The sequence below is a fragment of the Gossypium hirsutum genome, chromosome D04, assembly GCF_007990345.1.
Source record: "Gossypium hirsutum isolate 1008001.06 chromosome D04, Gossypium_hirsutum_v2.1, whole genome shotgun sequence".
Classification (NCBI taxonomy): domain Eukaryota; kingdom Viridiplantae; phylum Streptophyta; class Magnoliopsida; order Malvales; family Malvaceae; genus Gossypium; species Gossypium hirsutum.
In genome coordinates this window covers 8,501,719-8,562,666 of record NC_053440.1, presented here as the reverse complement: position 1 = coordinate 8,562,666, position 60,948 = coordinate 8,501,719, and the positions used below count along the sequence as shown (strand labels likewise).

Here is a 60,948-nt window from a genome sequence, read left to right as displayed (position 1 = left end):
ATACCCTTTGAAGTATATGATGGAGTCGACAGCATTGAATGGAAGAATGGCTAGATGGCAAATCCTGGTCTCTGAGTTTGATATAGTATATGTGAGTCAGAAGGCCATCAAGGGGAGTGCGATAGCAGATTTCTTGGCTAGCAAAGCTTTGGAAGATTATGAACCTTTGGACTTTGATTTCCCGAATAAATATTTGATTTATGTGGCAAATGCTAAAAAGGATCCCTAGGAAAATCACTCTTGGAGATTAAACTTTGACGGAGCATCGAATGCACTAGGCAATGGGATTGGGGCAGTCCTGGTGTCTCCGAATGGAGATTATCATCCTTTCACCAGTAAATTAGACTTTGATTGCACTAATAACATGGCTGAGTATGAAGCCTGCATCATGGGTATACAGGCAGCCATAGAGCGGAAAATCAAGACATTAGAAGTGTACAGAGACTCAGCATTGGTAATATACCAGCTAAGAGGGGAATGTGAGACAAGAGACCCTAAATTGATTCGTTATCGGAGATTGGTTTTGGAATTGATCGAAGAGTTTGACAACATTACCTTTTGTTATCTCCCACGGGAAGAAAATTAGATGGTTGATGCTCTTGCTACTTTAGCTTCCATGATTAAAGTGAATCAGTTAGAGGACATGAAGCCCATTCGAATTAGTATTTATGAGATCCCAACCCACTGTTACAGCATTGAAGAAGTGGAGAATGATAATCGTCCCTGGTACCAAGATATATTGCTATATATGAAGAATCGCGAATATCCTGATCAGGCAACGGAGAATGATAAGAGGACATTGAGGAGACTAGCTATTGACTATGTCTTATATGGGAAGATCCTATACAAAAGGGGAAAGGATCAAATTCTGTTGAGAAGCATAGACGCTGTAGAGGCTAAGGAAATTTTAGAAGAAGTCCATGAAGGTGTTTGTGGAACGCACGCTAATGAATTCACCATGGCTAGACAGATTATGAGATTCGGGTATTACTGGTCCACCATGGAAGGAGATTGCATCAATCATGCCAAGAAATGCCATAAATGCGAAATTTATGGGGATAAAATGCACGCGCCTCCTTCACCTCTTCATGTTATGACTTCTCCATGGCCTTCCTCCATGTGGGGTATGGACGTCATTGGACCAATATCACCGAAGGCTTCTAATGGACATCGTTTCATTTTTGTGGTTATTGACTACTTCATTAAGTGGGTAGAGGCAGCCTCATATGTTAATGTCACGAAGTCAACAGTCAGTAAGTTTTTGAAAAAAGAGACCATATGTCGATATGGAATGCCTAAAAGAATCATATCTGACAATACGTTGAATCTGAATAACAGCACAATAGCGGAAGTCTGCGATCAGTTCAACATTAGACACCATAATTCATCACCGTATTGCCCAAAAACGAATGGTGCAGTGGAAGCAGTGAATAAAAATATCAAGAAAATCGTGGCGAAAATGGCTGAAACTTTCAAAGATTGGCATGAGAAGTTACCTTTCGCTCTTCTTGCTTATAGAACATCCATCAGGACTTCTACTGGGGCAACACCTTTTTCGTTGGTTTATGGAATGGGGGCAGTTTTACCCATTGAGGTTGAAATTCCTTCTCTCTGAGTTTTGGCCGAGTTGAAATTGGATGAGGCCGAATGGATCCAATCTCGGTATGATCAACTGAACCTAATTGAAGAGAAAAGATTAAAAGCCATTCGTCATGGCCAAATGTATTAGAAGCGAATGATGCGAGCTTATAATAAGAAGGTTTGTCCTAGAGAATTTCATGAAAGGGATTTGGTTTTGAAAAAGATCATCCCTTTACAAAAGGATTTCAGAGGGAAATGGATGCCAAACTGGGAAGGACCTTATGTCGTGAAAAAGGTTTTTTCCGGAGGTGCTTTGATTTTGAGTGAAATGAATGGCAAAAATCTTTCGAATCCTGTAAATTCAGACTCGGTTAAGAAATATTTCACTTGAAGGAAGAGAGGAATCAAAGTGAAAACCCGTAAATGACGCTCTGATTTCCAAAAAAAAAGGAGAGGCCAAGGTGAAAACCTGAAAAGGGCACCTTGAGACCAAAGGGGGTTTGAGTTGAAAACCTGAAAAAGACGGCTCAAACATGGTCAGATTGGGGCATATGATGATCTTGCTTCACTTAAGTCAACAAGGATATACGACGTCTTGATGCATCGACAGAGTACTGTGGATCCCCTAAACACATGGTTCTTGGTTTGCACGGAGAAGTTCAAGCGGTGATATCCAAAGCACCTAATCTTCATATTATTTGTACCAAGCTTGTTGGTTATTGTAAATATTTCATTCTTTGCTTTTCTTGAATACTTTCTCTTTTCAAGACACTTACTATCAATAAATTCCTGAATTAATTCATCTCACTCAGTATTTTTGATCTTTGCGCAAGCATGTCGCATTAGAATAATGATTGATGGGCTAATAAACTTTCACAAAAGAAGTTTGGTATATTACTCTGGGAATTTCTAAATAATTTAGTAACCTGAAATAGTACTATTGTTTAAAACACCCCGAGTTCAAAAAGAGCCTAAGAAGGAAAAAGTTTAAATTAAGACTACTTTTTCGAATTTGGTTGTCCAAATAGTGATTGAGACAGTAAGAAGTCTTGATGGGGTAGGAAGAAGTCCCCTATAGAAAGGAAGCTCCTTATTTGGGCTTGAATATTTGGTAAGACATCCTGAGAGTGGTGTGAACAAATTTCATAATTCCTATCCTTGAATTACGATAGGAGAGGATTAAGAAGAGTCAAAATTCTCCTACTCTTAAGTCGCGGTGGAAGGAATATGGTACAAATTCTACGTCTTACAAGAGTGAACTTTGAAGTGCACAATAGGGGGCAATTTGATTAAGTATTTATTCGGGGATATCAGCCAAGCAAAAGGTGTCCGTGACAAAGCCTTAATAAACTTTGAGAAATGATAATTCTTGAAAAATGACATTCTGCATTCATTCATGCATGCCTAGATAGGAGCGTCAAATTTATTTTGATCATAACATCCTAATCACTAGGCATAACTAAGTTCATAGATTTTTACAGGTCATAAAAACAGATTAGTGGTCGGGATCCTATCTTCCTGAAGTTGCAGTGGGGCGGATTAAAATCTCAGATCTTATCTCTCTGAAGTTGCAAGAGCAGATCGCATCTAGTCTTATCTCCCTGAAGTTGCAGTGGAGCGGACTAAGTAAGCAAGTCTTATCCTCCTAAAGTTGCAGTGAGGCAGATTGAAGATAACAAATCTTATCACCCTGAAGTTGCAGTGGAGCAGATTAAAGCCGAAAATCCTATCACCCTGAAGTTGCAGTGGAGCGGATTAAAATCTCAGATCTTATCTCTCTGAAGTTGCAGAGAGCAGATTGTATCTAGTCTTATCTCCCTGAAGTGGCAGTGCAGTTGATTAAAATCTCAGATCTTATCTTTCTGAAGTTGCAGAGAGCAGATCGCATCTAGTCTTATCTCCCTAAAGTTGCAGTGGAGCAGACTAAGTAAGCAAGTCTTATCCTCTTGAAGTGGCAGTGAGGCAGACTGAAGATGGCAAATCTTATCTCCCTGAAGTTGTAGTGGAGCAGATTAAAGCCGACAATTCTATCTCCCTAAAGTTGCAGTGGAGCTGATTAAAATCTCAGATCTTATCTCTCTAAAGTTACAGAGACCAGATCGTATCTAGTCTTATCTTCCTGAAGTTGCAGTGGAGCAGACTAAGGAAGAAAATCTTATCTCCCTGAAGTTGCAGTGAAGTAGATTGAAGCACTAGTTCCTGTACCTCTGAAGATGCAGTAGGAAGGAATACCAAAGTCCAGTACGACCGGGCAAAATTGTTTTTGGTCTTTGCTCTATTCTCGTTACCTGACAACAAGTAAAGATGGGCAGCTGTAATAACAGATTTTGCCCGGGTACAAATAATAAAAGGGCCCCAAATAAATACCAGTCCAATTACAACAAAATTACAAACGGGCCACAAAGCCCAAAACCAATTTAAAACAGTGGCCCAAATTCAGTGGCCCAAATCATTTACAGAAACCCTAGGGTTTTTGAGGAAGCCTTTGCGCCGCAGCCATGAGCGTCATCGATCTTGACCTGCGCATCAAGAAAAAACGAAAATGGAAATTGAATCAAAATATTTGTAAATCAAATCAAGAACAGATTTCTTTCTCTTTTTAGATTTATTTTATATGGCTATAAAAAGCCATTGAATACATTGTAAAAAGGATCCCGAATTCACAATCAATAAAGAGCCATATTCCGCAATCAAAAATAGCAATACCAAGAGCAAAAACCGATTAAAGGTGGTTATTTACATTTTTCTTTCCTGTTATTTTTCTATACATAAATAAATAGGATAAAGAAGGGTAAAAAGGGAAAAGAAACGATCGTCTGAGTTCTAAGACGAGGTCAAAGCGTTGAGGGAGCCACGCCGAGGATCGGTGGCCGGAAACCAAAAGTTTTTCGAGATTTCCCCACATATTCCATTGGATTTTGGAAATTTTGAGCCCCGATTTGCGTTTGGAAAGGTTAAAATGGCCGAAAATGAGGTTTTCATATTTCCGGCCACGTAGACGGCATTGTCGGCGCCGGAGATCGACGGCTGGCATAGTGGCCGATGACCGGCCGATGACCGGACAGGAGGATGGTGCCCGTGGGGTTGAGAGCTTTTCTTTGAAGGATTTTCGTTTTTTCTTTGAAGGATTGAAAATGAAATTATTCTTATAATCTTGGCTTAAATAGCCGATTGAAAACGGCGCCGTTTTGGAAGGAGGATCCGCGCGTCGACCCGACCCAGATCCAAGGATCCGCGTGTTTTCATACGGAGGGGCAAATTGTATTTTTGACCCCTCTGCCTTTTAATGAATTTTCAATTAGGTTTTTTTTGTGTTTTTTAAATTTTTTCTTTAATTTATTTTCCATTTCAATTTAATCCTACTGGAACGGCGCCATTTTAGAGGAGAAGGGAAAATTTCCCTTCCAGCCCCTCTATGTAATTCGCGCGTTCAATTTAGTCCTTTGATTTTTACTATTTGAGAATTTTACCCATTTTTTTAAACTGCAATTCAATTTAGTTTTTTTTTTATCATTATTTTTTATTTATCAATTAATAATATTTTTTCCTTATATTACTTTTTTTTAAAGAAAAACCTATATATATGTATATTTTTTATGTATATACTTATTTCTTTTTTTTTGCAACTAATATTTTTCTCATGTGTATACATATTTATTTCATTAATTAACTTCGATAATGTAGATATTATTTAATTATTTTAAACCTATATATTTCTATGTGTATATGTCTTTTTTTTTATTTCAATCATTTGTCTATTGATTTAGGTTTACATATTTTTATTATCTTGCCCATTTATTTGATATTTTGCATGCCTTTATTGTATTTATTTGTTTATATATTTGTATTATTTCTATGCTATCGTAATATTTATTATTGTATTATATATTTAAGGTAGCATAACATTACATTTTTTTACTCAATTTTTAAAATCAAAATTTTCAAAATAGAGATAATACTCGTATTTAGGATTTCTCAAGGAAATTGAGCCCTAACGTATTGGGTTCCGATTTTTTTTGAAAATCTAACAATTGAGGATTGCTCTTTAAACCAACTAAAAAAATAAGAACTCATTATTGGGAATTCAACACGTTGTGTCCTAACGTATTGGATGTGACGTATTGATTTCTCGAAATGAAGATTTTTTCTAAAAATAATAAATGAAATATTCTGAGTTTGGGATTTTGGAGGAGTTATGCGCTAACGTATTGGGTGTGATATCTTGAATCTTGGATAAGTGGATGTTCTTTTAAAGTAAAGGAAATATTCCGAGTTTGGAATTTTAGAGGAATCGTGCCCTAACGTATTGGGTGTGATTTCTTAAATCTTGGATAAGTGGATGTTCTTTTAATGTTTTATTGCACTAGTATTTTGGCCCAATTCATTTTTGGGGGAAAATTAGAATGCTGTGCCCTAACGCATTGGGTGTGGTATCTTCTTTCTTTGAAATAATAAGGGTCTTAATACGTAGCCTTCTAAGTTTTGCTAAGGATTACGTTTTTCCAAATTCTCGAACTTAAGACACTAATTAATTAACTAGGTACCAATTTTTTGGGCGTAATGAGGGTGCTAATCCTTCTTCATACATAACTGACTCACGGACCCGATTTTCTAAAATTCGTAGACCAAAGTCATTTTTAGGTGACCCAATCACACCTTAATAAAAGATTGGTGGCGACTTCCAATTTTCATTTTTTAAGTCGACAACCTAAAATTTAAAATTTTTTGTTTTTCAAAAAAATGGTTTCGACATACGTAATCACAGTACAATGTCAATGTCCCAGACATGGTCTTACATGTTATCACATATCGATACCGCTGTCCCAGACAGGGTCTTATATGAAATCATAATAATGTCAATGTCCCAAACATGGTCTTATACGTAATCACAATACAATGCCAATGTCCTAGACATGGTCTTACATGTTATCACATATCGATGCCACTGTCCCAGACAGGATATTATACAAAATCATATAATGATGCAAATGTCCAGACATGGTCTTATACGTAATCACAGTACGATGCCAATGTTCTAGACATGGTCTTACATGTTATCACATATCGGTAACCCTAATGTCATGGCATTTGTATTATATTTTATTCCTAAGGTTCACACGGGACTTTTGGACGTCGTAACTCAGTGGATTTCGGCTCGTATTCATGACCATTCATCATTCAATTCAATTCAATAATAATTAAGCATTTATAACAAAATTTAAATACGTTATTAGCATACGAACTTACCTCGTTCACTATAATGACGAATTAGGTCGACTAATCCGATACTTTGTTTTCCCCCGTTCTAGATCCGAATCTCATTTTTTTATCAATCTATATAATAACAAAATTTGCTTATTTAATCATTAATTCATTCAATTTAACATAATTTACAAATTTTGGCAAAATTACACTTTTAACCACATAATTTCAATATTTCACAATTTAATCCCTAATTTGCATTTTCATCAAAAATCACTTTATAAAATATGAAAATCTAACATCAAATATTCATATTTCACCATTAAACATCAACGAACACATAAGCTCATCAATGGAAACTATATTTTGCGTAAATATCAACAAGCACTCATTGTGTTCGAGGCCGTACGAGCCTTGAACGTCATGCTTCATTAGTTAATTCAATAAAGGACAAAAACCATCAATTGCTCATTGGTCAATGACAGTTAAGAAAATGTATCAATGATTAGAACCACAATATTGAAGCTCAGCGACAAACTTCATGCACCATTTTTGGATCATAACAAGGGGAAGGGCATGCTCACAAATAAACATAATCGAGTTCTCACTAAAGATATTTCATTTCTATACACATAAATCATGCATCATAATTTAAATATTTACATCATTTCATATATCCAATACTCACCTATATTTTGTATTAAAATTTGATATCAATGTCGTCGATTTTCATTTAATTTACCATACAAGATCATGCAACACGATAGCTTAATTTTAAGTACATGACTTCTTGTCCGGTTTGTAATGGTACAACAACGACTCTAGTGTATAGACGGGTTTGAATATCATACACATTTAATCCTACTTAAACAAAACACTCCAACGTGCATTTGGACATGTTGAATTCTAACATGCATTCGGACACTTAAAAAAAATCAGTATACATTCAAACATTAAATTTTCACTAGCTGACAGAAAATAATTTTCAGACAATTTAGTTCCCTACATCTTTTGAACAAATGCTTGTTTCCTTAGATTCAACCAATAATAATGGGACATTACTAAAACTGAAATTTGGAAATGTAAGTCCTAAATTAAACTGTTTAAAGCTCCAAAATTTAACAACTCTTCAAACATAAACCAAACAGTAATGCATGTTAATTTCAACCATATTTATATTTTGCTTATTTCCACAAAACAGGACATTTATCAACCAACATTTTACCTTAATTAGAACAGCAGCAGATCAATTACACCAGGATTTATTGCACTATAAAATACGACAATTACATGCTGAAACTATCAGCATTCAACGACAGGTTTCAACACCAATTATACATTTGTTTATCAACTCTTCTTCACTTCTAACACCAGTATTTTGGTAACAAATAACATGTATTTTTAACTACTAACTTTGCTTAACAGTCCTTAAATCCGCGTTTTACCTGCATGTATTAAACACATAATAAACATGGAAAATTTTCAAGGTTTCATTGCAAGGACTTACCGAACAGCAGCCGAACCTACTCTTAAGCAGTTTCTTAAGGAACCAACTCCTAAATGAGCTCAAAAATTAAACATGCAGCAGCCCTCCTCCTTCTTCTCCATTCGAACAGCCAAGAAATGGGCAGAACTCAACAATTTTCTTTCTTTTTTTTCTTTTAAATTTTTCGGTGAAAGAGATGAGAAAATAAAATTAAAATTGTTTTTCTTTTATTTTAACTTAACTTAATTATCTAATTACCAAAATATCATTTTAAAACATTAGTAATTACACCAAATGCCACCCCACTATCATCCACAAACTCATAAATGGCCTATTTACCACTTAAGGACCTTTACTTTAATGTTCTATAGCTATTAGACACATTTAGCTTATAGAACACAACTTATACGCTTTATGCAATTTAGTCCTTTTTTACCGAATTAAATATTCAAACAGTAAATTTTCTTTACGAAACTTTCACATAATAATTCTATCATGCTGTAAACTTTAATATAATAATAAAATTAATATTTTAACTTTGGATTTGTTGTCCCAAAACCACTGTTCTGACTTGACCCAAAAACGGGATGTTACAAGACCTCGAAAGGCCCATCCAACCCTACACTCCATATATGTGGACTAAGCCACTCAGATAATCATACGTAGCAAAGTTGGCACAATTGCTATACAGTGCATTGCGATAAACCGCTTTACAGACGAATTGTAGTTAAACTGCCAGATTAGATTTTAATACGCAGCAAAGCTGACGTATATGCGGTACAGTGCGGTAAACTACTGTTTAGATAAGTTGCAGTAAAACTGCCAGATTAGATTGGATTCAGCCTTCCTTCTCTTCACAACCAATCCCAAAATTTCTTTATGCAAGTGCATGTATGCTTACAACCTCACAGAAACAATGAACACATCAACAGACAGTCAGACAGAAACAAATATGCACACGCACCCAGCTAATCGGGTTCAAAATCAAACATCTCATACAACAGTCACAAATAACACATAAGCCAAAGACTAGATCAAAGTCTTAACTACCCCCACTAAAGCCTAACCAAGGGTTAGAACACACAAACACATTTTCAGATCACAAACATACACAGAACTAAAATTGGTGACTTAGGACCACACGGCCGTGTGCTCTGGCCGTGTAGAAATACCTAGACAAAGTGGGGGGTCAACACGCTTGTGTGAGAGGTCAAAATGCCCATGTGAGAGGAGGCAGACACCCATGTGGATGAGGCATACACCCGTGTGGGCAAGGGAAATGGTCGTGTGAACAGGCCGTGTAACTCTCTGTCCATTTGTGCTAAAAAGAGTGCAGGGCATACACAACCGTGTGAGGGTCTCACACGCCCATGTGTCTACCAGACACGGCCATGTGTACAAAACACATGCCCATATGGAACCCCTAAATTTCCAAATTAGCCACACGGTCATGTGGCTAGGCCGTGTGGCACCAAATCACTAAATCCCTAATTTCCAAACACACACGCCCGTGTACCCAAGGGACACAGCTATGTAAAAATCGACTATTTTCCCCAAATCAGCCACACGGCTGTATGGCACCAAATCTTTCCCGAAAACCCTAATTCCTAATTGCACATGCCTGTGTGGCTACTCGTGTGGTCACGAAAGCACACCAAAAATTGGCTATCGAACGTGCCTTTGCTGCCAAAATGTTCCTCAATCCTTAATTACTCAAAAATATAGCAAAATCACCTCTAATTCTAAACTATTCCATGATAATCGCCCCTTTCGAAAGATCGATTCCACAAGCACACAAAAATTTCTAATTTCACGAAAACAACCACAATTCTTTAACAAAAATTTAAAAGTTTCGAAACCCACACCTGATTTGCGATCAAAGACATCCAGATGCCGACTCAACAACAAAGGAGCGAAGCTCTCCAAAATCCGCAAGCAAAATTGTTTTTCAAAGAGAAAAAAAGAAGAACAAAAAGAAAACAAAAGAAAATAGGGAGAGGGAGAGGGAGAGGAGAACGTGCAAAATAGAAAAAAATTGTAGCCAAAAATATAAATTCAAATAATAAAAATGAAACTAATAATTATTTTTAAACTCAAAACAAGTTTACTATTTAACAAAATAAAAATATTACTCCAGAACACGCACACACAAAGGTTCAAACACGTGACCTAGAGATACACTAACACACAACTAACTACCAAACCAACAGGCCTATTCTGACACTTAAGCGCGCAACTAAACACAATAGTGAAACCTTCTCACTGACCCTAACCACAAAACTCAAAACTTCTAACCCCAAAATTTAAGGTTATAAGCACTGATGCATGAAACGTCTTTCCTGTTTGCCTACAGTTTCTTTATCACCGTAAGAGAATCGCCTTCGATCACCACATCTTGAAACCCCAAATTAATGCCCAATCAGACTACCTAAAGACATGCAATAGCTTCTGTAGCAAACCTCGTTGGTATGCGGCTGTTAATGATTGTTGTTGACCCTAGAACAACCCCCTCTTCGATTTCTAATAACTATCCCCAAACATGATTTCAAGGAATAAACTTGAAAAGCCCCATAAAAAATTATCTTTATAAAAGCACTCTCGGGAGGCCTCCATCTTTCAATCTCAATTCAGCTAACAGGTAACATTTTGTTTAGGACATCTAATTCCTCTAATTAAGCTTGAATGCTTTCTACTATTGCTTGAGTTTGATTTTTAATCCCATCATGCATAGATTTATTTCTTTCAATCCATAACACCCAAAGAGTACATCCCACCATCCCGCAAATCTAGTTAAATGAGGTAGAAAATAAATTATCAAGCCAATATTGGAAAATAAAATCAGTGAACTCTATATGCCAGTAAATATTTAATTTGTTCCACACTTCTGTTGTAGTGATACAATCCAGGAACGAATGCTCAAGAGTTTTCGAACCATTCAGACATATTGGGCAGACCAGTGACCTCACCAATCTTCTATTGTAGAGGTTGTAGAAATTAGGAATGTAGTTTTGAAAAATCCTCCAGAATGTAATTTTTATCTTTTTCAGCTAATTAAGTTTTCATATCTTCTTGAAAAAATTTATAATTAATTTGATTCTTGTAAGGCATAGATAAGAATGTATTTTGTAGAAGAATGTTGTACCCACTACGAACCGAGTATACTCTAAACACCAAACCTCGCCAGGCAATTGAATCCTCCTGAAGTGTTTGTGCTAAAGGAATACACAAGAATATTTTAAAATATAGTTAAAAATATTAAAAAGTTGCAAAGATTCTTAAATTTGTAAAAAAAAAAGAGTTAAAATTATAAAAATTGTAAATTTTTTAATAATTTTAAAATATTAAAAAATTATATTTTTTAAATATTAAATATTTTTTTATAATTTTTAAATATTTTTAATGATTTTTTGACTGGTCAACACCAATCAACATGGGTCAATGCCAGTCAACTTGGTCAATATGCCACATCATCAATCAACTTGCCACGTTAGTGGTCAACCTATCATGTCATTGATGATGTGACGCATTTTGATTGGCCAGCTTTTTTTTAATGTTGTTTGTTGTCATATACTGACAAGGACAACAGTGCAAAGTTTAAGTACAAAATGAGCAAAAAAAAAGTTTAAGTACCAAAGTGAGAAAACTAGTATAATTTAGGGGCTAAATTATAAATAAAACCAAAAAAAATCAAGAAATTAATCTTTTTTTACATTATTTAAGAAAATAGATCGTTCTTGTTGATTAGGCCATTTAAGGACAAAAACGTGCCTTGTAAGACACACTTTTTTAAAAAGCATTTTATACAATACATGCTTTTGTTTGACATATCTTTTTTTAGCTAGATAGTTAAATGTTAATATTCTCATCCATCTATGCTTAAATCCTCTCCCAAGCTTTTTTTTATTATTTTAATTTGTTTGCAAGCTTTTATATTTTAATTCTAATTAATAAACAAGTTGTTTTCAAGTTTATTTTATTTTATGTTTTTAATTAATAACTTTTTTTATTTATGTAAACAAAATGATAAATATGTAGTTATATAATTAAAAAATATATTTATTTTTTTATTATTATGTTAAAAATATTTTAATTTTTTTTATGTATTTTTCTTTATATATAATTTTTTATATGTCAAATATTTATTTTTTTCACCTACATTAAATTTTATATTATAAAATCATATAATTATTTCAAATGTCATTATTTTTAATAAATATGATTTTTATATGTGAAATATTTATTTTCTTCCCATCCATATCATAGGTGTGGCAAATTTTAGCATTATATATATATTGCATGTGTAGTTGAAATAATTATTTAAAATATTTCACATATAAAAATAATAATATTTTTTATAATTTACAATTTATCATACCCACAATATAGATGAAAATAATGCGAGGATCAAAGTCTAATTTTAGGCACATGAATGTGATGAGTTTAGCTTTCTTCAAGACCCAATTACTCGCTCTATGTCCAAACAAATTAGATGCTAATTGAATGTTTTAAAAAAATTAACATGATAATATATAAAATATATGTTTTTCATTATATAATTACATATTTATTACTTTGTCTATATAAATAAAAAAAATTATTAATTAAAAATGTGAAGTGATAACATATTTATTAATTAAAAACATTAATTAAAAATAATAAAAAAATGTTGAAAGCAAGAAAAACAAAGAACTTAAGAGAGCATGAGCTGCATGGATGAAAACATCAATATTTAACCATATCCAACCAAGGAAAATAGCATATTAAAGAAAACGCTGGCATTTGTGACTAATTTTGCCACTAACTAGTTAAGGTGACGGGTCTTGATGTGGCAATTAATTATATTGAACCCATCAAAAGTGTCAAGGGCCTTGATGGGGATGAGGGACTAATTTTGAAGATGAAAATTTGGTTAGGGGGTTTGAAAGTAATAATGGGCCAAAAATCTTGGTTCAGCCTCCGCAGATTTTGTTACAGAAAAGAAAGAGGGGAGGTAAGGTCCTTATTTGGTATTGAAAATGAATGGTTAGAAAAGTTAATTAGTAAAATTAAAAAGGAAAAACAAGAAGATAGCAAACGAATAAACACACTTTAATGGAGGTTTTGGGAATAGAGAGACTTGGCAAGTTGGCAAGTTGCTCGGAATTACAGCTTCATGCAGTGACGAGACAATCGTTAAAAAGCTGATGGAGCTGTTCCAAGGGCATCTGAACTGTAAGGTGCGAGTTCTTGATCATGGCTTTGTTCAATCTTAATGATTTATCTGAATATTTGGTTAATGTGATACAAAGTGGAAGATGATTGGTTAGGAGGCCTGAGGAGTTTTAAAAATATTTTTAATTCAGGATAATATTGTTTATGCATGCTTTATAAAAGCATGTTAAGTACAAACTACTTTAATTTCCAATGATTCTCATATTTCATACACTATACTTGACTTCTAAATTCTCACTTCTTTATGATTGATGTCATTTTTTTTCATTATTTTCCTCATATGTATATACATATAAAAGAATAATTGAATTTAATATACATATACAAAATTTATTCAATACTAGATTAAAATCAAACATTATATTTTCCTTCACAAATGAAACATGAATATGAGAATATTTCTAAGTGATGTGTCACGAATCTAATTAAAAATTTGAGTAAGGCAAGTGCGCCTATCAATTAATAGTATAGCTACAGTGAGCAAAATCCCTCGAGGACTACAAGTACTAGTAATTACCGTCTTTCTATTATTTAACTGAATAATTCTAGTGATCGATTAAAAACTAGAATTAACTAATTTAATTAACTAACAAACACGGTAAAGAACAAATCACGAAAATAATCGAGTAATAACCAAGAAGCGAAACAATACCCAGGAAAGAATCCGCCTAGATTCCATTTATCATTACCAATCTAAATTACGCAATTTCTTTACTTAGCACATTAATTCATAGAAATCCCTAAATTATGTTAATATCTCTTTCGAACATAAGAGCAACTAACTCTATGTTGATTAATTGAAATTTCTTTCTAATTCAAACTCCTATTATTGCATTAATTCGCACTATTGATTCCTCTATTAGATTTGACTCTAATCCGGTAGATTTAGGTCATCCTATTTCTAAGATTGCATACAAGTCCACCCAACTATACAAGATTTACTCTTAAACAGGGTCTATTCAACCACCGACTTAAATACATCAAACATGGATCAATAATATAGAAATATCAAACCAAGAATTAAGCACACATAATTGAGAATAAGAAGCTAAGTATTTATTGCGTAAAATAAAAAATCAAACGATAAAATCCATCATAGGGTTCATCTCCCTAGGTATTTAGAAATTTAGCTCATACTTGAAAATAAAAACATCCAAGAGATAGTATAACCAAAAGAAACAAAGAAACTCATGATAATTTCCTAAGAAATCAACTGTGAATCTTCAATCTTGACGAAAATCTGCTTCAAAGTCAGCTTCAATGGTGTTTTTCGAGTTTTTTTTAATATTTTATGACGGCTCCCTACTATCTTCTTATTTTTGTCATATATACGTCTTAGAATGCCTGAAAAACCTAAAATTCATGATTTTTCGCAGTTCGGTGTGTAATCCCGTGAAATCGACACGGCCTACCACACGCTCATGTGGCTCCTGTAGCTTGCTCCGACGCTCCGGTTTTGGCTCGTTTTTCGCTCATTTTGTTCCCAAGTGCTCTATTGAACATTAAAACATGAATTTAAATGATTATGAGTACAAAATTCACAATTAACATCAAATAATCACCCAAAAACGCGTTAAGAATGAGGTAAAACATGTTACTTTTAGCACTTATCAAATATCTCCACACTTAAGCATTTGCTTATCCTCAAGCAAAATTTTCAACTCACATTAAAGTTAACTTCCCTAGATTTATTGTTTTTGTCGACAATGCCTTAGGATAATCTACAAATAATCATGTATTGTAAATTCAAACTAAAATGACACTAAAAAATACAAACAATCAAAGCAAAAAATTTAAGGTTTAAAAACATTAGACATCTCATCTATGTCAATAACTACCTGAAATTCAAACTCAATAAGAATTAACACCCTTACTAAGGTTCACTCAAATACTTAAGGTGTTTAAGGTTCAAGTAATGTGCACTCAATAATTGAAAATGAAATAATATTACCATAGGCTTGCTTGAAATCAAATTTTCACTACTATATATCGAAACGACACACCAATCAAGAAGTCTTTATAAGGTTGTAACGAGGCTTAGGTTAAGAGTGTGGAACATGTCATAATAGTTACAATCGAGAGTCGAGTTGATAAGTTACCAAACAAAAAAAAAGGATAGTAGTTGAATTAAAAAATTTACATCAATAAGAAATAAAAAGTGAGTATGAACTTTTATACGAAATATGAAACTAATGATTCAAACTAACCAAATCGAATCTCTACAAAAAGAGAGTCAATAAAAATTGAAAAGTCTATTACCAACCTTGTCCAATACAAATTGAAAAATCCCAAAACCAACACAAGTGTGGAAAAAGGGGACCCCAGATAATTTCCTAAGTCGTTCGCTTTTGTGAAACCCAAAATATTGCAAAGAAGAATTGAGACATAGTCTGAAACATTGTTAGAGAAGAATACCCGAGTTTTTTGACGATTCACACGATGTCCAGAGAAATGACAGAAGGAATTAAGAACACGTTGAAGGCACTCCACGTTCTTCCTGTCAGCTCTGCAGAAAAGGATAAGGTCATGGATGAAAAATAAATGGGATATACCAGGCCCTTGGTGAGATAGAAGAAAAGGTTCCCATCTATCTTCCTCAATTGCAACTTCAATCAGGTGACCAAGGCACTCCATTCCCAGAACAAAAAGATACGGGATCCCCTCTTACATTTTGGATTATTGCATTTCCATGAAAATTATTTCATAATCTCGACAAAACAAGTTTCTCAATCTCAGCATAATGCTTTTTCTTTAGATTCTTGAGGCCTAAAACAATTATATAAACGAATAATCAATATATACTTTGAAATCATAGTATTTAAGAGAAGAAAATAAATCTCCAATTCAACCAATAAAACCCACAGATTATTAAAAACTTTTTTCTTTAACACATGTATTGATTTTGTAAAATACTTATCATATATTGATATTTCTTAATACATGTACCTAAATCATTTATAAATTAAAACAATTTTGTTGTCAATCAACATTAGTTTTATTAAATTAGTTTGTTGATTTATCTTATTAAACCTGTAACAAAGAAAAGTAATAATTTAGTTTTAAGGGCTCTTTTATTAGATATTAATTAATTAATTACTTTTTACATAAAATTTATTCCCAGCTTATCTTTATTAACAACATCATTCTTTTTAATCTATTTATTTGAAATTGGATGAACTCTGTTCACTGTTTTAAAGTTATTTGAAAAAACAATTTATTTGGTTATTAAATGCTTAAAAATTGATAAGTTGATATCTGAACTAATTGGATATTTTATTTTGATTTATCATCCACATCATATTTTTATTAATAGTACTAATACCATGCACCTTCCATTACTAAATCAATTTTAATTAACATTTCAATCCACAGCCCATAAAAACTAAAAATTTCACATCAAGTGACCCTTAAAAATATTTTTTAATTTTTTCACTAACAATGAAATTCATAAAAATTCATGAACAAATGTTAAAGTTTATGTTTTCACTCACAGACCTAGTCTAAATTGAATATCATACCACTTAATCAAATGCATACTTGTATTAAATATTTACTATATTTAACACTTAATTAATAGTTAAATTACCATCTAGTTCAACAACTAATCAAACTAAATGAACCGGCAAGCAAAGGCTTCACCGGCTTCTCCTCCTATCCGAATTTGTAAACATAATTCAACATTTTAAAGGTACAAGGTAGAGTTACAGCAGCCATTGAACTTGTTAACTGAAGCTCCATTGTTACAAACTGAAGAAAATTGAGCAATTTCCAGGCAGAATCTGAAATTGGACCAAGTATAACAATAATTTGACCAAAAGATTGTTTAAGTTTCAAGCCAAGTCAAGGTTCCCATAATAAGATATTTGCTTGGCAATTCCCCAGCTGATGGTGCAAGGTATGTGATTTTCTTCCTGCAATACACAAAATTGTGAATAACAACTGTAAAAGAAATTGGAGTTAAAAACTGATCATCAAAGCTCAGGATTCCAACCTCTGAATATCAATGTCAGTGATGTAAATAAAGCCCGCTACATTACTGCAAACAGAAAGCAAGCCAATTGTTAGTAGGTTGCTCAATGCATAAACTCATAGTCATATAAGCTAGTAGTGTGCTGTACACATCACAAAATGGTACCTAAGTTACTAGGACTTGGGGGTATGTTCAATTTTTCTCAAAGATATGGAAGGTCCTTGGAGAATCATAACCCCATGTTCATGAGCAAGCAAGCGTTGAACAAGGGTGTTTCAAGAGATATGAAGAGTCAGAATAACATGGAAAGAAACCAAGTTAGATTTGCATAACAAGTTGATGGTAGTGATTGTGGTAGCAGTCAATTTGAACACTCAAAAACAGTATAAACCTTAGTAATTATTCCCAATGACTGAAGACTAGAAATTTATAAGATTGCTAAGGAGATGCTTTCTGTACTTGCGCTGTAAGAATTTGGTCATTCTAAGACATTTAAGATGGGAGCCTTGTTGACTTACATGGGATAGATCTAAAATATCACTTGTGCTTCCTAGTAAGACATTCAAGAAAGAACAACAAACCTAGACAAAATTTGATCAGGCTCCTTGGCATATGAAACAGCAAGAACCATATGAAGCAAATCCCGGTCAATATTCACAGGTGTTACTCTTAGTGGGTTAGCAATAGGATCTGCACCAATTGGTAAAGCCGATCTTGGTGCCTGTGGACCACCGCCAATTCGATAGACAAGCAGATCACTGAAGTTTGCAATATTAGAATGCGGGGAAAGATCATTTGCAAGGCCATAGAAGTACTCCTGGTAGAATTGGCAGCATGTATGTGCTTTGTCAGAAGGATGAAAATAAAGTGCAAAGTTTACAAAATCAAGAGAAATGCCTTCTAAATAAAGGAGCAAGTTATAGAAAATAGAAAGAAACTAGCTTTTCAAGGCATCAATGAATTGGACTATCACGATGCAATCAAAACGAAGTATAAATTTGGTCCCCTAAATGTACGAAGACCCTTGAAACAAAAACTATTATCCATTACCTTGTGATGTCAACAAAAATCAAAGTTGCCATTTATCATTCTTCATGCTTACTATTATTTTCTCACTAGAAAAGGTATGTCACAACTCACAATAATGGATTTCTGGTGAAACAAGCACGAAAGGAAACTACAAGAAAATAATGAAAGAATCTATCCACAGATTGTAAATGTTGCATTTACCCTTATCCTGTAACCCCTAGACTTCTGACGATATTTTGCATTTCTTGATACAACACCGCCAGACTTCTGAAGCTTCACAACATCCACATTAGGCTTACTTTTTGCTACAGCCTTAAGCATGCTGAAAAGTTTTTCCTGCAAAGAGATTAGATAGATTACTTCATAAACAAATACAACTAGGAAACAAGAAAGATCATATATTATTAATTTAGAAATGATTCCAGAAGCAATGATAGTATTTGGACTGAAGGCTACGAGTTTGAAGTCTAAAGCAAAACATAACCATAAAAGAAAAGATAACATCAAAACAATGCTTCAAGAAGTGCTCAGTTTGAACAAGTAGAAAGGATAAAGTTGTTGATCACCTGACCCAAAACCAGGACAACATTGGCCTTGAATGTATCAATTGCATGAAGAAGCAACTGCAGTAAGATATGTTCCATCAACATCATTCCGAAACACCAAAAAGAAAGGAGAGAGACAAAAATACTTCTTATATCAACGCAAGAAACAGTCACTTTATCGGCATTTACATCCTTATAAGGTTTAGACTTCATTACCTCGTAGCCAGTACCTTCTATCCAACCCATAGTATTGATAACCATGCCTGCAGCTCGAGACTCAGCATTACGAGCAAATTGAGTCTCCAGCATTTGAGCCAGCTCATTCACGAGTGTCTTATATAAATCTACATTATTACTGCAGAACAGCAAGATCCATGAATATCATAATTAGTAATGAAAATTGAATCCAACAAAAAGCATTTGGCCAGACAAATTTTCTCATATGTATCAATCAGGCCATCTTTTAGCCAAAGTAAGTATACTACAACAAGAAAACATAAAAGTTACTTACCTAGGAGTTGTATGGCCGTAAAAATAAACAAGAGGCATCTCAAGAGGAATTCCTTCCACAGGATCAATGGGCAGTTCAATAGGTGTAGCAGCGATACATCCAGGAACTGTTATAGACCCTTGGCCTATATCTAAATCCACAAAAGTAGGTTTCCAACCTTGTTTAGCTGCCCAACTAAGAAGCATCCTTGATAAGGTGCTCTTCCCAGAATCAGTAGGCCCCACAACAATCACTCTGGGTCCCTGGACCACCAAAAAGATCACATTGAGATAAAAACAAGGTTGCGCATGAGTGTTAATAGGAGCAGTAAATAACATAGAGTTGGCAACGCAGAAGAGAAATAAAGGAACCAAAATAAATCCTGCAGGGTTATTATAAATGCCATAAATGGATGGTAAGTGCAATATAACACTAGTAGCCCTAAGCTAAAGCCCAAGTTGTCTTAACTTAAAACCAAATCTCATACTTGTTTAAAGCCTACATGCCTGGACCCTTCATTTTCTCTAAACACCCATGTCTTACAACTATTTTTGAAACATCATCAGACATGGGTGCTAGATATGGATCCTCCAAATATATAAAAAATTAAAAAAAAAAAAGCATACCTGTATCAAGAATATAGCCGTATCCAACACTCACTCTCGACCCTAGACTATTCATTGCAAGTACTCTGTTATAAGAACGAAATGATAAAATACCTGGGATGCCTCCGAGTCATTTGGTGACAAAGCTTTAGCACGGTTTCTTCGTCCTTCGAGTACAGCATGTACATTCACGTAACTGACCATAGGTGTCTGCAAATCAACCATTGCAACAGCATCAGCAAAGACTATGTACAATTTGAGAACTGCCATTCATTTTACATTACAAATAAAACATCTATATATATACACAAACTCAAGATTCTAACTTTTAAAGAAATAGTTACCTCATCTGCCGTATAATCAGTTTCAGTAGCACCATCCATCTCAATTGTAGCACCATACCAAGTGAAAACCTATAAATGAACAAATTCTCTTTAATACCACATGGTATAAACATATCAGCAATGCATGAAAAGAAGCAACATGTTGTAACATAATGGATAAAGCAATTGACAACCAGAAACGCATCAAATAAAGATTACAAATCAAAGAAAGTACATCAAGTTTTACTTAAATTCCTTCTTAATGAAATTATTTGCAGAAAATCATCCTTTCAATAAAACCCCATTATCACTGACAAATTTTGACAAATTTCAAACTTCCATATAAGATTGCATACAAAAAATCTAAGAACATATAAATATTCCTTCTTTCTTTTCAAGGCAAAAGAATCTTCTAAACTTACAGCGAATTTGAGGCGAGGGGGGAAAGTGAGCCACATCTCAGGGGCCAATTCGGACCCGAAAATCTCGGCTGAGCCGTTAAGTAATCGAAGTTTAAGCGGCGTTTCATTACCCACCTCGATTCTCAGCTCGCTTTCTCTCTCTAACTTCACTTGCTTTATAGTCGACGCCGACGCGGAGCCACCAATCGCCGGCGGCGCCGTCATGGTCGTTGCACCTCCGTAGGACATGGTTTGCGGTCAGAGTTAATTATGGGATTGCCGGACCTTTTTTTTAATTGGGGGGCTTATATAGGGTTTTAATGACCCGAACCGTTTGAAGAGTTGGGAAGTTAAAACGCCTTTTGGGCACGTTAGTAGAGTTGATCATGGGCCGGGCCGGGTTCGGGCCGTGTCTAGATAAAATTTTAGACTCAGTTTTATAGGTTTAGCCTAAAATATGAGCCTAAAAGTTTGTTCAAGTTTGGCCCGAAAGAAAATTGCTAAGTCTGAGCCCGGCCTGGTCCGGCTCATATTAAATATATATTTAATATATATAATATATATTTGATTAAAAATAAAAAATATATATTTGACTAAAAATAAAAATATATATATTTAATATGGGCCGGGTCGGGCTCGGGCCAAAAAAGTTTTACCCGAGACTCGGCCCGTTTTCTAAACTGGCCTCTTTTTTTTGCCCAAACACATATTTTGGGCCTATATTTTTACTCAAACCCTCTCATTTTCGGGCCGGGCCGGGTAGTAGAGGTGCTCATATTAAATATATATATTTAATATATAAAATATATATTTGATTAAAAATAAAAAATATATATTTAATATATAATTCGGGCCGGGCTGGGTCGGGCCCGGGCAAAAAAAGTTTTACCCGAGGCCTGACCTGTTTTCTAAATGGGCCACGTTTTTTTGTCCAAACCTATATTTTTACCTGAACCCTCCCATTTTTTGGGCGGGCCATCAGGCTGGCCAAGTAACCCAACCCATGATCACCTCTACACCTTAGTACTTACTTGCATTGAGAGAAAGGGAAAGGTCGGAATTATTATTACTATAATCTACTTTCATTTATCTATTATCTATTTAACTCCTTTTATATAAATTTGTCAACTGAGTCTTGGTAATGCAGGAGAATATGAGTTCAAATACGTTGAAACGTATTATTTTTTCGAAACGCATATAAAATAATTTAAATTTATATGAAATGATCAACCAATTTTTTCAATTAAAAAAAATAAATACCTAATACCTAGATTGGTTAACCTTATAATAACCCTAATCTCTTACTTTCTATTTGAATTTTTTCTAAAGAAAATTGAAAGTAAAGATTGTCCAAAAAATTCCACCGTAAGACTTCAATTACATAGTAAAATGGGTGCTTTTAGTTCTCATTTTAAAACTTTTCGTCACCCAAAACTTACGGCACGTTTAGTTCACTGGAATGGAATATGATTGTAAGGGAATAAAGTTGTAATCAATAATTCAATTGTTTAGTTGAATAGAATAGAATAGAACTGTAATAGTATTCTTGTGTTTGGTTGAATGAAATAGATTTATAATAATATAAGGAAAAAAGTTAAAATGACCAAAGTACCGTTAGCAGAATTTTTTAAATAGATGATTATTGGTATTAAACTTTAATAGGATTATTATTAAATATAATTTAATAAAAATAATATATAATATAATAGCATTCTTAATATGATTATTTTTATATTAAATTATTTTAAAAGATTTTTTATTTTTATATAAAATAATCATTGTAAAGAAGGACTATAAAATCCCAAAAATTTAAAAATTAGACATAAATATTACAACTTTAAAGCTTTCTTGTTTTTTAAAAAAATGGTAATTTTATACCTCTGGCTTTCTTGTCGATTTTCAGTGTAGAGACCAAGACCCTTGCCCATGATATGTTGCTTTTTGATTCGAATTTCAGTAATAAAGAAATGAAGCTCAAAACCAGAGAGGTGGATAAAATAAATAGGAGAATCTAAAAATTAAAAAAGGCTATCGAGTTGAAGGAGGAAGGTAAAGGTGAGGGCAAAAAAAAAAAAAAAAAAACACAAAAAATCCTATTCAACACCTATTCTATAACGAGGCAGCCTCTTCCTTGAATGGAAATGGATTCAATGCATGCCGTAACAAAGTATAACCAAATAAACATTCAAGCCAATTAAAGATTATTTTGGTGGTAGGTCTACCGAATTGGATTGTAATCTATTCTTATTCCTTCCAACTAAACATACCCTTAAAAAAATCAATTATTCTTATATTCTGTTGCATATTTAGATGAAATTTTATATATGAATTCAAGATTTAGCAACAGCAACAAACTATAACCAAATAAACTAATTAAAAAAATTAGGGAAGGCTAGACTTTTTGTTTATTAGGGTGAGGATTGCTAATGTATTGAATCAGTGGAAGCACCATTTTCTGTTGGTGCATTATTTTGAATTTATTAATATTTTAGAAGATATAAATAAATATTTATAGATATTAAATAATATTATTAAATATATTTCAAATATAAATTATTCATCAATTATATAAAACACCCATTAATAAACTCTATAAATAAAAATTTATCATTCAATAAAATCCAACATTAAGAAGAAAAAAAGAAGTTGAATGGTGAGTGGGGATTTTTTCTTTCATAATCAGGTGAGTAAGGTTTTTATTTATTTATTATATTTTAATTTTTATATTTAAAATGTGAAAATATGTTTCGGGTATTAGTCAATGCATTCTAATTAAGTCTTTATAGCATAATAATAAATAGTTAAAATATTTAGATTTTTATCATTATTCATGCGTTGACCGATGCACTATGTTCTAGTTGGTGTGACTGAAACTGGTTGGTGTGATACTGTGATTGATATAGGCCGAAATTTTCACTACCATGAAAATGAGTATTGTTTGTTCTGTTTTAGCATTAAAATAATATACACCGACCAATACAACTGAAATCAATACAAAACCGATAACCCAATCTTAAATATAAATTTAATATGGATAATAAATGCTGATATCCAATATTTATTCCATTTTTTATGCAGGTCTTAAACTGCCTATACCCCAACCTCTAAAATTTTAAAATACTTGACCTAGGATAGGATCTCCAAAATTATTGCAACAACTGCTTTAATTTTTTTCAAAATTTTTAAATATGGCAACAAACTGAGCCCAACATAATGGTAAAGAAATAAAAGGCCGAAAAGCCCAGAGACCAATATCAGTAGAAAACCAGATTTCGCGATCCAAAACAAATAAAATAAAGTTGTACGAAACAACATATTGTGGAGATGCGGGGTATCGATCCCCGTACCTCTCGCATGCTAAGCGAGCGCTCTACCATCTGAGCTACATCCCCTCTTTTCTGTATCTTTAAAAACTATATTAAATAAATTTTAGCTATATTTGTTGTCTTGTATTTGGTCATTGCTATTTCGCCTATCTCAGCTTCCTTTGCTTTTCAAAGGGAAATATAAAAAGGAAGAATAAAAACTGTTGCTATTTTCTAGTGTGTGTTTGACAGTTTGAGCGACAAAAATGCTGCGGAAGCTGCTTTTTCGACAAGCTCCCAGAGCTTACCGATTCCTGTCTACTCAGTCAACGCTTCCTTTACTCAGCAAATGCTCTGTTTTCTCTTATTGTTCATCATCACGACCTGAAATCCCTCCTAGTAATTCCATCGAACACCTTGAAGATCAACCCACCAACACCATTTCCATTGATCGTTCTGGACTATGTAGTCCCCCTGGTAACTTTTTCAGCTTCTTTCCATCTCTATATTCCTATTATTTCACTTCATTTTTAATTAAATTTTTTTTTTGGTGGGGATGTTTTAGAGCATTCTCATGAACCTTCCTCAGACTCTGAACTTGTTAAGCATCTCAAAGGCATTATTAAGGTTAGTAAAAAGGGTCTGTTTTGATGTAATAAATTATGGGGTTTTGTTACTTTTGTTGTTAAAGTTTTATCTTCAGTTCAATGCATTGAAACCATCAAGATTAGCATTCAACTACAGTATCATCAGGACACTCGTTAGCGAAAACCCACGAACTTATACTCTTAATGTCTCCTTTTACTACTTGAAACTTGAATTGAAACTGTGCATTTTGTGCTTTGGAACATTGGGTTTTATTTGCTGTCTTGTCAGTTTCGTGGTGGGCCGATATCTGTGGCAGAATATATGGAAGAAGTCTTAACAAATCCCAAGGCTGGGTTCTATATTAACCGGGATGTCTTTGGAGCTGAAGGTGATTTCATAACATCTCCTGAAGTAAGCCAGATGTTTGGAGAGGTAGCTCAGTTTCTAATGAATTTGTGAATGTGAAGGAATATTGATGGAGACAATTTAATTTTCTTTCCTATTGGCATTATTTTAGATGGTTGGTGTTTGGGCTATGTGTTTATGGGAACAAATGGGACAACCAAAGAGGGTGAACTTGGTTGAGCTTGGCCCTGGCAGAGGAACTCTAATGGCCGATCTTCTTCGTGTATGATAGTCACTTGTATTTCTCACTCAAGTTTACTTCTAAATGTAAAAGATATGCAAGTTAGTGTTTTAAAGTCTTCATTTGGTTAGTTTTATGAGGACATAATATGGCATGTTTTTAAATAGGTGTTGGTTTTTTCTCCTTATAGGGTGCATCAAAATTTAAAAATTTTACGGAGTCATTGCATATACACATGGTAGAATGTAGCCCTGCATTGCAAAAACTTCAGCACCAAAGCTTGAAATGCATGGATGAAGAAAATACCAGTGAAGGTGTTGATAAAAGGTCTCTAAGCACATTGGCTGGAACACCTGTATCGTGGCATGCAACACTGGAACAGGTTCCATTTGGATGTATGGCATTAACTTTCTAGATTTTTCTTCTCTGAAAAGAAAGCAGCCAAATACCCTTTGGTTTATGAAAACAGTTCAATTATCCTATTTATATTCTATATAGTTTATGGATTGAGTTAAAAAATAACATGATCTGTTCTTACCTTGATGTTTTGAATCACTTGCTCATGTTGCAGTGCCGACCATAATTATTGCCCATGAGTTCTATGATGCACTGCCAGTTCATCAATTTCAGGTTTGTCACATGCATTCTGATAGTAGGGGATAACTGAATATCTGTTGTTTCTGTATCCAAGTCTATTAGTAAGAGTAGGATTGCCTGCGCCAGCTGTTCTTTGCATCCTGAATATTAAATCCATGGAACCTTAAAATGTTGACATAGAAATTTTAACTTTAGAGAGCCTTTATTTGGGTTACTGTCATTATATGAAGTTTCTGTTATAATTTGCAGCTTACTTGATTACAGACCCGCTATCATATTTATGAAAATTGTAAGAGGTATGTTACATATCAATTGTCTACTGATAATATGAGATAATGAATAAATCCATGGTAGTTTGAAGATTATACAACATAATATACATCTAGCCTTGTAAGATGTGGACCAAGTTAATGATTTATGCTTTGAACAATAGCTGAGAACCAGGTATAGAAATTGTCAAATTGTTATGTAGTCGGGAGTTGTCATCTTTAAGTTAGGCATCTAAACTCTTTTAATTTTAAAGTTTCCATACTGTTAATTATATAGCTTGTCATCTGCCATTTCATTTGCATTGCTTTAATTAAGAAGTTGTTTGCAGAGGGGTTCTCGTGGCTGGTGTGAGAAAATGATAGATGTCACAGAAGATTCATCGTAAGAATTTGAGATCTACTCTCCCGACATTCAATCACCTTCTAATTTAAGGAATTTAGTTGTTTGATACTTCTTGTGTATGGGTTTAGGTTCCACTTTGTTCTATCTCCACAGCCTACACCCGCAACTCTTTACCTAATGAAGCGCTGCAAGTGGGCTGTGCCCAAAGAAGTTGAGAAACTTAATCAAATTGAGGTTTGCCCCAAAGCAATGGATTTAACTAGTACACTTGCGAAGAGAATAGGTGTTGATGGAGGTGGAGCACTTATTATCGATTATGGCCTGAACGGAGTAGTGTCAGATAGTCTGCAGGTATAGCGGCTCACCATTCATCAATGATTCAATGAAAAAACAGACAATTAACTGATTCTAGCTTTTTGTCACTTTAACAGTTATAAAAAATCACTTTTCTTTGGTTTCATCTGCATCATTTTCGTAACCACTAAACATGTGCAGGCAATTCGGAAGCACAAATTTGTTAACATACTTGACAACCCCGGGAGTGCTGATCTTAGTGCATATGTCGATTTTGCATCAATCAAGCACTCTGCCGAGGAAGCTTCAGGTTTGCATTTCCGTTTTATCTTCCATACGAGTGTCTGGTTGTATTAAGCATGTTTTATTTTGAAAGGAGTTCGGGATAAAATCTGTGAAAGAAAAAATAATGACTAAATTTCATGGTTCCAACATTGGTTTTTCAGATGATGTATCTGTTCATGGCCCTGTTACTCAGTCTCAGTTCCTTGGTTCACTTGGAATAAACTTCCGAGTTGAAGCTCTGCTACAAAACTGCACTGATGAGCAAGCTGAAGCTCTAAGGACCGGATACTGGCGTTTAGTCGGTGACGGTGAAGCCCCCTTTTGGGAGGGACCAGAGGAACAAGTACCTATCGGGATGGGAACCCGTTACATGGCAATGGCCATTGTTAACAAGAAGCAAGGCATCCCAATACCATTTCAGTGAAGTTTTAAACAATATTGCTAAATTTTCTTTTCCTGTTACAATTGAATAAAAGCAGGATTTTGTTCTGTCTAAATCTTCGTTCAAGTTCAGCTATGATGATAGAATGCACTTATAAATTCTTTTTGTTCTTCAGTGTTCCATATACCCTTTTGCTTAGATGATGGTCAAAGAATAGCCCAGAACTCAAAGTATAAATTTTTCACTTATGGATACCTCTATTTTGATCTTTGATATTCACATAAAGTATTCACATTCAAATCCGAACAATTACAAGCAAAAATCCTAAATATCCAAATGTAATCATATAAAAAGATGACAATTTCTCAAGGGAAGAAACAACTAGTGCTACACGTTTCATACTCTTCCATTAAAGCCTTTGTTTTCACTATCCTTACAGTTGATCACTCTGCAAGCAAACCTTGTATTTCCACACTCATCCCCAAGCTTGGACCGTAATTGGTCAACTAACTGCAACATCAATGAGCGAACAAATAAAAGAAATATTCATGTACGAAGGGTTCTGTCATCGAAACAATATAAGTTGATACTAACCTCAGTTTCAGAAAGTTGATCAGCATTACTATCATATCTGAATGTAAGAGTGTTTAGGCAACTGCAACATCTCAAAAAGTCAGCTATATCAATGTCCTTCAAGTTGTTTAAATCGACAACTGATGCTTCCAAATGTTCCAAATGTTGGAATGTTATGTTTTGCAGTTAAGCATGGTTTGACAAGGCCTGCAGAAACCAGAGACGTCAATACTCAAACAGTGTGTTTATCAGACATTTTGCCAGACACAGGCAACAAGGAACATAAAGATGTAAGGTGGCTTGTACCTTAATAATCTGAAAGTTCAATTGCAGACTTTTGGCATATCTTACACTGTAAATAAACTCAACTAAGCCATTACTATTGAATTCCTTGCACGTATAATCTGCAATGCCCAAAGTTGATGAATAAGGTACAGCGAGATTAATGGTGGCTTTGGATAGTGACCGCAAGTTGTCTGAATAGATCCTGCATCTGCTCAAAGATGCTTCTGGGACACAAAAACTTAGTCCCATTGTCAAACACAATGTTTGAAGTTGTTCTGCTGAGATTCTAACATCAAAGGAGCCATAAATTTCACAGTTGGAGATTTGCAGATCCTTGAGACAAGGTGCATTGACATTGAGATACAAGTTATCAAAGCCACATTTACAAATTTCTAACTTCTCAAGAGAGTAACAATGGATGAAAATTATGCTATCTTCTGGTGCCGTATCATATCATCTTGTGTACCGATAATACAAGTCCTTGGGTTTTATTGCACTGCAACTTGATACTGTTAGCGCTTTGAGACATGAGTTGCTTATGTTGAGATCCTTAATTCCATCAATGTCTACCAGATTCAAAACCTTAAGGGATCTGCAAGAATGACTCATCCATTCTCCGAGTTCCAAGCCCGGAACCGATACGGATGATAGCGATAACATCTCAAGGGAGGCGAAAGCTAAAGCAAACAGTTTTGGTTTTCCCCCTTGCAATTCCAATTTCAATGCCCTCAGTGATTCAATCCCAGCAGGCAAGTGAAAGGCTCTACCAGCTGTTACAGGGACCCCAATGTCCAGTTCTTGAACCTTATGCCTTAAAGCCTTTTGAACACACAAGCTGAAAATTGGTCCTTTAACATCATATCTGCTGGCACGGCAAAACCAATGTAGACGAAAACGATCAATCTGTGGTTCATTGTGTTGATTTAGAAAACCCTTTAGAAATCCCTGCACTTGTTTGCAATTGGGTGTGCACTTCTTGGAATCACACCCTAACTTGAAGTACAAGTTACGGCTACACATGGTTAACTGCCTAAATTTTCTAGACACATAACTTAGCCCAACAATATCATTGGAACCAATGAATGAAAGAACATGAAGAATGATGTATTCTGGAAGATCACTGAATCTATCATCGCCAGTTTTTAGAGCGATCAGGTCAAGCGACTTAGTCGGGGGTTCCATGGTCAGCAAAGCTTGTAAGTTTCAATACCTATGTATCTGCAATCACCATTAAAATGAAATTAACAGACTGAAACTGTGACACAGATTAGAGGCTTATTTACCTCGTATTAACTTCGTGATGGACAGCACTCTGCTTAAATCTCTCATAGCTTTTATAAGAGTTGTAAATTGTAATGAGGTTAGAGCTTTTGTTGCATGGTTTAACTATGGGAAAAACTTGAGAGTCAAGTAAAAGAAGATTATGCGGAAAGTGGGCTTTGGTTTTTTTCCATTACAATATACATAATAACTCTTTTACTATCCCAATTTACAATTTTTTTTTTAAAAATTTTGTAAAATAATTTTGGCTTATTGAATTTAAATATTTATACAATAAAAATTTAAACTTACACATCCACATATGAGTACAATTAAACTATCTTTGGCCTACTATTCAAATTGAATATTTATTCAATATTAGATATTAATATAAAATTAAACAAATTTAATATCCAATTTATCTAAAAAAATAAATTTTATTTTTGAAAAATTAAAAATAACGTTTTTTATATAAAAATAAAAATTTATTTATGAAAATAGGTTTACTAACTTTTTTTGTTTCATGATACAACAATGAGAATTCAAATAATTTTTGCTAATAGAGATTAGAGATTTGATATACATATATATATTGGTGTAAAAACAAATTAAACTAAAAAAGAAAACAAAGGCTAAATTAACCTTTTTACTCGACAAATGTTTCTAAGTTTTGCTCGGTTTCTTTATTTAAAGGTTTAGATGGATCCCACGTGAGAATTGGTGTATTGTCTTGCCCAACCAACAAATATATTGATGGTCTCTGTTAAACTCCATGTCAAACCTTGAAAGACGAATAGGTTTCTATTTTTCCATACACATCATTCTACTAACTCAAAAAGGGTTAAAAAGAAGGTTTAATACTTATTAAAAAGAAGATTTAATGGTGTAAAAAGTTTTCAAATTTTTTTAGAAAAAAGTAATTAAGTCCCTACTTTTTTTTTACTCAATTGAGTACTTGAACTTTTAAAATACATAAAAAAGACCCTCAAATTTTTTCAAAAAAAAGTAATTAAACCTTTTTTTTTTTGCGCTCAATTGGGTGCTTGAACGGTCAAATGCATCAAAAATGCCCTTTGACCGTTAAAAGTTAATTGCCCCTCATTTTTTTCAGTTAAAGTCACCCGTGCCACAACTGCGGCGTGACATGTGGCAAAAAAATTATAAAAAGTAAAAATCAATAAAAGTTATGTAAATTATTAAATTTTAATAAAAAATATAAAAAGTATTTATATTTTATTTTAAAAAAATTATAAAATGCATAAAAAAAGCCCTTTAACTATTGATTTCAACTGATGACCGTTAAAGTTAACGACCTCTAGGTTTTTTTTCTAGTTAAAGCCATCATATGTGGCAACACAACGTGACATATGGCAAAAATGAAAAAAAAATCAATAAATGTTATAGAAAAATTATAAAATACTTCTTTTAGTACGATAATTTTTATAATTTTTTTGCGATTTTTATAATTTTTAATAATCTTTTTATATTTTTTATTTAAATTTAATATTTTTATAAATTTTACTTTTTATCATTCTTTGTCACGTTGTGGTTGTGACACGTAATGGCTTTAATTGAAAAAAATTAGAGGGCAGTTTAAATATCTAATTGAGGGCAAAAAAAATAAAAGCTTAATTGCTTTTCTTGAAAATTTTTAAAACTATTTTGATACATTTTGAAAGTTAAAATATTAAAGTAAAAAATAAAGACTTAAAAATGTTTTTGAAAGATTAGGTGAGTATAAAAAAAACACAGAAACTACATTATTTTTCTTGAAGAAATTGAAAGACATTTTAGTCCCTTAAACCTAAAAGCAAATTCTTTGCGTACATGATGCTCAAGCCAAGTCAATTCAACGGTTTTTAACTTTAATATTTTTGCAAAAAAGAAAACGTGAAAACGATAAAACCGAAGCTTCCCTACTGCCAGCCGCCTGCCTAGCATATTGTCCATTGTTTTTTTCCTTTTCGATTCTTTGATTTGAGAAAAGAAACAGAAAAAAAATGGGTTCTTTCTTTTCATCCGATTCAACGCCAGAAAAGCCATCATCTTCATCTGAGCCTTCAAGCGTCCTAACCTTTCATTCATCACCCAGATGGCAACTTCACTTCAACTCTGTCAAAGAAACCTCACAGCTTGTACCTTCTTTCTTAACCCTAAATCCTTTTCTTTTCTTTTTTTTTGTGAGTTTTAAATGGTTGTTTTGATAATTATGCGAAAACCCTGAATCTTGGTTTTTCTTTTCTTTTTCAGATGGTTATAGATTTCTCAGCTTCTTGGTGTGGGCCATGTAAATTCATGGAACCTGTTTTGAATGGCATGGCTGCTAAGTTTACTGAAGTTCAGTTTGTAAAACTTGATGTTGATGAACTGCCTGTATGCATTCTACGCTTTTTCTTTCTATGTATACACACACACACATATGTATATCTATACATGATTTATAAGTAAATTGTTTAAGACTGCATTTAATGTACAGGGGAATGATGAAAAACATGTGATGAATCTGAAAATTTCTGGTGACTTATTAGAAACTTTATAGGCTCCCATATCATTCTGTGTATTGAAAAGCACCTTTCAATTAGTTGAGTTGGGAAAGATATTTGATCATAAGAGTCTGTATACTTGTAATTTGGATTGAAAAGATATACATCATCTTTTAGAGGTTAAAGGAAGGAGTATGATCAACTAATCTCAACTCAAGCATATATTATAAGAAGCTCAAGATGACTCAAAATTCAAGGCTTTGAGATTTTTCTTAAGCTCAATCAAATTTCACATTTTGTACACAGCCCTGATTTGAGATAAAAATCAAATTGTTCGAGCTCACTCAGATTAAGCACATGTGTTAAAAATGAGCTCTGCCCTTCTTTATTAATTAAAAGTAGATGCTTGAATTCACCTCACTGGTAGTTTGAGTTCAAGCTTGAGAATTCGCATTTTTTCAAGTTGAATCTTATGTGTTTGTTCCCTTGGTTTTTATTGGTTCTTGGTGGGAATTTAGGATGTGGCGCAGGAATTTGGGGTTCAAGGAATGCCAACTTTCGTGTTGCTAAAGAAAGGGAAGGAAGTGGATAGGGTGGTTGGAGCCCAAAAGAATGATCTTGAGAAGAAAATTGAGAAACACAGGGATCTGGTAGCTGCTACTTGAACTTTCAGCTTGTATTTTCTCCATTAATAATGTCTAATGGGATTTCCCTGAATTTGATTATGTTTAAACACTTTGTTGTGGAACAATGATTGGGTCCTTTCTCTTGCATTCATTTTCTTTTCATCGCCCCACAATCCCTCTTATGTGTTGCTTTAATGTTAACATGTTGATTTTTATGTATCCTGTCTGATGTTGAGTGAATCTAAGTTTGGAAAGTATATTATCCTTTTCCATTCACAAGTGTTCAGAAGGTACGAATCCTCTAACATGCATTGCTTGTTTCTCTTCTATTTGTTAAAAACTTATCTTTTGAAGGATTATAATACTATATCGACTAATCTCAATTGATAATGACAAAAGAAGGATAAAGTGCCCGACCAACCAACTCATAAACCAAACTTACCAACCATCCCACATTTTTCTTTGATCAAATAAGAAAATTGCATTAATGAGAGAAAAGTTATACAATTTCCAAAATTCTTCCAACAACATTCTTTTTGCTGAAAGTCTAGGGGGAAAAAGTATTTACTCGAGCAAAGTGCTTAAGACCTCTCTTGGCCGTTATTTTAACCAGAGGTAAAAAAATGAAAAGAAAGATGCATCAATGGTAAAACAAAAAGAACGGGGAAATTGAACAAAAAACCAAAAAGAATGGGGAAAACAAGTTAAAAGGAGGGAAATGGAGAACTAATATCTTAGTTGTTACTTTCCATTGGTATGAGCATTCTTATGGAAAGGCCAAAGATTTACCAGACGCTCAAGCACCAGGGCGCTTCTCAAAAAGTACCCAGAAAACCCGGCCAGAGTAGATGGAGGAGGAAAGTCTTCTGCCGGCATTGCAAACGGCCTAATCATCTTTTCCATTTTCTCTAATGTGAGATAGGATGCAACATCTTGCAGCCTTTCTGGACCCATTATCGGCAGCGTATGCTCCTGGTTCAGTGAAGCAACCTTGCCATCGTTACTCTGTCAAAGCAAAAGATCAATGCCCACACATTAATTGCATCAAGATAAATTATGAATTCAATTCAACAAACATCAATTCTGACAACATGGTAGATATATCCTACTATGATCACAAGTAACTGAAGAAATGGATCATACTCAAACAACAATCAGTTCCAACCAAAACCCATGATGAGCATCAACCTCACTATTAATAGAATATTTAAAGAATCAATGAAGTACATTTGCACTATTGTAGTTTCATGCGATCCACACACACGCAAGAAAAAGGAAAGGTAATAGCCAAAACCTTTAATAAACATTTACTGTAGTTTAGGTTTGCTTTATGATGTTTGACATTAACTTCCATTGTTGATCATTCTTCCACGAGGGTTTTTCTTTGTACATAAGACAGTATTACTATTACCTCCAATGGGGATGAATCTGCACCATGGCTAAATGTCAACTCAATGCGGAACCGTCGTGGCTCTTCTAAAGCTACCTGTATTTCAATTCCATATTTAGTGTCAATGACTCAAGGTCAAAGCTACTGTATATACTGTCTGAGAAAATACCTATCACTAATAATGTTGAAGTTCCTATCTTGGACACCAATAAAATTAAAAAAAAGAGGCACTACTAACCTCTGTGTTTTCAAACATTCTTATCACAATGTGACTCATATAGTCAAGCTCCTTCGTTCTATACAAACTCTCCAAAGCGCTCTGGCAAACTAGACCAGCTTCTCCCTGAAGAGATTCATCTAGGTTACAGTACCGAATTACATTCATGAGGGAATGAATATGCGATTCCTGTCGGAGAGTTGATGCCAAATGATGTAACACTGTAAGTAAATAGGTAGCAAATTTGGGAAGTCATGCAAATAAAGGCTGATAAGCACAGGGCAAATGGTAAAGAACAAGCAAAAATAGTAGCTGAATGATTGAAAGAGGAAAGTTAGCTAGTTCTTTTACAGTTTGCACTTACTGATGTGAAGTAAAGGCGTGTTCGCACGTGGCGCTCAGGTGTCATGACATTTGCATACCTGATTGAGTAAGAGTAAAATTTAAGAAGATAAAATAAAACATAGAGAACAAAGCATAAAGGTTCATATACGGACTTTGGGTCCAAACGGTATTTGGTCTCTTTATCATCATCATCATCTTGATCTATTGACATTTCACTTGTGGTATTAGATCTTCTTATGTCATCAGTCTTGATGGAAATGTTTGGTGGAAAAACTTTATTAGCCTTTGCAGTTTTGGTTGAGTTTGAACAGTTGTCTTGATTACCCTTTACGACAGCAACGTGAAGGGCTTCTTCACGAGTATTCCTCAGATCAATCAAAATTTTGCCCAACAAGCGGCGTGCAATCTGATGGGACAGAATAAAAATCAGGACATCTTTAATCACACATCAGTACTAACAGTACTTCATTCGCATTAATGAGGGCTGCACAAATGTGCATTGTTGTTGAAGGGGGAATCAATAGTCGTGCAATGATATTTTATCCCTACTAAATGAAGTGCCACATCCCCATTTAGTTTTTTAGTCTTTGACTTGGTTCCGGTGCTCAGTAAACGTACTAAAATTTTGATATTTTGTTCAAACCTTTCTAATTGAATGAGACATGCTGCAAGGAAAAGGGATCACCTTTGAACCAATTTTTAGCTTCTGCTTTGGATTAATCCCATATTCATTAGGGATGACACCATCTGCAAGAAGCTGCAACAACAATTACACAGTGGACAATTAGGCCAAAAAAGATGTGGTGATCAACAAGCGGGATTCATGTTTGATAATAAGCCTATTCCTTTTTTCCACACTTCCAACACAAAAAACTCGTAAATTTTACTATAGAGGCAAGGAAGCCAATCTAAAAAGCAATATGATGCAATCATCAAAATAAGCAAATGAGATTACGTAGATAAAGAGGTCGCAGATCAAAAGGCAAGTATAGCTACATGAGATTAAATACAAATAAATTGCTAATATAGCAATTATGAAAGATCAACATAAATCTCTAAGGTCGTAAGTATTTTGTACCTGGGCAACTTTGAAGAGTTCATCCAAATCTTCTAGATTAAGATGCGCATTATGCAGAAGATCATATCTGTCAAAAATTAGATTAACAGGAAAATTATATAAGCAATCAGAAAGAAAAGCAGAAGCATTAAACTTCTAAGAGCTGAGACCTTTTCATATTATGAATGTTTGAATTTTATAATCAAGATAGAAGAACATGCTTCAGCTTTAGGGGACTTGCATAATGATTTGTTAAGAAACATTAAATTTCTTGTTACGTGGTATCATTCATATATCATAATACAGCAATAATGCAAGCTCCCAACCCTTGATCAGCCTTCAACGTCATCATTGAGGGGATGCAATTAAAATCATGGAACAAATTCAAAGGAATAAATCAAAGAATATATAAAAAAGAAATTAAATTTTGAGCAAGGAAAAGAGGAGGCAACTTGCAAAGATAAATTCTTAAACCAGGAATAAAGGATATTTCCACATATGCTTTCTGAATTATAAAATTAGTTGAGCATAGGGTATTCTAACAAAATTTTATTAATAGAATGAAGCAATTACTCACTTGCAAGAGTCATAAACATCAGGAATTTGAGTTATATCAAAACGACTGCATGAAAGTCCAATGTTAGCAAATACAATAAAGCCCTTCATATAAAATCTAAATGATAGGAAATATGATGAAACTGACAGCATATTTAGACACCTGCACCACAAGTATGATCAAGAAGAAAGGTAGATACTTACTCTTTACGTTCATTATACAAATCTCTTTCAAGTTTTTTCCACCGAGCAAACATCAAAAGGAACCCCTCACTACCACAAGGCAATCCAGCAGCAATACGATCAATGTCAATATTTGTCTTACCAAGTGCCTTTGCTTGGTCATATGGGAGAATCACATCATACGGGCTTGTCTCAGCAAGATTCTCATCTTCATGCTTGGCAAGTACTCTGACTTGTTCGGTAACCTTCTTAGTCAAAGTTACCTGCATATAACAGGTATAAAATGAAAAAAGAGGAAAAAGTAAAATAACTTAGCAAATCAGTCTTGATTAGGGCAGTAAAGTTTTATATTGCCCCACCTAACCTCCTCCAGTGATTTGGAAATGAGCTAGAACTGATAGGTAAAAAGATCTGAAGGTGTCAATGCACTGTTGCATATTTAATTGATATGGTGAAAATTACCAGTTTGGGAAGGAGCTCAGAAGCATTAGAAGGCAATCCAGCTCCATCAACCATCCAAGGACACTCAGATGTTCCATTACTAGGAATTGTCCTTGCACCTGAAGTTATAATTTCATTCAGTCTAGTCTGCAAAACAAAAAAGATAGTCTAAAGCTGCACTCAAAAAGATCTGCAGATTGTTAAACATGAAACAATAGTTTTAACACCTTACATGACCATTCATGTCTATCCTTATACCCTGTTCTAGGGGGAAGTGCATGGTGGTAACTCATGGAACCCATGTATCAGAACAAGGTACTACAAAGTACCATATAGAATAAGATGAAGTCAAAGGTGATAACTAATGACCATACAACTAAGTAACATGTCCTTAAAATTATAAACATTATTAAGCACACACTTAAAAGTTAGAACATAACTTTTAGGTTGTTCATGAACATTGTAACAAAGTCTCTGTTAATCAAAGTGATGCGAAGTTTCTACAATAGACACATTATGTAGAATCAAATTTGACCACAAGCTAGATGTCAATGTGCTTTCGCAATGTTTTTAAGCCCAAAGGGATTGCACATGAAGGAGCATGTTAGCAAAGGGAAGTATACAATCCACAATTGGACCCTCAACTCCTCACCTAGCGGCTTAAAGTTTTTAGGAGTTGTATACAGTTTCCTAAACTCAAAGTCAGGAAGAAACACATAAAAATAACACACATAGCTATTAGTAGCATTAACAATCTTAGGGGTAAACTCCTCACTTTAAATTTGGCCAAACTTATAAAAGCTTGCTCATGTTCTTTATTTGTTTTTTCCCTGAATAGCCATGATCCTTTTAATGGTTGCAAGTAAAAAATGAGATATAGAATGCTCAGAAAATCTGCTTTCCCACTGTTAAATTCCAACATCCAAAAGGAGTTTCCCATGCATCTTCTTATTATTGTATCTTTCAAATCAACTAATGCCTGAGAATGTTTACATCTAGGTCATCAATATTAAAAGAAAACTTTTTATGTTAGTTCTTACTTTGACACTTAATGTTTAGCGAAAAAAAACCAAGAGTATGATGCAAAGTTGAAAAGTCATATGAGAGAACTTAGTTGATTCTCTAGATTATAGACAACTTATTCAAGATCATAAATAGACCTGTTAAAAGCTCTCCTGTTGATCCAACCCCACTTTAATCAATTTATGCAGCATAGTAGTTTTTATACTCGACGGATAGATAAATCAATCCATTTACCAAGCCAAGAATTCTAGTTTACTGAATTGTCATATGATATAAAATTGCTTGTCAAATCAAGGCAAGAGGAGATACAAACCTTCACTTTTTCCATCTCAATGCTCACATTCTCAAGTCCGTCCAACATAGAGGAGTCCTTGCTAACAAGGGAGACCTTGATAAGATAACCAATTCAGTCATGCAAGCTCAATGTCAAAAGGCAGAATGCACTTGTTACGGAAACATTACAAACCAGGATTGGCGTTAGCTGCCCTTCAAGGTCAAGTAGGCCTTTAGCAAAAGCAGCTGCAGACATCTGTTAAACGATTTAATGTAAAAACCTACTGATGATGCCAAATGGCAGTGGAAATAAGCATATGGTAACTGAGCTCAGAATGAAGCACAAATAGTCAGATCAACAATTTGAGAATAATGAGAAGATCAAATTATATATACTCATTTACCACTCAAAGCATACCTACCTGCACACGGCCCTCATCAGAACTGTAAATTTTCAGATCATGACGATATGTACTATGAAGGCGAAGCAGGCCAGTACCTTCACCTATAATTTTATAAAAATTCATCACGAAAAGATTCAAACAACTAAAATTATCACTATTTTATCTACCTGGCACATATAACACACGTTACACTCATATAGGTTGCAGAAAACCATTAACAGTCAGGTTAGAATTTATTGTAGTGACCTGGATACATATTATTTCGGAAATATCTACCCAGTTCTTCTGCCTGCATGGTAATGAGAGACAAAAAAAATCAAATAGAAAAGAAAAGGAAAATCAAACAAATGAAGAGAGAAATTTAGTGAAACTTTTATCCCTCTCTGCCAAATGAATTTCCTTCCTTCCAACCTTAGACGTCTTAAAATGAATGCCCACTTCAAATTCACTATGCCCTTCTCATTTTGAACTTGCCAATGCTACCCTCACTTAAATTCAAATAATTCTTCTTAACTTTCAGGGGTGGTTTAGCATCTTAAGTGAAAAGTGACATTATAACTAAAGAATAATTTGATGAAATAGTTGAGAGCTCAATTATTACCTGCTTCCTCCCAGCATGGGTAAGCACACCCCCATATTTAAGAACCATCAGAGCTTCAACAGGCCATTCTTCTTCACCTTCACCATTACTTTTTTGAACTTTAACCCACTTAAGGGGCTTTAATTGAACCTTTCTGTAAATACCAGAAAAATGTCCCCCCTGGAAACCAAAGAATTTATTATGTAACAAACATCCCAAATAAACAATTAAAAGAAAAGGGAAAAAAGAGTTATATACGTGTGTGTTGTGTGTACATTTATGATAATGAAGGAATAAAGAACCATGAACTTCTCTATCCACAACACAGAGATCATTTGAAGAGCAAAGTAACTAGAACAATAAAATGAATATCCTAGACTAGAGCTAATAGATTGATAAAGCAAGTAATTTCAAGATAAGTTTGATAACCTCCTCAAGTACTGCCTTAACTTGACGAAGCTTTTCAGCATGCTCAAGATCTTCAGCTTCATTATCACTTCCAACACCTGGTCTATATCACATAAATAATCAACATTGAATCATTACCAATTTTCAAAATAAGTTCTAAATGATCCATTTCATAATGTGCTTTCTTATGAAAAAAAGTAAAGATATGCAAATATTTCTTGAGGTAGTATACAGCCCCCCTTCCCCAACCCCTAAAGAATACAAAGCAAGAAAGCCTTCAAAGTTACTATAACATGACAGAACGACAGCTGAAGTTATTTCTCCTTTTTTTTGTTCCAGCTCTCAAAACCGTGTCTTCTCCCTTTTAATCTAACCAAGGAGCACTAATCACCTTCTCAATTTCTCTTTATCCAATTTAACCATAAAATCACTAGTTTGCACCCACAATATAGCCAAAATTTTCCTCATTTAAAGCAACCCAAAATTCTATCCTACTAAATTTGTTGCAAATCCTCTTCCTGTCTGGTAAAAATTAACCATTACAAACTTTTGTTTTCATCCCTTTTGATGTTGAGATGTTGGGAGGGGAATATCTGAAAGTGTTTCTGCTAGATCAAAAACAAAGTATGAAATATGAAGAGCAACCTGGGTACAAGCATCCTTGTGGCATCTAATAAATCTTGCAGTTCAACAGCACTTTTAAGTTTTGTCTGAAAAAGTGATGACAAAGAATAGGTGCTTAGACAACAGAATTACCAGCAGAATAAATATAGGGTATACAAAACTGAAATAGTCACCTCAGATCTGGGTCGTCCCCCATTGTACTTTAGCATCAAGTTTAGAAGATTTTCCTCAGTAACCTTCAATTTCACCTTCTGCTTGGGAGTTCTATCACCACTGCTCAATGAGGATAGTTAGTTTAACAATGAAAAGTTGAGTGTTCTAGCAAACCAAAAAAAAAAAAACAGCAAGGAAAGTGTAGTAACATACTGTCGAATAACAACTATAACACAACGTAGCTCCTCAGACTGCCCGGATGAACCAATGACTCCACTTCCTTGGCGTGTAAGTCTTTCAGAAGGCTGGATAGGCTCATTTACTTTCCATGGTAATGTTGGTGGTATTACTGAAGAAAGATGAGGTGCTTTTGCATCTAAAAACATCTTCCTCAACACACAAGCAGCATCATCATAATACCTGTATTGGACTGTAAGTCTTATTCATAACAAATGAAAAAAAAAGGAGACGTGACAGTAGTAAGTTAAGAAAAAGGAAAAAAACAAACACCAGTTCTACCAGTGAGTCTATCAATAGAAATTAATTAAATGAATACAAAAAAGAAATGAACATGCAAGCTTTAAATAAACTTCTTTTCCCCCATAATATATAAGGAGAAACAAAGCTTTGGGTGGAAGCTTTTTGTTATCTCCTAATAATTGGTAAACCAAAATCCATGGTTGACTTGTAGCAGTTATCATTAACACCTTGAATATTTTATATTGAAAGTGGAATCTAGCTCAATTTTATTGCATCTAACAAATGCAGAAGCATTTCTTTATAAAAGTCCAAATAATTGGTGAGCATGTTACATTGCACTTAGTTTCATTGACTGAAAATACTAGATAAGTTACATTGGAAACATAATAAAGCACACAAAGAGAATAGACAAGAAAAGAAAATAGAACACCAAGATCAAGCACTTAGACTTCGCTTGCTGGGTAGGAAGGATGGAAAAGGGGTAAGTATGGAAAATTTGCTAATCCAATGGTTAGGTTTCATAAATCATACTTTGTAGCTTAACCACTGGATTGACAACTTTTCCATATTTATCACTTTCCATCATCCGCACTGTGCAACACCTTAAAGACATCAATATATTCAGGGCCAGCATGCACACATGCGAGTCTTTTTCTTTCTCCTCTTTCTGTCTGTGATACATGATATAAGGAAAATTAAAATTAAATGACGAAGAGTGATTACTTTACACGCACAGACAAAATAATAACTGAGATATTGCATTCAAGACAATATGTAGCATAATCAAACGAAAAATAATGATATGAACAACACCGTGTATAATCACAAGACTAGAAACTAATACTTGTGTGAATTTTTCACAAAACTCCATCCATTCACATCACAAGCATATGACCGCCCCTCAGAACGCAAAAGATCAAATCCACACACCTGCAAGAATTCAAACTGGTTATTAAAATGGTATGCCATATAAACCATTACAAATGGAGAATATTAAGAATCAAACCTAAAACCAACTGGAAATAGGTGAAGGGACACAACTTCAATAGAAGACTACAGGAAACTTGACACTTAACAAATGTAGAATAACACCTAGTAACACTCCCCCTTAAGCGTAGCTCACAAGATCTACATGTGGACAACATACCAAAGCTCATCAACCTCACATGGGGTTAGGTAGGAAGAACAAAATAACAAAACTAGGGCTTTGATATCATGTTGAGCATATGACCTGATATCAATTGGTAATAGGTGGAGGGGCCCAACTTTGATACAAGACCACAAGAAACCTAATATTTAACAGATGTGGGATAAAACCACTTAATAGAGAAAAACAAATCTTGATTTAGGTTAAGCATTTCTGTCGACACCAGGAAAGCAGATACCTCTTAATAAACCCCGTCTTCTAAGTTAATTTAAAAAGAAAAGGTGGTTACAAGTGCCAGAAGACAATATATGTTTTTTTCCTACAATTGCATGAAAGCATTCTTCAAAAATCCAACTGATAGTAACTTTAACATGCGAACAAATCTTTTAATCCCATTACTTAAAACTTAGTTGGAAAAGGAAAAACTAAAATATGATGGTAAAATATATAACAAAGAAATGAGTGCCAATAATATCTCAACAAGCTAATCTGAGCTTATGAAAGATGCTCTCTATGCAAAAAGGAATTTCTATGAGCACATTTTTCTAACAAAACTCATGTTTCAAACCATCAGAAACCAGAAGACAAAAAGCCAAAGTTGCAAGAAAAGCAAGACAAATATAAGTAATTTCCGGTAGATATCATATAGCAGAAAACACATAGCCATAAATAGATAAGGATCAAAAACCAAGGCAAATTTCACAAATAAGATGGAATAGACATACCGCTTGCCTAAATGCAATGCAAACTTCCCTAGCCATTTGCTTCTCATTAGGTGTCAGCAACACAGGATATCTGATCTGTCATTAGGTAATTGAGATATGTTCAAACATCATATATTCCAACCTCCATGTGAAAATCAAATAGCAGTGAATCAGTTATGTTAGAAAATAAGGTAGTTATTATGTAATGTGCGAAATGTTCTATATTAGTAATAACTAAAAAACCTTCTGCATTAGTTATTTAGCCAATAAGATAGCTGATTATGTAATGTATTATACATTCTATGCATCGATAATAATTAATTAACCCTTCCATCACTTTTCACTCTGCAATTAAAGGAAGTGATCTGCCACAATGCAAAACAAATAATATAAAACATTACAGGAGCAAGATAGACCCAAATTACAGCTTTTTGCATATGATCTTTTACATATGATTTTCCTGCTAAATTATTGACTTGACCGTCTATTCTATTGGCCCTTCTTCACTCTGCAGCACCATAAAGGTAAGGGCAATGATTTAAGTCACTGCGCTGGATCAAAACATATCAAGCAATATGTACATCATAAGCATGTCTTAGTTATGATTAACTTCTTTTATAGATGTCTTGCATATACTTTGACTTTCAATATATTTTCACCAGATAACATGGATTTAATCTCTTTAGCATGACAGAATCCAACTGAAACAATCTCCTAATAATTTGAATCCAACAAATATTGTTCATCATCCACTTCAACTCTCAAAGATGATTAAAAAAACCACAATTTTAACTTGAAACTACATACTAATCTGCAGATAAAACATCCCTCCATAGCCCAAGCACTAAAAGAGTAAATGATAAGAGGTTGCTTGACAATCAAGAATTGACGAAGAAACAAGTGATTGTCAAGGAACCGAAATGACCAGATAGTGGGATTTCTGAATATGTGCTCAGGTGCATACATCAAAGAGAAGAAGTAAAGAACATGCTTGATTAATATATTACCAAATACTTACTTCTTTGCCATCATGATTTCTCATGACAACACCATCAACAACAGGAGACTTCCTAGCCTCAGCATGTGCATATTCAGGACCAACAGTATAGACCTATATTCATTTGACAGGATAAGCAGACAACCTTGCCAATAAGAGAGACAGACATAAAGAGAGAAAGCAGCAATATGACTATCACTAAAAGTTAAAAGAACCTCAAAAAAATGATCCAGCCGAACCATAAAAAACAAATGTACAGTCTGCATATAGAATAATTGTTTCTTCCTAATGCAAATAACTACCTAATCAACTGATATTCAATACCTGAACTAATACTATAAAAGTTCACAGAAACAGCAAATGCGAAGCTACCCTTATACGCTGTTCCCTCCACTCTCCTAGTCAAACAGAGTTAAATGTAAAGAGTGCAGTACTGAATGCAGAAAAGGTTGCAACAATAATAAGAATCAGGTTTCATATAATAACCAATCAAAGTAAACTAAATTAACTACAAAACTTGTACGCCAAAATATACAACCTTGACATCTGTTCCTCCAGTTGGCATAAACTCCTCATATATATAAGAACCTTCACGTCTTACTCTTCTAACTTCAGGATGGAACTCACTTGATCTGTTTCCAACCTACAAAAGAGAAACTATACCACATTATAATCATTTGCCAGTAGAATATCAAAACAATCATGAACAGCTATTTGGCGTATTGGCTGCTGCATTTACAACAGTTTGCCCCTTAAATCAGGCAAAAAGTTAAAAGCATTTCCCAAAAAAAGGCTTATAAAATCCATATCAGAGCTTCAAAAATAACAAAAACGTTCTAGCCAGAAGTTCAAGATAATATTCAGACCTTCCTAAACAATTCCTTCATGCCTCCACCAGCTGAGCTAGGGTAATAAATCATTATACTATGATCATCCCCTTCAAAAAAAAAAAAAAAGGTTAACATACAGGCAAAACTGGAAAAAGAGTTGCAATCAAGCCAGATTTGCGGCGCAGTTACGAAGATCAAAGAACAGGAATCCTCCCAAGTGTCATGAATTAGGTTTCAAGACTCAACTTCATGAACCTATTAAACTGGTAAGATAATTTTAAAATTGAACTAGGTAAGCATATGGGTTTGTAGATGCACGTCTTAACAATTTTCATAAGGAGGATGGTTGTTATTCAACATACCATAAAATCAATAAGCAGATCTTATATTTTCATTCAAAATCCTTTTTTTCAGAAAAATGGTTGTATAAGAAACCAAAAAAAGAAAAAGTATGCCCCTTTAATTCTATAGATCAAGCCAGTAAATAAAAAAATATTATGTAAGGAAACAGTTCTCTAAATACATTGCACATGCAATAACTTTATTGATCCTTGCCCCATACTATATACAAACAGAAAGAACATATTTAAGTATTGTCAGATGAGAATGAAATTAATGAGCAATAGATTAAGTGTCCAGTATTTGATCTTTTTTCATGAACAAAAAGAATAGACACTTTAACATACTCTTCAAATTGCAAGTCAAATTTTATGGAAACAAGAAAAAGGCCACAAAGAACCACATTAAGTTCATGCTTAGGAACAGATGCAAGAAGATAAACAGAAGTTTAAGGACCAAACTCACCATCAACAGGCTTTTCCACAAATGGCTTCCAGAAACGATTTCCATGGACCTCAACATAATCTTCATCTTCAATAAAGTAATCCAGCTCTTGGTATGTTTCTTCTCTATTTACAAGGGCATATCTTGGAACAGAGATACCAAACATTTCAAGTCGCTTGAATCCCAAAATAATAAGGTTAGTCTTTGTCAATCAACTGCTATAATATCATACATTTCAACCATTTATATAATCAGTTCTCAGATAAGCTAAAAGGATAATGGTTTTGCTCAAAGAATAGAAGCTTTGGCCGATTATGATATAGATCTAGCCTTAATCTTCCTGTCAATCAATATTCAAACTTTAAAATATTACATGGGGGACAGGAGAACCAAACTGCCACTAAGAGCCTCTCACCTACATTCCAAAGGATGAAGGTTTAGGACTATGAAAAGCAACATATATGACCTAAAAAAACTGCCACAAAGTACTTAGGTGAGGTGGAGTGGTCTTGGTTTTTCTAACCGGAAAAGGGTCAAAACCACAACGTCAAGATGGATGCTTAGGATGTACCTCGTATACCTTCCGTCGATCATGAAGGTGTTGTGGCTCCAACTCATTCACAAGGAAAGGTCTGAATCATAGAGCAGAAATAGTAGCAAAACATAATTAATTACTGCTTGCTTGGTATAGAAAAGAAGAAATTGTTATTATTCAAAGAACTAGAATGATCAAAATAATGTAATAAACTTGTACATGTTCTATAGATTAAAAAATTGGAACTGTGGCAGAAATTAGCTTTCTCTGATCTTTAAGAGATTGATTCTGCTGAAAAAAAAAACACATAGTTGAGATGGAATAATCTGATTGTGGCTCCACTTACATGGAAGGATAGATATAAGTTAAATTGACTATAAATAGGGCTAAAGTTACTGGAGGTCTAGCCTCTAATAGTGGATACCATGGCACTTAATAAAACAGCCATACTGTGGCACTTCCCCTTGCAATCATGCAAAAGCAAAACTTTATACTTTCCCAACCTAAACTAGAGAGATATTAATTGATCATCACCTTGAACATAATTATCTTCTGAATTTCAAAAAGTAAACCACTGCTCTTGAGCATTCACTAACACTCCATTTGGATTGAGACTTAATACTTTTATATCTATAGACCTCATACCTCATCATATTGATGGATTGATGCTGATGAGTTAGACCCAAGATCCAATCAGAATTAATATAAATAATTAACTTTTAATGGAATCTAATTTTAAGACCTATGTACAAAAGAAAATATCAGAATTTTGAAGTAATCTCATCATGTCTCTGAATTCTTTAATTTTTTAAGGCGTTACTTGACCAACATTTAGCACATTACTTGTAGCAAGATAGGAAAGTATGACAGTCAAAAAGTTATTCAATCATTATGTTAAGTTTCCCACATTGAAGTTACAAATTGATTCCCTATTGTGAACATGCAAATAGAATACATACATACAAAATTAGACATATATATAAATATAAGAACTTACTTCCTTAAAGCAGCATATTCTTCAGCCTTCTTGAGGGGAAATCCAGAGGAGTAGAATGCAATTAAACAATCACAGATTGGCCAGCTGAAACAAGCATAATTACAAGAAATTACGACCTCTCAGCTAGGTAAGAAAAACAATGTGAACCTTGACCGTTAGAGTTTGATAACGAGAAGTACACTCGTTACACAAATATGGACATCTCCCTCACACATCCTCCAACTTAACTCCCTCGAAAAATCATATAATCATTCAATGAAAGGAGACAGGGTAAATTATGATCTCAAATCACACAGTTGCTCAGACTCAAACTATACCTTTCGAAGAAAAAACAAATGACAAGAAAATAAATCAATAGGAAGATAACAGCTAAAAGTGAAGATTTCAAATTTTTCAACATAAATGCAACCGTCTATTTACTGCTTTCAACTGGAAATTTAATTAGCAAATCTGTGGATCTCCTCCACCCCTTCTTTCTTCTTCCTTTCTTCTGTCTTCTAAGTTTAAAATAAAAATAAATAAATGATAACGACACCAACAATGCCAATTATAACCAAAAAAAAAATATCACAATGTAAATCTGAGACAAAGTGATTCACTAATTAACCAAAAATGTACCTTTCTATCGGATCTTCAAGAATAACCCTATCACCGAAATGGAGAATCTACAAGAAGAAAAAAAGAAAGACATTGCAAAGCAAGAAATCCATAAGAACAAAACAACAAAACATTTTTCTTGAAGTACATGCGTCCAGCACTCATATCTTATGCATATTCGGACATGGATGTAAGAAATATGGCCGTTGAAGTACCCTTCAACTGCATGGAAAAAAATTGAACATGCATGTGTTGAATACATATCATATCCAATACTTAAACCCAAGTCTGATTAACATAGGGTGCAATATAGCACACACTAACAAACTCCAGCATAGCATTCCAAACACTTAATTAGAGTTTTACCAAAAAATAAAATTTACATTTTTCATCAATGTAAATGAGCAAACCATGATTTATCCATTTATATTTCCCGTAAACTAATTCAAGTTACATCAAATTCAACTCATACATAAATAAAACAATTCTAATTCAGATTAATTTAAAGTTTAAAAGTTATATCTTATCTACCTCAAATTCGCCAAAAGCCTTAATCCTGTCCAAAATCTGTCTCATTGGAGCTGAAAAAGCCTGAAAAAAGGACAGGAAATGTTTTAAAAGCTTAAAATTTAAGCATTAACACATAGCAATAAATAATAAATTATATTACTATACAAAGTCATACGTCGTCCAATTATATTATATTTTTTATGAAAAAATTATAATTTCTTCATATATTTAGTAGAAAACTCGAGCGAACAAAAGAGACAAGGACCTCGCTTCCGCATTTCACCTTCTTTTCCATGACGCAAACGCCAACAATTATCTTCTTATATCCTCTTCCATCTCCTGCTCCTACCATCTCTGAGTCTTCCTTTTTCTCTTTATATCTCAAAAAAGAAAAGTAATCTCAGCGAACAAAAAAGAACACTGCGACGGAAAACTCTTCCGCTGCCAATCACCGCCAGAACGCAAATCGGAAACTTCCAGGTATATATATTCTCATACGTATAATATAAGATCAAGAAGAAGTAAAAAGATAAAATAAAATAAAACAGTAAAAACGGGAAAAAAAAAGAAGAAAAAACAGAGAAAGCGATTCAGCGAAGAATAAAGAAGGCAAGGCGTTGAGTAAGTCGCGCGAAATATCGGAGAGGAAAATGAGATGGAACGCTTTCAAAGCCGAACAAAAATGAAAAACTTCTATTTTTTGAATTAAAAATATATTTATAGATTCCTTTTAGTATTGAGGGTGGGGGTGTTTGGAGAGGAAAGATATTGGATTCCGGAATATTCAAATGGATGATGATTTTGCTTTGTGACAGGGACGTGCAAAGTTTGAGGGGTTTTTTTGGTAAATCTCTTACCCTTTAATTTCTAACTACATCTCCAACTTTAAACCTTATATCAATTAAACCTATTACTTTCACATTGATACATTATATGTATGTATGCATGTATACATGTATTTTTAATTATTTTAAGTACCACTTAACGGTGAAATGAAATGACTTAATCAATATAAACTTTAAAATTTGACAATGTGATTAAAATATTTTAAAGTTTGAGGATCAATTTAAAATATTATTTGTAGTTTGAAAATGTTTGGTTCAATTTTAAGGGCGAATTCGGGGGCTGGCAGGGGCCTAGGCCCCCTAAAATAAATTTTTTTATTTAGGTCTTTTAAATTTTTTAAAATTTTAAATTAGTAAAGGTAAAATTGTATTTTGTCCCCCCAATGATAAAATTTTGATTTAATCCTTTAAAAATTACAATTTAATTTCGACCCCTAAACAATTTTCTAGCTTCACCCCTGTACAATTTACTATTTTTCATAAGTTTAATAGAGTGTTTAATTTTGAATTTTCTTTAATATAAACAAATATATAATAAATTTGATATTTTTAATCATAACACAAAAATAAGTTGTTTTAGATTTATTAATTTCAACATCCATTATGTACTAATTTCAAGCTAATATAAAAATAATATAATACAAAAAAGTTTATATTTGGTAGATTCACATCTCTTTTATATATTTATTTTTTTAAAACTTGTAGGGAAAGTTTGAAACCACACATAAACTTTTATCAAATGTGTAATTAGTGATGACAATGGTGCAAGGTGAATTGTTGTCCACCTCGACCTCGACCCTAAGTTCTACTCTCGTCTCTCGACTCTAACTCAATCCCGACATTAGAAAAATAAACTTGCCCTAACCTCAACCCAAAATTTTATTAAAAGTCCGATTTCAACCCAACCTGATGGAAGTTTATTTCATTTTATTGCTTCAAATTAACCAATTCTTTGATTATAAAACACTTCACTCTAATATGTTGAATTCTTTTATCATGAAACAATGTCTTGATTGCTTACTTGATAATATAAATTATGTATATTAGTCACTTTGCTAAATCTGATTCAATTGGAGCTACTAGTTCAGGAAAAAAGAACAATAGTGCAGTAGGCAGTAGATGAATTTTATAGACGTTTAAAGCTATTTACTTGCCTACAATAGATTAGTTTATTCAATCAATGGCTCCATGTAAATAGCACAAGACAAATACTATTACATGGTCATATACGAATTTTGTATTTGGTTTTTTTCTACAGGTTTATGCCCCTTTCAAGCATCCAATGTCTAATTTCAACTATCATTACTTTAGTGTAATCACTAACAACCACTGCCAGAAATCAAGTAAGTACATAAATTTACAGCCCTTAAAATCATTTAGGGATTAAATCATAAATAAAAATAAAATGAGGAGTAATTTTGTAAATATCCCAGGGTAAGGCGGTCTAAACTCAATCTCGATCGAGAACTTTAAAAAAAGAGATAATGTCACATTTGGTATCTATACTTTCATAAAATGTCCATGTGATGCCTGTACTTTAAAAATGTCTAATGTAGTACTTGAACTATTAATTTGTGTATTATTTGGTACTTGTACTTTTATAAAATGTTTAATGTAGTACTTCTACTTTGAAAACATCCAATGTGGTACTTATACTTTGAAAATGTTTAATGTGGTACCCGAACTATCAATCTGTGTATTATTATGATATATGGAATTAACACCTTTAGTAAATGCTAAACCAACAAATGAAAATTCAACACATAATTTTTTTTCCAAATCATTAATTTCACATGAATAATAATATTATGAAAAATAAATAATAAAGCATAAAAAATGGAATTAAATTAAATTAAATTTAAAAAACAAATAATTAAATCTAAACCATATAAGTTTAACTTTAAAAAAACATCATTTTTTTAACTCAAGATTACTTAGATTTTGTTGTTTTCCAAAATTTATATAAACCAAAATTTCCCATTTATTGAGCTTGAATAGAAGTTTAAATATCTTGATCTCAAATATCATTTCATTTTTTTTCCATTTCACGTAATATTATGTTATTCATATGGAATTAATGATTTGAAAAAAATTCATGTGTCGAATTTTCATTAGTTGGCTTAGTATTTACTATGGGTGTTAAATTTAGATACCATAATAATACATAAATTGATAATTCAAGTACTACATTGAACATTCTCAAAGTATAAGTACCACATTAGACAATTTATGAAAGTACAAGTACTAAATAATACACAAATTGATAGTTCAGGTACCACATTGGACATTTTATGAAAGTACAAATACCAAATAATATACAAATTAATAGTTTAGGTATCACATTGAACATTTTATAAAAGTACAAGTAGCAAATGTGACATTACCCCTTTTAAAAACAAAAAACCATTCTACATTTTCAAAAAAAAAAAAATCCAACCCTATTGGATAGGATTGGGTTGAAACCAGTTAGTTTCGAGTTCTTTTTACCATCCTTATGTGCAATGTTATACACAAATTTTGATTTTATGCATTTTTTTACATTAAATATTAATTTGATTTAACTTTCACAAATCACTAACACAATTATTGATATAATACTAATTTACACTAACATGATGCATGCACAAATAATTGTATTTATTCAATATAAAAATAAATTAATGTATTTTATTTTTTTTAAAATGTATGTAATTGAATCAAAATTAGTGTTTCATGTATATATTTGAACAACCATCAAAGTTTCAAAAGTATAATTGCATCAAATCATAGTTCATGTATCAAATTGTATATTATATGAGAGTTTATGTATAGTTTTGATATTTATCCCAATTTTTTACTATATCCTATATACACTTGTCATCATCCCAACCCTACTTGTAGAATTTTTAAATTCTACTAGTAATGTACCAAATATTTTCCTATATAAAAACTGATAGAAGTATACTGATGTTTCAAATTTTATATAATACATATTATTAAAATATCAAAATTTTACTATAAAATTATAAAACTTAGATTGACGTGTGGACTAAAGTTTCAAATAAAACTATTTTAATTTAAGAGAGAAATTTACTTATACCGATGTAAAATTTAAGTGGTTTTATATCCTTTTATAATTTTTTTATACGATTAATATTTTAATAATATAACTGTTTCAAGATACTTGTACTTGTCATGCATGTAAATTTTTTTAATTGATTCAATATCTTTATCATATCGATCTAAAATATTATTTATATATATTTAATAGTTGAAAGTTTTTTTATATAAAACGAATAGTTAGAAATTTTTAATTTATGTCAAACTTGGCATGCATGATCTATATGAATGGAGCATGAAATATGACGGTTGGATTGTTAAAATATTAACGGGATAAAAAGTTGCAGAATGGTGTAAAACCACTCTAGTTTTACATCGGAGTTAGTGATCCCTCTCCTTTAATTGATACTAGCTTATATTTTTTAGGCCAAAGTGTCAAAGAAGCCCTCAATAAAAAATCAAAGAATCAATTGAGCCTTTTATGAAAAAAGTACGTCCAATTGAGCCCTCAATGACAAAAGAAAAATCAATTGACCCATTATGTTAATGAAAACTGCTAGTTGATCGGTTTTACTGTTAATCGTGCTGATTTGCCCGACAAAAGCCACAAAAACTACCACGTGGCACTATATTTGCGTGGCATGCTACATCATCAAAAAAATAAAAAAATAAAAATGTAAATATAGAATTAATCTGAATAAATAATTGTCTAGATATATTTAAATAAGCACAAACAAACAAAAAAAAACTTTAAAAATATATTTATCTTTAGAAAAAAAGTGTTACATATCGGTATCTAAAATATATTCTTAATATGATGGAGATAAAAGAAATTTAATGATTTAATATGCGACAAAATATTTGATACTTTATCCATATATCTAATATATCTAATCATATAATATAATATAACATAATAAGATACATAAACATCAAAATTGCGACAAATAGTGCATTTATGGTTTTTATATTTAGATCAATATCTAATTAAATAAAAAATTATTTAGATAATTATCCATTTGGATTAACTTTCATATTTATTTATTTTTTAAAATTTTAATTTTAACATAAAAGTTTTTAAAAATTAATTATAGTATTTTTAAATTTTTAAATTACATACTACTCAATTAGATTTTATCACTATTTTCAAATAATTTTAAAAATCATTATTATATATTTGTAGTATCTTAAATATTTAATTAGATAATCAGAATTTTTATAATTTAGATATTTTTAATTAAATAAAATTAATTAAATATTTTATCCATTTGATTTAACTTAAATATTTATTTATATATTATCTATTTTAAATTTATATTTTAACATTAAATTTTTTTTAAAAATTATCACATTTAAACAAGGTATTTTTTTATCTATTCACTAGATCTTATCATCACTTTCAAATATTTTTAGATTAATTATTATATATTTATATTATCTTAAATGGAATTATGAAAAAATAAATTTGAATAATCAAGTATTTAAAATAATCTATTTAAATAATTAAGTTTAAGATTTAAAACAAACTTTTATTATCTATAATCAAATATATAATATAATTCATTTAAAAAATAAAACTATATTAGATTTTTCAAATAATCAAACATATATTATCTCTTTTTTATGTAGTTTCTATATTTTTTTCTTTTTTATTTAATATTATCTATTAAATTAGATTTTTCAAAATTTTTGCCAATATTATTTTGCAAGATTATGTGACATATTCAAAAAAAAATTATTCGTTTATTCATTATCTATTAGATTAGATTAGATTATATATGTTTTAAATATTAGATTAGATCTTAACATTTATTATCTTTTAAGTTTTAAAAATTATACCGATTAAGTCTTAGCTCGAATGATATGTACATTGTTATTAATGCAGAAGGACGTGAGTTCAAATGTATTGAAGCATATTATTCTCCTATTTAGGAGGACATGGGTGCAAATGTACACTTGATGCAATATTTGGTATATTAGCGGTATACTTTTTTATTCGACAAGCAACCTTAAAAAATTACCATATGAGTCTTTCTTTTAAATGTTTATTTTTTAATAATTTACTATGTCCCTATAAGACACTTGTCAACCTCTAACTCTACTAGTGGAGTCTAAAAACTCTATTGGCAATGCACTAATTTTAAAAAATATTAACTTAACAAATAGTAAAATTAAATGTATATATAATTTTTTTTCATATTAAAAATAGTATTATATATTAATTTTTGAAATAAATATTATTTGATAATATAGATAATGTTATTTAAAAATTTCCCAAAATTTGTCTTTTCTAATTGACCTTGAATGGCCTTGAGATTTTTTAAAATTTGCTTCTGAAATGTTTGGGTTCATAAGTTAAGAAGGGTGAAGTATTTTAAAGAAAATTAGGAGGAAATCAAGATCAAATTTCTACAATTAGAGTTTCATGTGGAGGAAATTTAACTTTAAATGGGAAGTTCATTGGGAAGATGATTTTAGGAATTGGTTAAATGGATAATATGACGTTTTTATTTATATAAGTTTAATATTTACTTATTTTTTATTAACTATATGTTGTTTAGGTTTAGTTATTTGTTTTTTTTCCAAATTTAATTTAGTTTAATCTTTTTGTTTTACTTAGGATTTGTTTAGACAACACAAAGTAATTGAATGAAAGTGCAATTACTAGAGTAGTAATTACACTCTCTTGTAATATAAATTATCTAACTGTTTAATTACAATTTGTACTACCTAATAAAACATATGAGATTATTCGTATGATAAAAAAAATTTAAACAAGTAGCAAAAATTAAAATCAAATCATCATATATAATATGTTAGCCCAAGAAAATAGTTGATAATACGATTATTAATAAAAAAAACAAAAAATTATCATATGCAATTTTGTCTAATTTTTCTAGTATTGCATATTGTTGGGCTATTCCCTCTTTAACATTTAACATATACTTCGTCACTCCTTATCATAATTTGTTGGTCTTTCACTGAGTTCATTATCATTTGAGTCTGTATCTATATCATTTGAATCTTTTTTTAGAACAACAATAATCCTCTCAACCACATTTCGAAATTTTGAATGTCTTAAATTTAAGTGTTCACAAGTCAAATATTTTTTATAAAAGCTTTTTATGAATAACTATATTAATTTTTATAATATATAGCACGATCACATAAATAAGTTATACCTATACTTTTTTGTCATATTTTTTTATAAATAAGTATATTATAACACTTTGTCATTTTATAACACGTAAATTATTTTTATAATATACTTTTTGTTATAACTTTATAAAATACGCATAAATTAATTTTTATAATATAAATTTTAAAAATTAACAATATAACTTTAGAAATTTTTTGTCATGATCATCCCAAATACTCATATGTTCTCATGCTTATAATATAATTTTTATGACTTAAACTTGTACAAAAATAATTTCTTAAAGTTAAATAATGCACAAGTGTTTGGAAAGTGATAAGGTAATTAATTGGATTTAGGTGTAATTACCCATGTAATTCAGTGGAACCCATGAATCACAATGGTTACCCAAACATGCCACTTTATGTAATTACAAAGTAATTACACCCAAATTCAATTACTAGGTGACTTTCCAAACACTACACTAGTTTTTCACATAATAATTTATTATCCATGTGGATGATTTAGGAAAAAAAATTCACATGTTGAAATTGTTGGGATCGACCTGGTTAAGCAACAAGTAAAAAAACAGCGGAATAAATTGAGAAATTGAACACACAAATTTAACGTGGAAAAATCCCTCCAAAGAGGATAAAAAACCATGGGCAAAGATAATTTTACTATAATGGCAAAATAACGAAGAACCCTCAAAACGTAAAAACAAAATTCTCTAAATGTCTTATGAGTTCTAATCTCTAATGGGTGTATTTTATAAGGTTGTAAAATAGCCTATTTATAGGCTAAATTCATAAGTCAAATAATAATAAAATAATCTAAACTAATCAGTGTTTGATTGAAACAAATAAACAAAGTTTAACTAGAAGATTATTTCTCAAATTTGACTGAAATAGGAGTCATACTTAAACAAATCTCCACCTTGACTCATATTTCCACAATGCCATCTTTGCCAAAGCCCACCATGAGCCTATCTTGAACTATGCAGGGAATTAACTGAGTCGAATCTGTGCTTAGAAACTAGAAAACTTTTAGCCTTCAACTTGTACACTGCCAAATCAAAACTAACCCGGGTTTGATTTTCACGAACACGGTACCTTAACTTTTCAAAACCTGCATCCAAAACAAAACCCCTCTTCAATGAAACAGTCATACCTTTTTCCCTCCTATGACCAAGTTGCCTTCGCTCTAAATGAGTTGACTTCGACTTTGTAACAGACGAGGGACGTCAGAATTCACCGGTCACTGTAGAACCTTCCAGAATATTAAGACTGTCAGTTCTTTTACCTTTTAACAAAATGAGAGCTCCACGAGATACTTTAATGTCGCTCGACTCGATGTTGATTCTACATCCTTTCAAGTCTAAAATACTCAAGGAGATGAGATTCTTTTGTAAATCAAGTACATACCTGACATCTGAGAGTGTCTTAATCGTCCCACCGTGTATCCTAATTTTAACAGTACCAATACTAATTACCTTACTGGATAAATCGTTTCCCATGCGCACAACTCCACCTTCAATCGAACTGTATATAGAGAACCATTCTCTATTGGGACACATATAGAAAGAACATCCCGAATCTAGAATCCAATCGGGCTTGAGCTTGGAGTTATCACTCATTGACACTAACAAGAAACCATCACCGCTTTCATTGGCTAAATTAGCACTAGCTACATCTTCTTCGTTACTCTCAACAGCTCTTTTATTTCGCAGTTTACAACAATCTACTTTGACATGACCTAACTTTTTACAATAGCGACACCTTTTGTCTCATTTCTTTGATGCTACCAAAATGGAAGCTTGCCTATCTGTCTTGCTATCCAAACCAAACTTATTGTCGAGTTTGTCTCTACTCAACAAATGACCCTTCACATCTTCGAACAAGAGTTTGTCTCTGCCATAAATTAGGGTCTCCCTAAAAGACTTGTATGAAGGGGGTAAAGAGCACAATAATAGCATAGCCTGATCTTCATTGTCAATATGAACCTCAACATTCTTTAAATCATTTAAAAAAGTAATGAATTGACTGGTGTGATCTCTAAGAAGCTCACATTCGTTCATGCGAAACGTAAATAGACGTTGTTTCAACACTAAACGGTTAGCCAAAGACTTAGTCGCATAAAGAGTTTCTAACCTTTTCCATAAGGCGGATGAGGTCTTCTCCATTAATACCTCTTGCAATACCGTATTCGTGAGGCACAACTGGATTGCAGAGAAAAACTTTTCATCAAGCTCTTCCCATTCTGTTTTATTTAGACTCTCAGGCTTTTTCCCGGTAACAACCTTTTTCAAGCTGGATTGAACTAGAATTGCCATCATCCGAACATGCCACAGATTGAAATTTGTCTCACCATCGAACTTCTCTGTAACGCCCCAAAAATCTAAGTCTTTAATTTTTGCATATTTTGACACAAATTGCTTGTTTGCTTTAATGGCTAAGTGATTTGGGTGTGTATGGGAGTCTTTGAGAAGCCTGGGTTCAAGTCTTGGCCTTGACAGAATTTTTAGTTTTGCGCTTAAATGAATATGGATATTGGTATATAGGCCTTATAAATAATAGTGCTTATTTTATGACATAAAAAGAGGTTGTGGTCTAGTGGTAAGGTGGCGTGTTGTGTAACTGTAAGATCTGAGGTTCAAGTCCTGGGTTGCGCAATGGAGTATTTATTTTGCTGCTTGAGCTGTGTAGGTAGTGGAGTTGGACTGAAACACAGCTAGGGGAGTTTGAATAGAATTTGAATGGAGTTGTTGGGGGAGTTGAGGAGAAATGGGTGGAGAAATTCAATGAGGGATAGGGGGAGAGATTTTAGGAGAAAATTGTAGAAGTGGGGTGTTGAGGAGTGTGTGTACCGAATTGGTCTTTAGGCACTAGGATTATCAGTTTTAGACTTTAATAGAAAAGAACCTACCCCACCGTTACACACCACAATGGGAGTTCCCCTAAACTCCAACCGCCTATGCACCGGGTTGTAGTTTAACCACCACTGGTTTCACAGGTAAAATCTGCCACTGGGTTGTGGATACACAACAAAAATTCTTAGATGAAACTTGCCATCGGGATGTGGGTGCACTGCAAAGTATCGCAGATAAAATCTGTCACTAGGCTATGGGTGTACAGCAAAATATCACAGATAAAATCTACCACTAGGCTATAGATGTACAATATATTTATAGGTAAAAGCTGTCAATGGGTTGTGGATGTACAACATATTTGCAGTTAAAGTATAGATATTGCCACTGGGTTGTGGGTGCACAACAAATGTGCAGATAAATTGCCATTCTTCCTTTGCATATATCGTCCCACCCCATGCAATACAATATGGCAAGCTCAAAATAGATCAATATGATACAATTTAATTATACTTTTAACAGGACAGTACAGTAGCAATTAATATGCTTATAACAGTTCAATACAGTAGCAAATAATATGCTTAAAATAGATCAACTCAGTAGCACAATTCATGCTTATCAAGTGTTCGATTTAACGGTAACATAAAGTATGATGTATATACAATCACAAATATAGATACAATACAACAAACATATGTATTATTCACAATTCATGCAAATATATTTAAACATCATATTGATATAGTCAGCCAATTCATGGATTCTAACATAATTCATATTATTAAGGACTTAATTGAATAATTTAAAACACCAAAAATAGTTCGAGAATAAATCAAAGACTAAATTTAACAAAACATAAAATTCTAGGCCAGCTTATAAAATTTGTAAAGTAGGGGACACACGGCCGTGTGATTGAACCGTGTGGAGGGGATGCAAGGTTGTGTGGCTAGGCCATGTGACAGACTGTAGCCGTGTGGTATTTGCAAAATCAACCTACAGAGGAGATACGACTGTGTGTCAAGCCATGTGGAGGGTCCTAAGCCGTGTGAGATTCAAAAAATCTAGGGTTTTAGGGGGACATGGTTGTGTGGTCCACACGGGTCGCCTACACACCACTATGGCTGGCCATGTGGCCCTATTCCAAGGCCAAGTTCTCAAGCAATATTCCTCATGTTCAAATTTGATCCAGGGTACCTAAAACGGGTCCTTCAAATGATATTTATACACGATTTAACATTGGGTATAAAGATTAATGGAAGATTTCAGCAAGAACCGTAAAGGATTGACTAATCGAACGTAGAATTAGCGTTGAATAGTAATATTACAAAAATTTGAGATTTAAACCTTGGAAAAAATATGTGCTTACCGATTCTTGGCAATAATAAATATGCTATTGACGTCAATCACAAATACGATAGAAAGAACGATTGAATGAAAAATGTTTTTAGTCCAGGAAAATAAAATAATCAATAGCAAGAAGGTTGAAAATATGGTGTAAAGAAAAGAGAATGAAAATAAAACGAGAATAAATAAAATGATGAAGGACAAATTCTATTAAGATTTGAAAATTGGCAAATTGAAATTCTAATAAGGAAAAGAAGATAAAAGAAAATGGTAGAATTCTAATTCTATTGGAAATTTGAGAAATAGTAAGATATGAATTCTAATTAGGAAAGAATTGGGTCAATACCTAGGGGGCGCCACCTACAATTTTCCCAAGATTTTTCCAAAATTTGAAATTAAAATTAAAAGGAAGAAAAAAAAGCTCCAACCTTAGTCACTTAAAGGGGCTAACACATTAACCATTAGGCTATTACCCATTATTTATTTATTTTTTATGCTTAATCATATTGATATGTTTTTAGGATGTTTTTGGTGAAATTATGAAATAAAAAAGAAAGAAGAGATTCAAACCTGGGTTAATTGAGAAAAGAACTAGCGTACTAACCATTGGGCTAAGCCTATTTATTGTTTAATTTTTAAACTCAAATAATATTTGTCTTTTATCTTATGTTGCTTGGAAATTTAAAAAGAAAAGGAATAGGAGAGGAGTGAATAGAATCTAAAACCTTATAAATCGAGGCATGACCACTTTTGATTTTCACAAACCCGATTCTTCTAATCCAATTTTTGAGGTGTGACACCACAACGCCCAATTACGAGGTTGAAAGCGAACCAAATCAAGTCAAGACTGAACAAGACTATCCAATAATTCGTGATGAAGGCCTTACAAGTGCATAGGAGGGAAAAATAAAATTAAGAGTCACTTTCTTGTTCTCGAGGCAAGGTCATTTATGTCTTGAGACCAACCTTCCAAGTTTTCCTAATTTTGCTTTGATGTTTAAATGTCTTGAGACTTGGAGTAGGGCAAAATCTATTTAGCCTCGACGTTCTTCTATCTTGAGACAAAGGTCATTTGTCTCGAGACCTAGGAAATATTATCTTGAGACTTACAAATATGTCTTGAAATCTCAAGATTTTGAATGCAAAATTGAAATGAAATTTGTTTAGCAGTCGCGAGACATGTTTTCTATCTCGAGATTCAATGACCAAATGGTCAAAATCCTACTCTTTTAAGTGTCCAAAGCCTTAACCAAATGAACCTAAACATACTTAAAATGCACCACAAAACATATTCATCCAATTAACCTATCTAAACATGTTTAAACATTATCAAATTATAACCTTCAATACATCATTATTAAACCTACCAATTTTTACATTGAAAATCACATAATCAAGCATAATTAACTAGTAGTCAAAAAATAAAATTCAACCAATATAACATTAAGGTCATTTACTAAAATTATCAAAACTAACTTCAGCAACAAACCAACTAACCTAGATACAAGCCATATGATCTCAAAACCACATATACATACAAAATAGGATTATAATGACTTCCGAGCTAAGCTGGAGAGTTGGATGCTTGACAAAAAATTTCTATAGCTTTTATTTGAGACCTAGGTACAGAAACAAACAAATCCATACATTGAGTAATGATTACTTAATGGTGCTAACATAATTTGAATTCAATTAAAAACATAACAAAATCAAATAGAAATAAGTAACAAGATAACTTGAGTTAACCAACCATTTCAATATTAACA

At 32.9% G+C, this 60,948-nt stretch overlaps 4 protein-coding genes and 1 non-coding gene across 13 annotated transcripts; 2 read left to right on the top strand and 3 right to left on the bottom strand.

The window, feature by feature from the left end:
• Positions 1–17,001: 17,001 nt before the first annotated feature.
• LOC107886853 (protein CLP1 homolog) lies at positions 17,002–21,160 on the bottom strand. Its single transcript, XM_016810937.2, has 10 exons — positions 20,865–21,160; positions 20,464–20,532; positions 20,234–20,329; positions 19,536–19,777; positions 19,241–19,379; positions 19,046–19,102; positions 18,681–18,815; positions 18,032–18,267; positions 17,472–17,516; positions 17,002–17,391 (listed from the first exon to the last, which is right to left on the bottom strand). The coding sequence occupies exons 1-10, from the start codon at positions 21,090–21,092 to the stop codon at positions 17,304–17,306; spliced, it is 1,335 nt and encodes a 444-aa protein (XP_016666426.2). The 5' UTR covers positions 21,093–21,160; the 3' UTR covers positions 17,002–17,303.
• Positions 21,161–24,162: 3,002 nt separating this feature from the next.
• On the bottom strand, positions 24,163–24,235 carry TRNAA-AGC (transfer RNA alanine (anticodon AGC)). Its single transcript has one exon. It is a non-coding gene; the product is annotated as a tRNA-Ala (tRNA).
• An 83-nt stretch (positions 24,236–24,318) lies between these two features.
• Positions 24,319–27,746, top strand: LOC107886854 (protein arginine methyltransferase NDUFAF7, mitochondrial). Its single transcript, XM_016810938.2, has 10 exons — positions 24,319–24,625; positions 24,714–24,775; positions 25,025–25,168; positions 25,254–25,364; positions 25,513–25,717; positions 25,894–25,952; positions 26,518–26,570; positions 26,660–26,882; positions 27,027–27,135; positions 27,272–27,746. The coding sequence occupies exons 1-10, from the start codon at positions 24,415–24,417 to the stop codon at positions 27,532–27,534; spliced, it is 1,440 nt and encodes a 479-aa protein (XP_016666427.1). The 5' UTR covers positions 24,319–24,414; the 3' UTR covers positions 27,535–27,746.
• A 3,640-nt stretch (positions 27,747–31,386) lies between these two features.
• LOC107886857 (thioredoxin H2) lies at positions 31,387–32,991 on the top strand. Its single transcript, XM_016810944.2, has 3 exons — positions 31,387–31,745; positions 31,861–31,983; positions 32,612–32,991. The coding sequence occupies exons 1-3, from the start codon at positions 31,611–31,613 to the stop codon at positions 32,756–32,758; spliced, it is 405 nt and encodes a 134-aa protein (XP_016666433.1). The 5' UTR covers positions 31,387–31,610; the 3' UTR covers positions 32,759–32,991.
• A 183-nt stretch (positions 32,992–33,174) lies between these two features.
• Positions 33,175–48,729, bottom strand: LOC107886855 (inositol hexakisphosphate and diphosphoinositol-pentakisphosphate kinase VIP2). 9 transcript variants are annotated; one of them, XM_016810941.2, is made up of 30 exons: positions 48,218–48,726; positions 47,974–48,033; positions 47,464–47,510; positions 46,846–46,929; positions 45,885–45,945; positions 45,335–45,488; positions 44,567–44,637; positions 44,239–44,343; positions 43,722–43,814; positions 42,725–42,799; positions 41,697–41,782; positions 40,586–40,792; positions 40,393–40,492; positions 40,241–40,305; positions 39,617–39,698; positions 39,209–39,367; positions 38,854–38,896; positions 38,626–38,708; positions 38,397–38,459; positions 38,244–38,318; positions 36,929–37,054; positions 36,488–36,729; positions 36,306–36,350; positions 35,750–35,816; positions 35,357–35,428; positions 34,824–35,077; positions 34,691–34,748; positions 34,348–34,452; positions 34,131–34,205; positions 33,175–33,724 (listed from the first exon to the last, which is right to left on the bottom strand). In XM_016810941.2, exons 1-30 carry the CDS (start codon positions 48,302–48,304, stop codon positions 33,461–33,463), a joined length of 3,108 nt encoding a protein of 1,035 aa, XP_016666430.1. In that variant the 5' UTR covers positions 48,305–48,726; the 3' UTR covers positions 33,175–33,460. The 9 variants fall into 9 exon arrangements, 7 of the variants coding, with proteins under 7 accessions (XP_016666430.1, XP_016666428.1, XP_016666429.1 ...); XM_016810939.2 differs by having other exon boundaries at positions 34,348–34,515; positions 48,218–48,725; XM_016810940.2 differs by having other exon boundaries at positions 34,348–34,515; positions 48,236–48,725.
• Between the last annotated feature and the right edge of the window lie 12,219 nt (positions 48,730–60,948).

Bases quoted from the DNA above. Each gene is read 5' to 3' on its own strand.
- LOC107886853 (XM_016810937.2), bottom strand. From the start codon at position 21,092: ATGTCCTACGGAGGTGCAACGACCATGACGGCGCCGCCGGCGATTGGT. The intron at 19,778-20,233 runs GTATTTTATCAT...TTGGTGGTCCAG, and splicing joins ATGACTCGGAGGCATCCCAG to GGACCCAGAGTGATTGTTGT. The intron at 19,103-19,240 runs GTAATGAAGTCT...ATCTTACTGCAG, and splicing joins TAGAAGGTACTGGCTACGAG to TTGCTTCTTCATGCAATTGA.
- LOC107886857 (XM_016810944.2), top strand. From the start codon at position 31,611: ATGGGTTCTTTCTTTTCATCCGATTCAACGCCAGAAAAGCCATCATCT. The intron at 31,746-31,860 runs GTACCTTCTTTC...TTTCTTTTTCAG, and splicing joins TCAAAGAAACCTCACAGCTT to ATGGTTATAGATTTCTCAGC. The intron at 31,984-32,611 runs GTATGCATTCTA...GTGGGAATTTAG, and splicing joins TTGATGTTGATGAACTGCCT to GATGTGGCGCAGGAATTTGG.
- LOC107886855 (XM_016810939.2), bottom strand. From the start codon at position 48,304: ATGGTAGGAGCAGGAGATGGAAGAGGATATAAGAAGATAATTGTTGGC. The intron at 41,783-42,724 runs GTATGTCTATTC...GAATTCTTGCAG, and splicing joins GCATTGCATTTAGGCAAGCG to GTGTGTGGATTTGATCTTTT. The intron at 38,460-38,625 runs GTAGGTATGCTT...ATCGTTTAACAG, and splicing joins CTGATGAGGGCCGTGTGCAG to ATGTCTGCAGCTGCTTTTGC.
- LOC107886854 (XM_016810938.2), top strand. From the start codon at position 24,415: ATGCTGCGGAAGCTGCTTTTTCGACAAGCTCCCAGAGCTTACCGATTC. The intron at 25,169-25,253 runs GTAGCTCAGTTT...GCATTATTTTAG, and splicing joins TAAGCCAGATGTTTGGAGAG to ATGGTTGGTGTTTGGGCTAT. The intron at 25,365-25,512 runs GTATGATAGTCA...TTCTCCTTATAG, and splicing joins TAATGGCCGATCTTCTTCGT to GGTGCATCAAAATTTAAAAA.